This window comes from Equus quagga, chromosome 2 (assembly GCF_021613505.1).
Source record: "Equus quagga isolate Etosha38 chromosome 2, UCLA_HA_Equagga_1.0, whole genome shotgun sequence".
In the NCBI taxonomy this organism is placed as follows: Eukaryota; Metazoa; Chordata; class Mammalia; order Perissodactyla; family Equidae; genus Equus; species Equus quagga.
Window position 1 is genome coordinate 130,486,759 of NC_060268.1, and position 72,089 is coordinate 130,558,847.

General features: G+C 36.5%; 1 non-coding gene across 1 annotated transcript; it reads right to left on the bottom strand.

The window, feature by feature from the left end:
* Positions 1-44,411: 44,411 nt before the first annotated feature.
* On the bottom strand, positions 44,412-44,518 carry LOC124236563 (U6 spliceosomal RNA). Its single transcript, XR_006887794.1, has one exon. It is a non-coding gene; the product is annotated as a U6 spliceosomal RNA (small nuclear RNA).
* Positions 44,519-72,089: the final 27,571 nt, after the last annotated feature.

Sequence of the window (72,089 nt, forward strand, 5' to 3'; positions counted from 1 at the left end):
AGATTATGTGAAAGAGTATAAGTGGAAGTGCTTTGGGGATGGGAAAGCGCAGTCTTTGTTTATAGTAAATCTGGTAAGAGAGTCTTGAAAGTCTGCCTAAGAGAGCATCACAATCCAGACTTCCTTTTTTAGCCAAAGAACCCAGGTTTCAAATAATATCTTGTGTAACCTCAGTGTGAATGATAGAAGAAATGTCAAGCTGCTTGAGTTTGAGCCAGGAGGCCTTGCTCCTTCTATCCTCTCTGTTTCCTCAGAGGCAACAAGATGCATAGAAGAGAAGAAATCCCAGATGGAGGCTGGGGTCTGCAACCTTGCAGCTGTCTGTCTTCATTTATATTTTATTTGGCCTGGATTTTAAAGTAATTTGAATTGGAATGCCTTCAGGAAGGTCAAACAACCCCCAGCCCTAGCCACCAATTACCTTCTATTGTCTTGCTCAAGGATGATGCTAACATTTGTCAATATACTTGAATTTGAGCCCTTTTGTAGATCTTTTGTGACTCCTAAAGCTTTTAACTTGAATTACCTTTAGAGTGGCTACTTTCTATTTTTCCTTCCAGCAAAGATTCAAAGGATACAATGTGATCCAGCTGGACTGCAGAAAAACTCCTGTCACTTACTGATACCACAGCTTATCTCTAAATTTTGCTTATGCTCTTATTGTTTCCTTACCAATCATTGTCTCTTGAGGAATCCAGGACATTAAATGCTGGAACAACATGGAAATCTTTGTACTGACTTTCCTCATTGCTTTTAAGCCAAGGTTTCATGGGGTGAAGGAGGTTAGGTAATGTTTATTGATCATCAAACATATGGTAGACAGCATGACTTGGCCCTTACACCGATTATCTTATTGGATCTTTATACCAATGTTGTTATCTCCAGTTTACTGAGGTGCCTGGACTAACTTGACTAAGACCACACAGCTAGTAAATAGCAAAACAAGGATTTAATATCTCTTCTTTTTGGCTCCAAAGATCATGCTTTTCCTCCACTCAAGAGCATATATCTTCCTAGCCCCAAGCCAAAACACTCTCAAACCTAATTTCAGTTCTTCTCTTGCCATCTCTCAATGCCATGCATATTTCCGATTGATCATTTTTTTCTTTTTATATCAGTCACTTCTTTCTTTCTATTGGTTTGGGTGATACAAGCTCAACACAAGATTGACATGAGGGAAGCCATATTATAGACATGAAACCATATTGTAACTTTGAACGACTTCTGACTAACTAACCCAGCTAGATTTGCACCCTCCAGGAGATCCACCTGCTCTGTAGATTTTACGACGCCTGCTAGTACAAACACCTCCCAGCTGTGATAAGATGATATCTTTGCTCTTTTGAGTTCCTTAGGAATGTGATGATGCCCCCAAACTGAGAGTCTATGCTCATAGGCATCATCAATGACAACTGAAAGATCTGGTGTGGCAACTCCCAGTCTGTAACACCAGAGGGTCAACATTCCTAACCCCGACCCCTATAACCCACTGGCCTATATAACTGCTTCAAGACTCTGTGCCCCCTTAAGATAGCTCTTTCGGACATTAGTCCCCCATCTTCCCTCTTGCTAGCAAGCTGTAATAAAATGTCCTTTCTCTGCCACCATCTTACCTCTTGACAATTGGTTTTTGCCTCACAGTGAGAAGCTCATGCCCTTTGTGTGGCAACATGGGCCTTTTCACTCATTTTGATTAATTGGCATGTAAACTACCCTTGATATTTGATGTTTCCAAGCTGTAGAAGTCTGATTTTAGTGGGAAAAACTGTATTGCTCTAAACAGAGAGATGTCAGACCCTTCCTTATCTTGACAAGTTAGACACAGGCAGTGTCTTTGGCTCTGGCACTCAGACATGCATGCTGGTCTTTTTCTCAGGAGCTAAATACAGCAAAAACCAAGGGTCTAAGTTGTTGCTTTGTGGTGGAGGTAATGAAGGCAGAGGAATTTTCCACATCAAACTAGATTTGAGATGTGGTTTTGGCCTTTTTCCCTGCCTGCTTAGGCAAAGTTGGTTTTCCAGCCCTTCCATTGATTTGGGCAGCCCAATATATTTATAGTAAATGAATTTTAGGCTTGATTCACTCTAAGTCAGCTTCTGTGTTTTAAAACTTTTAACTTGGACAGATATAGTATTTTTATAGCCACCATAGTGACTCAGTGATAATCAACCACAAAACTCCAGATAAACAGATACAGAAGCAAAAACATGCACACAGCACACCAGAAGTCACCAAACTGCTGAACGAGCACCTGAACTTCATTACCCAGACCTACTCAACATTAGATGCCTACATAATAGTGCTATTTTAAAGTTACATCAGCTCAATATCCAAAAAATTACTGTGTTTCCTTTTTCTTTCTATGTGAAAGCTGCTACTAACCTTGAGTCCTTACCAGTCCCATTTCCTTTAGTAACTGTCTTGTTACTTCACAAAGGGCACAATCAGCTCACCACAAGACAGAAGTCAATCATGAAGAGGCAAGATGGTGGCAGAGAAAGGGCATTTTATTACAGCTTGCTGGCAAGTGGGAAGACAGCTGACTAATGTCCAAAAGAACCATCTTAAGGGGGGCACAGAATCTTGAAGCAGATATATAGGTCAGTGGGTTACAGGGGTGGGGGTCAGGAATGTTGACCCTCTGGTGTTACAGACTGGGAATTGCCACACCAGATCTTTCAGTTGTCGTTGATGATGCCTATCAGCATAGACTCTCTGTTTGGGGGGTTCCTCACATTCCTAAGGAACTCAAAAGAACGAAGTTATCATCTTCGTTGGGAGGTATATGCACTAACATGGGTCATAAAATCTACAGAACAGGTAGATCTCCTAAAGGGTGCAAATCTAGTTGGGTTAGTTAGTCAGAGGTCATTCAAAGTTACAACATGATCTCTTTTCTACAATATGGCTTCCCTTATGTCAACCTTGTGTTGAGCTGGCTTCAATTCCCCCTTTTTGATTTTTGTCCCTCAATCTTGAGGGACATCCTGTTGATGAGGGGCATAGGTTGTTCCATTTCATTGAACCAGTCTCTTACTAACATGGTGTGATGCAGGTGGGCTCCCAAAGTTTGGCCTATATTGTGTAAGCAAGTAACCAGGTATTTAATAAGAAGAATTTTTAGAGATACAAAAAGAAAAACAAGGCTAGTGGTGGGAGCAAATTATAAACCTGTTTCTGAGCCCAGCGGGGCAGCCAGTCAAGAAGACATGTAGATGTCACAGCATCTTTTTCAGTTTGAAATGTCCCTGACAATGTCATCGGGAGCTCAGGTGTCTTTGTAAGAGGCTCACACAGCAGCAGACATGATTCTCTCTTAGGTCTACATCAAGTCCTCCAGCTTCAGTTTGCAAGGCTTCAGGAGAAAGGGCAGGTTCAGTTCTCAAAGATTCTGAGTGAAAATAACGGAAAAAGAATTGAAATCATTAGCTTGGAGAGTTGTAGCCAGATATTTCAAGAGACTAGAAGAATTTAGGATCCAGTCCAGTAAACAGATACAAGCAAAAACCTCAAAGGCAATTAACAGCTCTAGAATGTAATATCCATGAATGTGTACCATAGTTTCTACTGAAGCATAATTTTTCTCTCTAAAATCACCCTCATTTTTATCAAAGATAGCCAATTAAGACTCATTGGTTTGCAAAATAAGGCTAGTTTCAATAAAACTTAATTCAATTATTTACATAAGTACAGCAAGAATAGCCATTGATCTTGTAGGTTTTGTGAAAATCTGCTTTGCTAGAACTTTTTATAGGGAATCTCAGGTTGAGCTTTATAGGCCTCTTTAGGCCAGAAAAGCCAAGCCAAGGATTTGTCATTAGGCTTCACAGGCAATACCTTAGATATGGTTGAATTCCTCTCTTTTCTTGAGGTTCCCCAAAGTATTTTGAAATTCTGGGCACCTGCCAGATAAATGACCTTCCTTACTTACCCAGGGTGCTGAAATCCTTGTAAACAGGCCAGCAGGCCAACGCTTCCAAGTGGCTTTATCCCAGGAAGTCAACGTTTATTCCTCAAAAGCTGTGTTGTCATATCTGAGTCTATATGTTTCTCTCAAATATGACATTCCAGTTAAAGCCTTAGTTATATAACCAATGTTTGCAAAAGTGTCCTGCTTTAAGGAGAACAGATTCTTATTGAACTTATGCAAATAACTATATTGCAAGGAAATAACCATACTCACTCACTCACTAAGTTTCCAAATTCTGGAGGGATAAGGTAGGGACAAAAAGGTAAATGTTTCAGTTCTGCTCACAAAGGTATAATTTCACCAAATTTCTATAAGTCATAGCGAGTATAAGAGAGAAAAAAGTTTCCTTAAATCTGAGAAAACAAAATAAAACATAAAAAAATCAACAATACTTCAAACTAAATTCATAAAAATTATAATCATCCTCATCAGTTCCACAGTCCTGTGTAATAGATTCTTTTTTTTTTTTGATTTTTGATTTTTTCCTTTTTCTCCCCAAAGCCCCCCAGTACATAGTTGTATATTTCTCGTTGTGGGTTCTTCTAGTTGTGGTATGTGGGACGCTGCCTCAGCGTGGTCTGACGAGCAGTGCCATGTCCGCGCCCAGGATTCGAACCAACGAAACACTGGGATGCCTGCAGCGGAGCACGTGAACTTAACCACTCGGCCACGGGGCCAGCCCCGTGTGTAATAGATTCTTGATCTTAATCTTCTTTCAGCAGTTTCATGAGGTCATCAGTTTCCCTCTTAAAGTTCTGTAATTTCTTACCCACTTCAGTTTTATGATCTGAAGTTTGTCAGAAACCTGTATTCTAGAATATCAGAGTCCTTTCCATGAATTTCTCTGAAGATGAAACATACTAGCAAAAGTGTCAGGTTAAAACAATACGTGTCTGTAAACAACAAGATCTCAAAATGGCAAGTGACAAAGAAATTTGATTAATTTTGTGACGTACAATACTTTAAAATAATAACCAGAATTATGACTGACAGCCAGAACTGATCAGAATTTTAGGAATGTTATATATTTTTTAAAACCTTTATATCAATAGCATTCACCCACATAATACCACCTAAGAAAGTTTATTATCACTTATTTGACAATGCTTCCCATGTAATTTAACATATCAAATAAGCCTATTAGTTTAATGTCTTCCTCCTTATAGGTAGAGAGAGCAAATCCCTTTGGGAAGTCGCAGGGGTCCTCTGAAAATCCTCAGAGAAATTCTCTTCCTTCTTCCAGGTTAAAAGAAAGCCTTTATTCAGGATTTGAATATTTTGGTTGTGGGGGAAACTTGTAAAAAATATCAAAAAGTTTTAAAACAATTGTTCATATAGGAAACAATGCTCAATTATCTATTCAAAGTGACAAATGAAGCAGTCAAGAGCAGTTAAAACAGTCAAAAAAATCTTAATAGACCTCTTTCTTTCTGAACATAGGAAATTATTTTAACAAAATATAGATTTTCTGTCCTTTAGGAAGACTTAAAGTTAAAGGAAAACCTTTCATAACCTGTTGATCAAGAGCAGACCAAAAGTTCAAGAAAATTATCCTTTTGAGAGAGAAAACCAAATTTTCATTTTTGCACCAGCTCATTTCTTTTATATTAAAACTCATTTACTTAATTGGATTTACTTTAATCTTAGCCAACTTGACCAGGCATAAAACTCCTTTCAGAATTTCTCTTTCACAAATGTTTTGTAACTTTCTTTTTACATTCAGAATCTGTCTCATGCTTCCTTTTTTGCTTCTAGCACTTTAGGATAAATTTATCTTTCTTGATTCAACAAATAAAATATTTCCATTACTTATAACTTCTTTACTAGAAACATACATTTTACTTTCCTTAGATACAAAGATGTTTGCCTTATTAATTTTTAGTAGCTTTAATTACATATATTAATTAGAATTTTTAACCCTTGCAGACCCTAGTAAAAACTAAAAGCTAAGAAACTATGAACTGTCTTTTACCATGCATGCTGTGCATATGTGCTGTGCATACAAATTAGCATACTGTGGCTTGGCAAATTTATAAATACTTTTTATAATTCTAGAAATATGTTGCTTCATAGTACAATCTTAATAAAATACAAGACATGTTTACTAATAGACCCAAATACCTTTTAATTTCCTTGTAATAAGAAAACAAAGGAAGACAAACCAGATTTAATAATTAATGTCTAATATTCTATCTTATTTGGAAATGATCTACATAATCAATGAATTTTTATTATTCAGTTTAACCTAGCAAAACTCCAATGTTTCAAGTCACCAAAGAGATTTTGGAAGCTATTTTAAGTACTCATATCATAAACTATAATTATTGCTAAAAGTTTATCTATAAACTCCTATCTTGGTTTTATGTAGACCATTTGTTTGTAACAATCATATTTAGATTGCTCACAAAAACTTCATGTGACGCTAAAGCAGTTAGCCATCATCTTAAGTTAAGTGCATATGCCATAACACATAATCATTGTTAAAAAGTTTCCTGCAAAACTTTTACCCTTTTTACATTTATTCAGTTTGCATGTTTCTAGTAATTAGAACTTAGATTGCCCACAAAACTTCATGAGACATTAGACAAAATTAGCCATCATTTTAAGTTATCATTTTTGCTAATCAGTTTTGTGGTAGAGATAACATCAGCTTTTTTGTCCAATAAACCCAGACATGTCTGCATCATATCAAAATACTGACAACTGTAAAGACATGCTTATTTCAATCAAACCTACAATCTTAAATACTCTTTCATTTACCAAAGATTAATTTTATATCATGTTAACTCAAAAGACATTTGGGTTAATTTCTTTTCCATTTATAAATAATTTAGGTAGGTACTTATTTTAAGCCAATTAAATGGAGCTCTTAATTTTTGGCCATACCATCCAGAGGTAGAAACATCATACACATTTAACATACATATAGACACACATACACAGAGACTGCACAGTTATTGTTTTAAAATTACCGCCATGAATCAGGTACAAGGCTCTCTAGTTATGAATCCAAACTTACTTTAAACCTTTTTACTAATATTTGTGGAGAAGACACTCAAGATGCTAGATTTTTGGCAAGGGAACTCTTTGGCCATTTTTCTTGCTTTCCCTCCCTTTTTTTCTGCAGTCTTAGGAATTAGAGATGGACTAGATTGTCCCCAGAGGATTTGCAAGCTCTTTGAGATAAAGGAAATGAGTGGAACCTGAACCACCTCTAGAGCTGCTTTTCCAGCCTTACAAGAATTTTACAAGAACAGTCACTCTTGATTTCTCAGAAACTGGGTTGTAACTCAAATGACATTATAGTTTGATCTACCTGTCCAACTACATCATAAAGACACAGAGAAACCCCTCAAATTTTCTCCAAGATCAAGTTTCTGGGGCATAACCCATCCAACTGAAAGTCTTTCCAATTAGTTAAAATGCACCCAAGAGATGACTCTCTGGGGATGCTTGGGGCGTTCCCCATGGATATAAAGATGGTGCCTGACTGACAACAGTCCCAGAGAAGGGTGCAGAGCCTGACTGTGGGCATCTATATAGTTATAAGATTTAGTCAAGTCCTGCTCAGCCCAGGCACTTAGTCCCTGAGCTAGCACAAGGTGAGCCAGGGAAGCAGGAGGTAAAGGTCTGGAGCTGGTTGGGGGCCAGGGCACCCAAAGCTGGGGTTGAGACTTAAGTCCCTGGCAAAAGGGTTTCAAGTTTTTAATTTTACAGAAGGTCCACATTCTGCTTAGGTCCAGCCTGGTCTTAACCATAACTTGGCGGCAACAGAGGAAGTGATGAAGGAAACAGAGAAAGAAAAGAAAAGAGATCAGGCCTCACCCTCACAGCCTCTTCCTGAGGGTTACTAAGATAAGGGTCATGCAACAGTTCTCATGCTGGAGCACACAACCCCAGCAGGACAGTTCACGGAATAAATCACAGGTCTCCTATCCTCATAACCAACTCAGTAGGCACTCCAGATACTCAACAAGTCAACTGCCAAGAGAGGGCACCCCACTTACGGTCTCTGGGGTGATCAGGCCCAGAAACCAGAGCAGGGGGGACTCCCAGGGGTGGAGTCTTTGACTCTGAAGATTTCTTTGTGTCTCAGTTGCAAAGATCAAAAGGAGACCCAAATAACCCCTGTGACTTTAAGAGAGACAAAAGAAAAGGGTCCAATATCTTGAAAATTACCCCTGAACCTAGGGCAGCATCCTACCTATTGTTCCTCCTGTGGGGTTCCTGTAGCAAGGGATGATGGGGGCATCCCCCTTCATTGCATCCTTTGTATATCTTCCCAATCATGCCTGGCAGTAATAGGTGCCTGGTGAATGGTCCCAGAGATAAAAGAATAGAGAAAAACAGTGAAGAATTTTCTGCTGGTCTGGGGGACATTCTACCCAATTGCATCCTGGAGCCATCCTCCCAAGAAGGGGTTCCCAGTCTCAACCAAAGTTTAGAGTTTGGTACTTTCCTTGAACTGGAGACCTGGTTGGGACTGTCCTGTGGTTCGGAGTGTGGTCAGGAGCCATAGGGAGGGATGCCAATCCAGCCTTAGCAAAAGAAACATGCCACGGGAGTCTTGGAGATTGGCGACTATCCTAATGACTTAAAGTGGTCGACCCGTGCCCATGTAAAATTTATATATTAGAGATAGGATTAGGAAAGAATGGATTAATTCATTCATCATCAACATCAGCCTTAAGGTACTGATTCTCTTTGAGCTGAATGCCATGATTTGCTCCATAGAGTAGCCATGGACAGCAAATGTGGATTCATACAGCTGTCCAAGACAATTCTCGATGAAGAAATGAATTTAGATCCATCCTTGAAAAAGAAGAAGGCACAAGGAAGAAAAGAGCGCTTACAAGAACTTAAGTTCACAAGCCAATGAAGCAAGATCCCCGTACAGGTCACTAGAAGAAATGATGCTGGCTCAGTGAGCTGAGGAGTCAAAAGAAAGATTTCCTGGACTCTCAAGGTCTGGTAGCACTGCTCCTTTATTCAGAGAATAGCATGGAGTAGCATGGGGACAGGACTCATGCGCAATAAAGGGCTGTAAGCATGGGGACAAGACCCATGGGCAGTGAAGAGCTGCAGCTAGAATCAGATCATGAAAATTTCAAGCATCCCTGAAATCAAGACCCATACAATGAAGGCCCAGCCAAGACTTTCTTCTAGTGGCCAATGTAATTCCCCTGAGGCTGATGGCAGTTGGGTAGGACTCTTAGCCACAAACAGGAGTGCAACCTGCATTTCTGTCTGACTATCTCTTACAGTAAAATGGGGTGCAATCATATTTTCGTCTGACTGTATTTTAGAACCTCCTCCCACAACCTGACAGTTATCAAGACAAGCCCTCAGGACACAAAACAAGCTTGGTAAGATTCTGCTGTTCTCTGTAAACATTTACAGCTTCTGGAAACTTTTGGTAGAAAGGTGGAGTGTTTGACTCTTTAAAGATTAAAGATTTTTCCTTGTTCCTGGTTTGGAGGCTCCAAAAGAGACCAAAATGCCCACTGTTATTTTAAATTATCCCAGATTATCTTGCCAGCTGTTTACAGTCACCTTCATTTTAAGGGGCTTTTCCCAAGTTGTCTGCAACAAACAAGATAATTTCTCAAGAAAGTTTGTTATGATCACTGAGAAACTCAGGCCCAAAACAGCCAATTTTAACAAATAGAACAGTCAGATATAGACAAACATGAACAGATACCAAAATCCAATACTTCTGGGACTCTAACCCAGGGTACTCTGAGACTCTAACCCAGAGCTCAGGACTCTAACCTGATCCTTTTGAGTGCCTCAGTGGTTGTAACCCCTTTACATTGTCTCCCACAATCCTGGCCTTGGGACTTTAACCCAGGAGCCAAATCTCACCAGTGGGGCCTCTAACCCACTATCCTGATGAGATATGAGACAATTTCAGGCACAGGTGCATTTCAGTGAGGTCACTCACACCAAAGACATCTGAAAACCAGACACCAGCGAACCAGTTCCCAGATTTCAGGTGAATTCTTATAACTCTTTCCACTCCAGCAGGGAACCAGATGGTTACCCTCTCAAAGAGGGGACCCCAGGTGGGAAGTAAAGAAAGTTCTTAGTGGTGTTCTCAACCTACCCTACACCAGAGGTGAGCCTAACAACTGACCAGAAGTAGCTGTTTCTCTCTCCACCATAGGGAACATTAGGAGGCAGCTGGCATCAGCACGGGAAAGCAGGAAGGCCAGATCTGTGAGACAAAGGGAGTCACAGCTGCTGTGAGGGACTTACCTGACAGGTCACCCATCTGAGGTCAACTGGCTATGAGCAGGACTTATTATTGTCCCTTCATGGTTGCCAGATTTTGTTACTGCACAAAGGGTACAATCTGCTCACTGCAAGACAAAAGCCAATCTTCAAGAAGCAAGATGATGGCAGAGAAGGGGTATTTTATTGCAGCTTGCTAGCAAGAGGGAAGATGGCAGAAGGGATATATATGCAGTTATATAATACATTGGTTTTAGGGGAAGGGGTTAGGAATGTTGACCCTGCGGTGTTACAGACTGGGAGTTGCCACACCAGATCTTTCAGTTTTCATTGATGATGGCTGTCAGCATAGACTCTCTGTTTGGGGGTCATCGCATTCCTAAGGAACTCAAAAGAATGAAGTTATTGTCTTATTGCAGCTGGGAAGTATATGCACTAGCAGGGGTCATAAAATCTACAGAACAGGTGGATCTCCTGAAGGGTACAAATCTAGCTGGGTTACTCAGTCAGAGGTCATTCAAAGTTACAACATGGTCTCTTTTCTACAATATGGCTTCCCTTATGTCAACCTTGTGTTGAGCCGGTTTCAGTCTCAACCTCTAATTTTCATAATCTAGAGAGTCACATGTCCTGAAACCTTCTCCACTCTTGGCCTCCTTCCCATACCTTCTTTTCCCCTGCCCTTACACGTGATCCTTTATATCATGACCTATTGATTCCCCTTAAAAATCCTACTCCAAGTTCACCTCCTCTAGGACTCCCTCTCTGATTTCACTCTTGGAGAAATCCCAACTTCTTTATTCTGTTTATTTATTCTAGCGCTCAAATATACACTGCTGTCTACATAAAAATTCTAACTTTGAAAAAACATATACATGACAAACTTGGGGCAAAGTGATGTGTAAGTTATAAAACAACCAAAATTTACTGTTTCTTCCTCTGCGAGTATTACACACCCCCATCTTATTGAATCTGGAAGCTGTCATTGACTTATTTTGGTAATATAATGTGAGCCCCAATGCTGTGTGTCATTTCTAGGAAGAAATTTTAAGAACCAACCTGTGCTTCACCATTTTCCTTCTAACACAAGCTCAGCCATGTGTCAGATAAGGACTACTCCATCTCCATCAGCTTGGATATTGGCGTGAAGACAACTTGTAGTAGAATATATATGTATGTATCCCAAACAAGAAATAATCTTTTGTTGTTGTAAGCCTCTGACATTTTAGTTTTGTTTATTACCTACCTAACTAGTCCAAACAGATACAAGTGATGAACAGCAACTGTTTCAGTCTTTGAGAAAGACAAAAATGTGGTCAAGTAAATAAAACCCCTTAAAAATGATTTCTATTGACAAACAAATAAAGATGTTAAAATTGTGAGGGAAAAGGCAAAAAATAAAGTATGGAGTGGGAGTGAGAGTGAATTTTACAGAGAAATGTGAAAAGAGAAAACATATGCCACTCGGAAAATACTCATTAATTAAAATGTGATCCATGCTAATGACAATTAAATATAAGGGGTGAAAACTTCAGTAGACTTTCACATTGTTTTAAAATGAAAAGTGAATTGTAAACAAATCTATTTGTTTGAAAGAAACAGACAGTAGTTGTTTTCTTTATCACTGCTCAAGAAAGCAGGGTTCTCAAAAATTATTTAGAGATGAATTATTTCTTTGGCATAAACACACTTTGCCTTGACATGTATTGAGATTTAAAAGAGAAAAATGTCTCTGAAAATGCTATTAGTGACATTATTAGTGTTTTTTTTTTTTTTTTTTTTTTTTGGGGAAGATTTTTTTTTTTTTTTTTTTTGGAGAGGGGAGCTATGGAACTGATGAGAAACAACCATTCCCATAGCAATGAAGTAAACACTGAGGGAGTAAAATTCTTTTTTTTTTTTTTTTTTTTTGAAGATTGACACCTAGGCTAACAACTGTTGCCGGCCTTTTTTCTTTTTTCTTTTTTTAAGGATTGACATCTGGGCTAACAACTGTTGCCAATGTTCTTTTTTTTTTTCTGCTTTATCTCCCCAAACTCCCCCTGTACACAGTCGCATATCCTAGTTGCAGGTCCTTCTAGCTGTGGGATGTGGGACACTGCCTCAACGTGGCCTGACGAGCAGTGCCATATCTGCACCCAGGATCCGAACCCCCGGCCGCCACAGCTGAGCACATGAACCCAACCACTCAGCCACGGAGCCGGCCCCGGGAGTGAAATTCTTAACTCTCAGATCCTTAAAGATGCATTGACTTCTAACTCTTTCACTGAAAGCAGAAGTTAGAAGAAAATGTTTAAGTGGGGGAAGGTAAGATTTCAACAGGAATTCTAAAGAAAGGAAAAATTAAAACAGTGTTTAAGTTTAAGAATAAGGCCAAGTCCAACTAGCCATCCCCTTCAACACTGTTTAAATAACGAGAACAGTAGTCCAGACATGAGCAAGTCATGATGGCTTTCAGCATTAAGCTTTTGTTTTTCCATTTTTTTTCTGATTAACAAAGCTCAGTTCCAAAATTTATAAGAAATGGAAAAAAGAAACAGAAAATGACTCCACCCAGAAATAACTTGTGATAACGTGTGGGTCTATGTCCCTCAAATGTTTCATTTATTTCCCTCCTCCTTTCTACTCCATTCCTCAAAGAAAAACGGCTATATATAATCTTTTATAATTACCATTTTTCCTTTAACAAAAATCATGAGCAATATTTCATGTATGACAATATATAATTATAGCTATCATCTATAGATTGACTTGCCCTAGGATTTTGAAAGGAATGAGCCAGACACATTCATCTTCCTTTTCAATGTAGTTGTTTGAGCGTAATCTGAGAACAGTCCAGTCGTGGTTCTCCTTTCTACCTGGTATTAAGAACGCAAGGAAAAGCTGAGCAACTATGTTGTTTCAATTATTTATTCTTTCAGTCAAGAAATGTTTGTTGAGTGCCTTCTGTTTGTTGTGTGCTGTTCTAGGTGTTAGGGATAATAAATACAATTATTTATTTGCAATAAATAAAATGACACTAACAAAAAGTCCTGTCTTCGGGTGGTTATCAGGGAGAGATAGGCAATAACAAATATTTGAAATGGTGATGTGTGGGAGGGGAGATAAGAAGGAAAGGGAGAGAGCTCTGCCTATCCAGAGAAGAGCATTCTGGGAAAGTGAAAGTCATTGCAAAGACCCTGAGGGAGGAGCTTGCTTGGAGTGGAAGCCAGTAAGGTTGATGGGGAGGGAACGAAAAGAGTGGAAGGAGATGAGGTCTAGGAGGTTAGACTATAGAGGGCCTGGTAGGACTCTCACTTTTTTCTTTTTTTTTTTGGTCTTAAACCACATTCTTAACTGCTCTTTTTTTATATATATAAAGATTGGCACCTGAGCTAACATCTGTTGCAAATCTATTTCTTCTTCTTCTCCTCCTTCTCTTTCTCCTGTCTTCTTCTCCCCATAGCCCCCTAGTACATAGTTGTATACTCTAGTTGCAGGTCTCTCTGGTTGTGCTATGTGGGATGCCGCATCATCACGGCTTGATGAGCAGTGCCATGTCCATGCCCAGGATCGGAAGTGGCAAAAACCTGGGCCACTGAAGTGGAGCACGCAAACTTAACCACTCAGCCACAGGGCTGGCCCTAACATTTTTCTTGATTAACCAAGAATTCATCAAAGGATTTTGAGCCACAGAGTGACCTAATCTGGCTTATATTTAGAAGATGCTCTCTGACTGTGGTGCTGAGAATAGACTGAATAGAGACAAAGGCAGAAGCAGAAAGACGAGCTGGTAGGTAATTTCAGTGATCCACCATAGGCATTATGGTGTTTGGGCAGGTAAGATCAGAAGTGAGTGGACAGGATTTGATGACTTGTACATGGTGGATGAAGGATATAAGGCAAGGGTCATCTCGAGGTTTCTGGCCTGAGCACCTGGAAGGTAGAACTGCCAGTTACTGCTTTCAAAAATACAATGGGAGAAGAGTGATTCAGGATGCAGCTTAGGAGTTCATATTAGGACTATCTGAGGTTTAAAGTATGGTTTGGGCTAGAAATATAAATTCAATATTCATCAGAATACAGATGGACTTTAATACCATGAGATAGAATGAGATTCTCAAATAAGTGAATGTATGTGGAGAATGTTGAATCCTCAGTCCTCCATTTTTAGAAGCTGTAGAGATGAGCCAAAACCAGACAACAATAAAAATGATGGCCAGTGAGAGAAACGGAAAACAAGAAATTGTGGTATCCTGAAATACAAATGAAGAAAGTGTTCCAAACAGGGAGAAATGGCCAAATGTGTTAATTTTGTTGATAGATGAAAAAATATGACTACTAAGAATAGACAGGACTATGTAATAATGTGAAGACATTAATTAAGCAAACATGAATTGAGCACCTGCTGAATATCAGGCTCTCTGTTATTACTATGGAAGACACAAGCATGGATAGTATTTGGTTTCTGCACTAAAACATCTCAAAATTGATAGCCAGAAATTGATATCTTAAAACAAAAAAAGATATATAAGGTAAATGTAACAGAGACTAGTTGAAAGTGAGAAACAAACAAAGCTATCTCTCAAGCTAGGAAAAGATGCATAATTTCAAATATATTGATTCGAGAAGGCCATAGTAAAATATTGAATCATGGCTTACAGCGTGAGTGGAACTCAGGCTGGTGGATGTAGGAAGAATATGAGTTAATTCATAAGGATCAGTGTAAGCAAAGGCAGAAAGGGTTAAAGCATACAACGTATTCACAGAACAGGTGCAAAGGAGCTCCACAAACCATTCCCCTTTCTTCATTCTTGATTCACTCTTGATTCATTCTTCATTCTTGTCACAAGCCATCTTTGAGTTAATGACAATGAAGCAGGCTGTGGATCAAGGAGAAACTGATAGAGTAACAGTCATTCTGGAAGTTAGCAATTGTTTTATCAGAGTCGATTGACATGATGTGACTGTAACAAAACCAGGGAACAGAACTCATCCACCACAAGAAATGGGGTATTTTACAATAGCGTCTTTAGGGTACATTACAATAATTTTTCAATTTCATCAAATATTTTTAACCTGTGGTATGAAATCCTCTGACTTCAAAACCCTTATTCTCTAAAGCAATATTCAAACCAAACCTTCCTGAAGGATAGAAACATCTACCTAAATGAGATTTCCCATGAGGCTTCATACCTTTGCTCTGCAAGGTAACTCAAATAAGACTGCTGTCTCCTTTTTCCATCGTTTCTTTCTGGTTTCCCCATGCCTCTCCATATAAGGAGATTGTACTTAATCTTCTTCCCAGGGAGAAGATACTGCACGTGGGTGGTACCAAGAGAGTACCACCTAGGGAAGGTCCTGCTACTGAGCAGGTAAAACCCTGCAAATCATTTATTTCGCCATTGGATGTCGTCAGTGTTCTATGGAGTACCTCCGAGTGAGTTCTGTGTCAGGGACATTATGAGTTAAAGGCAGCAATTTGTTTATTGCTTTGAGGCATATTGGCATCCCCCTCAGTTAAATGGTGTGGAAATAGTAACAAAATTCATTTTTATTAGGCAATATTTTAAGATATCTAGTAATAACATTTTCTAAAAAAAAGACAGCTACATACCCTGAGACAGAAAATGTGAATTTGACAGACTCGGTCTTCAGATTAAGCCAGTCACTACTGCAAATAGATCAAATATCAAATGATGTGGCCAGAGCTTTAATTATGTTATTTCTGGTGATCGAATCCATCTGAGATATGTGATGATATTTTTTCCGCTGCTTCTGGGAATGTGATCCCTAATGTCAGACATTTGGGGAAATGCCAAGTACATCCAGAACACTTTTTTTCCTTTAGTTTTCAACAAAAGGTATACTAGATAAGAAGGAAAAATGCAAGTATCTAGGATTGCTACTTGTTACATATACAGGTTCTTTACCTGCCACACAAGAGGGGCCAAAGAAAAACTGCAACACCAGCCTTATGGCAAGGAAAGGGTTTTTATTTTGGATGACATCAGCTGGGAGAGAAGAGTGAGTCCTCGAATTTGTCTTGTGTCTCCAAAATTTGGGAGGCAAGGGTTTTTTAAAGGTTGTAAGAAATACGGCTGTTTGTAGGGAGCAGGGAGCCTGTGGCCTTGTTGGTCGGCGCTTTCTCACCAGCCTGTGTTTGGCCTTGTGGGGCTGCTTGTAGAAAGGGAGAGGTAAGGGATTCGGAAGGTGGCTGTTCTTGGCCATCCGCCTCTGTGGTGGATGACGGATTCTGGTGCCAGGGAGCCAAGGAGTTGGGCCTGGGAAGCTTTAGTTTCTTGATATTCTCTGGACATCCGTTTCCCTTTAATAAACTTCAAGCATCCGTGATGAGCAAAAACTTTAGTGTGAGGCCACCTGGGCTTTAACAATTTGTAACTTCTAGTTGGTTGTAAAGCTCAGGGAGTCAAAGGTTAAAGAAACAGATATTTGCATATGAGTGTAACTAAAGAAGCAGGGAGAAGGGATGAGTGCTTTTGGTTATATGCTGGGTTCAATACAGGGGAACTGATATCAGGGCCAGTATCAGGTTGATGAATATCATTATTTAAGTAAGAATTTTAATCAACTCATGGAGATATTTTTGAGCTATTAGAGATTGGTAATGGTTTTCAAAAGTTATTGCTTTACATTTACATTATTTTAAAACAAATTTACAAAATGATGCAAATATACAATGATACAACAGAGAAAATGAAACAAATATACAAAAAATGATGTAACATCACCATAAAGGAATTCAAACAATATTGAAGTATTTAAACTAAAAATTGAAAGTTCCCCTTTAATGAGACACAGCCACCATCCCTCTTCTCTACTCACACACTGACATCCTCCTGTTTTTAAAGGAGGCCATTGTTAAATGTTTGTGTATGCTCTTTAGGATCTTTATGTATATATATATATATATGATTCTATGCAATTTTAAAGTTAATATTTAAGGCATTCAAAGGTAGGTTAAAATATTAGCTTGGAATAGAGTTACGGCAGGGTAAGCACAGCAGGTCTGTATTGGTAGGGAGTGAACAAGAAAACAATTTTAAGTCTAGTCTCACATCTTGTCTTGATTATATAGGGTTAGAAGTAAGATTTACTGCATTATTAGACTTTATTCTATATAATAACAACAAGTCATCCCTTAAAGTCTCTCAAGGTCTTTACACATACCAGGGACATATATAAATACAGGAGATTCAAGTTAGCATTGACCTTTGGTTGGCCAGGAAGAGTTTACTTTGTCTTCATTAGGGAGTGCTAGCACATTAACAGAGTAATAAATTTTGATTTCTTTTCCTCACTTCCATTGTTATCAGATTTCTTTTTAATTATTATTACACTTTTGTTGAGCTAACAGGCTTTAATGAAGACTAAGCGTCTCTGACCTGTATTTGTTCAGTAAATAAACCATTAGATTATACCCAGAAGGTCAACAGGGACAGAAGTTAAACAATCTTGCTTTGCCTTGAACAGTATCTATTGCAAGAGATAAACAATGTAACAAGTGTGGTTTTGGGTTAGGGAAAAATAATACTAACGTATAAACAAAGAAACAAAAAAATATACTAAATATTTTCTGAGTTTGAACCTTCTGAGAGGAAAGAGAAATACATTTTAAAATTATTTTCCCCACATAGCCTTGAGGCGCAGATTGTATATATTAATTGTACATTTATAACATTTAACTTTGTTCAGTAATAGATTGTTATTTCTGCATGTCTCATACAAAGAGAAAATGATGAACGCTTAGAAAAGAAAGCCCATGAGAAAAGATGAAAGAAATTGAGTTTATTCATTCTGGAGAGAAGCAACTTGGAGGGCAAAGTAATAATGTTCGTCACACAAATGGAGATTTCCCAGAGAGAAAGAAGCGGCTCTTGGGGGCATGGTTTCCTTCAGCACTATCCCTGCTGGCCAGGAGGGCACTTAAAGGCAGAGAAGTGCCTATTTTATAATTAACCAAGGGCAAAGGATCCACTTTGAAATCTTGCCTGGTAACCCGCAATGAAATTCTCCACAGTCAGCACTGACAACAGGAGAAAAGAAAACACACTTGCACCCCAAAATGAGGAATTCTGGTTAGAGAACATTGTTTTAAAATTTATCTATGTAAGAGAGAGAAAGTTGTTGCTGGAGGAGTTGTACAAGGGTATGAAAAATTGGATGATTCCATCAGTCTAGGATAGCTTGGAAGTAAGAATAGATTTTTTTCTCAAAGTCTTATCATGCCAATAACTCGATACTAATATTATCTTAAATAACTAAAAATTGGGAACTGATAGTTAATTATGGAAAAAGATGGGCTGAGTACTGAACAGCTGTTGAAAGCCTTGGCAGCGTCTGTTGCATTGTGATGCGTTTAAATGAGTTTCACCCTGATGTGGTTTGCCAGCTGACAAGAGTCCCACCATATGACTTTGACTGTGGACTTCCTGGCATCACATACCTGGACTGCAGGAAAGAGACACTTTTCTCAGAGTCTATCAGAAAAATTAGTAAGTCTGATTCACTGGGCTGTCTCCTGATAAACGAATGAAGCCACTGTGTGTAAATAGAATGGTAAGGTGCATACCGTTATTTTCATTTTACAGATCAGAAAACTAAAAATAGAAAACTGGCCCCAAATAAATCATGCTTGCTACTAGTCACAGAAAGATGGTGGAAGGAATTGCAGTACATTTTCCATTTTCTCATTTAGTGACCAGAGAGCTTATCCCACAACAGTTTGCCAGTTGTCACTCTTCCACCATAACAATAATATTTAGTATAATAATGGCCAGTTAGACCCTAACTTATGCAGCCAGTAATGCAAGATTGAAAAGTTAGAGATGTGCCTCACTCCACTATCCCTCCCCTTGCACAATCATGTTTTAAAGTTGAAGTAGCTTTAACATGAAAAACAAAATTGTGAATACTTCCTGAACAAGTATGCCAGCTTTATTCTTGAGGTTTCTTTTCAGACCAACTGTTCTGTTGGTTAATGTTTTAATAAGATTTTAACTGACATATTTTCCGAAAATAATACGTTATCTATGATAAACTGCTTCCATTGAAAAATACCAAAAATTTTTACGCTTTTGCCCTGCTGGAACAGATGGCAAGCCAACTGTCAACAACATTTCTTTTTTTAAAGCTCAGAAAAAGAGGCAGGAAGAAGAATAAAGGATGCTTGTTCTTTGTCAGATGTCTTAATCATATTTCCAAACTAATTCTTTTAATATTAGAAAAGATAGTTCTGTAAGATCCCTGGAACTTAAAATGAGAAAGAGGCACTATTTAGCACAATTGAAGATAAAGTTGCTAACCATTTGAAGAGTCTAATTTAACTAATTAGTGATTTTTGCAGCTGTCTGTGTTTTCCTCCATCCAGTCAAATTTAACTTTAAAACTTTTCCCCCTAGAGGGATAAATTAAGTCTTAAATTTTTAAAATACGATTTCTCATGTTTTTTCCTAATAGTTAAGATTTGGCCCAGAATTTCCCTCTCACAATGGTCTATGGATACCCTATGCCAGAATTTTCATTTTCAAGTGATTCTCAGTGATTTTATGCACCTGAAGTTTGATAAACACTGTCACTTCAGTCTTCTAGATTAATGATTTTCAACTTGAATTTCTCAAAGACCTAAAGTTTAATGGAAGATTCTTAGGCCAATATCAGGAGACAAGAGGGAGATCAAGAAGGAGGAGCTTTAAATTATTTGCCTTTGATGAAAGCAATCCATTTCTATATGTTTTGCAAATTTTGATGAAATTCAAATATGAAAATTACAAACTAAATGGCTATATGCTGTTTAACTTTTTGGTGTTGTCAGTTTCCCTTTGGTTTCCCATAATATACAATGTTGTATAATATACAATGTTTCTAGTTTGATGAGGGAAAAAGAAGGAGCATTTACCTTTTCGCCCGTTTGGAAAAAAGAGGATGGGACAATAATGTTCTCTCAGAGCTGGTGTGGTGTTGGAAGAAAGAATCAAGATGGAGACTCCCTGAGGGAGAGAGAGTCCAAATCTAAGGAGTAAATCACCTAAGACTGCCTTTCAGGAATCAGGTCCTAGAGTCTGTCGCCCAGAAAAGACCAGTATGAAAAAGGCTTAGAAATGTTTACACTATGTTCTGTTTAAAAAGGCCTGGAGTAAAGGGATATATTATGAATTGCAGTGTGCGGGTTCAAGAAATGCATTTTTTTAATAAAGCCTGTATTATAAAATGCAAATGTTCTTAATAGATTGCTCAAATGAAAAAAAAATTACAAAGGAGAGACCAAAGAGGCTTGAAATAGTGAGACAAAATTTTACAATTGGCTAGTAAAAGGGAATGGGTATGGGTGGACAGAGAAGAACATTAAAAGAAAATCCAGGTGAAGGCTGAAGCACTGTCTCTCCTTGTCATAGTAGAGAATTCTTTCATGCTGTGGATGACTGATAGGAAGGGTAGAATGGGTCTAGCAGTAATCAGCAGTGCTTTGTGTCCTTCCCAGAAAAGCAGGAGGCAATGACCCAGCCCCTAGAAACTGCCAAATTCCTACAACCATGATACTGCTTATTTCTTCTGCATCTACTAATTTCTAAACTGTGTTCTGAGATATTATATTTGTTGAGTCTCTTCAAAGAAAAAATGTACAAGCAGAGTTAAACAGGTGAGAGAAACTGTAGTCAAGCCTATTGCAATAAGGGAAAGAGATTGAACTCTATTCCTCAAACAAAAAGTGGAAGAGTTTTTAAATGCTGAGGTGAGCTAGTGGAAAAATACTGGAAGATGTTATGGGGGGAGGTTGGTCAATATGATTAGACCACTTGTGTTGGCTGATTGATGCTGCTCTAAGTTAGGCTCCTACTCCCCTGCAGAGACTGGGAGATAGGGATCCTAGCTTTCTTGAGGATTACGTTTCAAAGGCATGGCTCCCAGGTCCTTGACAAAGGCATAACTAAGTTGTAAAAGGGCTGTGAGAATATTTACACCTTGTAGGGACAGATAAAGGACTTACAATCACAAATCTTCTAAATGCACTAAGAAAAATGCAGTCAGGAAGAACGCTGTCTAAAGTTTAGGCAAGCTCAGGGGAACATGAAGACCCCTTGGTTACCCTCAAGACTAGAATAGCCAGCAAAAGTGCTCCTTTTCTGACCCATAGCATCTCAACTTTGATTTTCATAGGTTGAAAATATCTCTTTGAATGTCTATCTTTTCAGCTGGACTAGCACTTTTACTCCCAGTGATGACTCCAATATGAAATGGTGAACTTTTATTTCTCAAAAGTATATTGATCAATTATGAGCATCGTGACTACACTAAATAATGAAGAGATGGAGAGGAGGTGACTTCTTAGAAACCCCCAGAGCACCAGGAAATGAGGGGATGACAAAAGCCAAGAACACCATAATGATTCAGCTGTTCTCAACAAGACCCTGTTGAACAACTCAAGTTGTGGATAGGGAAGCTCAGTGAAGATGAGAATTAGCAGTCAGTGTTCCAACAGTTTAATTTTTATGATGACTTTTCTTCCCAAATGGAAATATGCAACTTGACTTCTGCAAACTTCCAGAAAGGTGAAATCACAAAGCTATCATCTCAGCACACAAAAAAATGTTAGGGACATCATCTGGAAACTTTCCTAGAAATATTTGCTTTGTGGAAAAATAAATATGCAAAGTTCTTTATCTTTACTTTTAAGAGAAAATTCCTCTTTTTGGAATAAACTGTAACCCTGATATTAATCAGTTCAGAAAAGAGTCTGATGGACAAACTTGACAAAGTGGAAGATGGAGTGGGTGTGGGCAGAGGTATGTGTGAGTAGTGTGGAGTAGGGCAGTGGACGTTTGAGTAAGTGCAGGATGCAGCCTTTCAAACATAGTTTGGGCAAAGAGGTCTTGAATTTGTATCTTGTGAGACATTTTGTTGCACAGATTTTTAAAACATATTGAATAATTAAAACATTTAATATCTGAACAAAATAAATTATTAAATCTGGTTAAATCCAATACTGACTCTGTTTAAAATAGATTTTCATAATGGAATTGAGGTCATGAAATTTGGTGATAAGAAATTCAAATTAGCAACAAAAATATACTCTACTTCCAAAAATATTTTTTCTTTGACATCTCTTTTGTTTTTCTTTTGTTTTTTGTAAAATACCATCTTAAACGGAATCATTGAATATCCTATCAATAATAGATATAGCTGGCTTTGGTACAAAAAGATGGAATTGTTTTGCCTGTTGGTTCCAGCATAATGGAAGTTTAAATCCACTGTCCTCACATTTGCTGGCCTGAAGCATCTGAAGTAATCTAGGGAAAATTGGCCCATAACAGTGACTATCAGTGCTTTAAGAGAACATTGAGAAAGAAAAATAAAGCTGGAGGCACCATACTCCCTGGTATCAAACCATATTACAAAGCTATACTAATCAAAAGAGTATGATATTATCATAAGACATATAGATCAATGGAACAGAATAAAGAATCCAGAAAGAAACCCATACATATATGGTAAATTAATTTATGACGAAGGAGCCAAGAATATACAATGGGAAAGGACAATCTCTTCAATAAATAGTGTTGGGGAAATTGGACAGATACACGCAAAAGAATGAAACTTAACCACTATCTTACACCATACACAAAAATTAACTTAGAATGGACTGAAGACTTGAATGTAAGAACTAAAACCACAAAACTTCAAGAAGAAAACATAGATGTTAAGCTCCTTGACATCGGTCTTGGAGATGATTTTGTGGATGTAAAAGCAAAGATGTAAAAGCTTATGTTGTAAGCTAAAATAAACAACTACAATGAAATATCACTTCACACCTGTTAGAATGGCTACTATCAAAAGGATAATAAATAAGTGTTGGCAAGGATGTGGAGAAGAGGGAACCTTTGTGCACTGTTGATAAGAATGCAAATTGGTGCAGCCAACATGAAGAACATATGCAGCTTCCTCAAAAATAAAGTAGAACTACTATAAAGATCCAGCAATTCCACTTTCAGTTGTTATCTGAAGAAAATGAAAGCACTAACTTGAAAAGATATATGCACCCCTGTGTTCGTTACAGCATTATTTACAATAATCAAGACATGAAAACAACCTAAGTGCCCACTGGTGGGTGAATGGATAAAGAAATACAATGGAATATTATTCAGACATAAAAAGAAAGAAATCTTACCATCTGCAACAACATAGATGGACCTTGAGAGGATTATGCCGAGTGAAATAAGTCAGACAGAGAAAGACAAATACTGTATGATCTCTCTGATATGTGGAATCTAAAAGAAAAAGCAAAGAAAGAGCTTATAGATATAGAGAACAGAATAGTGGTTGCCAGAGGCAAGTGCTGTGGGGTGGGCAAAATGGATGAGGGGGATCAAAAGGTACAAACTTCCAGTTATAAAATAAATAGGTCATAGGATCTAATGTGCCTCATACTGACTATAGTTAATAATACTGTATTGCATATTTAAAATATTACTTTAAAAGGTACTAAGAGAATAAATCTTAAAAGTTCTTATCATAAGAAAAAAAATTTTACTATGGTGACAGATGTTAACTAGACTTATATGGTGATCATTTCATGATATATACAAATATCAAATCATTGTATTGTACACCTGAAACTAATATAATATTATATGTCAATTATACTTCAATAAAAAATAAACAAAAATGAAATAAAATACATAAGGACCTCATACAACTCCGCAGCAAAAAACAAATAACCCAATTAAAAAATGGGAAAAGAGGGGTCTGGCCTGGTGGCGTAAGTGGTTAAGTTTGTGCACTTCACTTCACCAGCCCCAAGATTTGCAGGTTTGGATCCTGAGTATGAACCTAGCACTGCTCATCAAGCCACACTTTGGCAGCATCCCACATAAAATAGAGGAAGATTGGCACAGAGGTTAGCTCAGTGACAATTTTCCTCAAGCAAAAAGAGGAAGATTGGAGGACGTTTAGCGTCATGGTGGAGTGAGCTCTCCCATAAACTCTCACCTCAAAGACACAATGAAAAGGACATTCGTATTCCAACAGAGGACATCCATGCAACACAAAATATGTATGAGACCCACACAGCCATACATCAGAAGGTGGAGGTACTGGAGCCCCCTTCTGAGGAAGTGTAATGAGGTAAGAGAACACTTCTCTTCCTTGCCAAAGGAAAGTGGCCCAGGGAGTGTGCACAGCCTCTGGGAGGAAAGCAGATGGGGGAGGGAGTGGTGGCCCTCCACGGGAACTCCACAAATCTCTGAAGTCACTCACAGCTGGGGGAAAAGCCCCCCACAGAAGGGACTAGCTATCACAAAGGTGTCTTCATCAAGCCAACACCCTGGGAGAGCAGATAGTGAAGGCAGAGTGAGAAGCCCCCGAGATCATGCAGGAGAAGAAAGTATCCCTCCCCTGCACCTGGAGCTGCAGCCTTTCACCTTGGAGCTGTCCCGCTGGATCCCTGTGGTGTCAGACTACACAGCTCTTGATCCCCACCCAGTGGCAAAAGGTGAAAGTAGCACTGAAATACTACCACAATGTGAAAGTACAAATCCATGCCATCTGGCAGTATGAAAAAATATATTAAATCTCCAGACCAGAAGGAAAATGACAAGTACCAAGAAATAAATCCTGAAGACACTGAAATCTATAACCTAAATGATGCAGAACTCAAAATACCTACTATTTAAAAATTCAATGAGTTAAAAGAGAATGTAGATAGACAATACAATGAGTTCAGGAGCTACTTCACAAAAGAGATTAAAACTATAAGGAAGAACCAATCAGAAATATTGGAGATGAAACACACAATGGATGAGATAAAGCAGAATATAGATTCCCTGAACAGTAGAGCTGATAACATTGAGGAGTGAATCAGCATTACTGAAGAGAGAAACATAGAAATGCTTCAGAAGGAGGAGGAGAGAGAGTTAAGACTAAAAATAAATGAAGAAAGCTCTGAGAAATATCCAACTCAATTAGGAAATGCAACATAAGAATTATAGGTATTTCAGAGGGAAAAGAAAATGACAATGGAGCAGAAAGCATGTTTAAAGAGATAATAGCAGAGAACTTTCCAAACCTGGAGATGAAGATGGAAATCTATGTGAAAGAAACCATCAGATCTCCTAACTACGTCAGTGTAAAAAGACCTACTGCAAGACATATAATAGTGAAGCTGGGAAAAGTCAATGACAAAGGAAAAATACTAAAGGCATCAGGCAGAAGAAAGTAACTTACAAAGGAACTCCTACCAGTCTTTCAGTGGATTTCTCAGCAGAAGCCTTACAGGCTAGGAGAGAATGGAATGATATATTCAAATCTTTGAAAAATAAAAACTTTCAGCCAAGAATACTCTATCCAGTGAAAATATCTTTCAGATATGATGGAGAAATAAAAACTTTCACAGATAAACGAAAGCTAATGAGTTCATTGCCACAAGACACCACCCCACCACAAGAAATCCTAAAGAAGGCCCTCATAACTGAAAACAAAAGAGGAAAGTCATTACAAAGCCTTAAGGAGATAAATAGACAGACAAAAGCACAAAATCGGAGATATCCAGCACAACAGGTTAGCAATTACTCAGGTAAAGCATTAAAGAAAAAGGGAAGGAAAACACCAAAAACAGAGACAATCTTGTCATTTTAACCACAAACTCACAATACAAGATGGAATAAGATGTGACAAAAACAACTTAGGAGGGGAAGAGGCGGTGGACTGAACTGAATTAGTTTAAGGAAATTAGAGGTCATCAGAAAGTGGACTATCTCACCTGCAAAATTTTGCATACCAACTTCAGAGTAGCCATTAAACAAGAAAGTAGATCAGAGCCACAACTAATAAATAAGTAGAAAAGTAAGAAATCCAGCATAAAAAATTCCCTCACCGAATTGGTAGTCTGAAATACACGGGACAAGAAACAAAAGAAATGCAGGAGAATTGGAAAATGAGTGATAAAATGGCAACATTAAGCCCTCATATATCACTAATCACTCTAAATGTAAATGGGTTGAATTATCCAATCAAAAGACACAGAGTGGCAGGATGGATTAAAAAACAAGACCTGACAACATACGGCCTCCAAGAAGCACAACTCAGCTCCAATGGCAAACACAGGCTGAGAGTGAAGGAATGGAAGACAGTACTCCAAACTAATGGCAAACAAAAGAAACTAGGTATTGCAATACTTATATCAGACAAAGTAGACCTCAAGATGAGACAGGTAAAGAGAGACAAAGAGGGGCAGTGTATAATGATCAAAGGGATGCTCCACCAAGAAGATATAACACTTATAAAGGTCTATGCACCCCACAGAGGAGCACCAAAGTACGTAAGGCAACTACTAAGAAACCTAAAAGGAGATATTAACAATAACACAATAAGAGTATGGGACTTCAACACTCCACTCACGTCAATGGGTAGATCATCCAGACTGAAAGTCAATAAGGACCAGTGGAACTGAATGAAAAGCTAGACCAGATGGACTTAACAGATATGTATATAGAACACTCCATCCCAAAACAGCAGAATACACATTCTTCTCAAGTGCACAAGGATAGACCATATGTTTGGAAATAAGGCAAGCCTCAATAAATTTAAGAAAGTTGAAATAATAACAAGCATCTTTTCTAACCACAATGCTATGAAACTAGAAATCAACTACAGGGAAAAAGCTGAGAAAGGAACAAAGATGTGGAGACTAAACAACATGCTACTGAAGAACAAATGGATCATTGAAGAAATCAAGGAGAAATAAAAAAATATCTGAAGACAAATGGGAATGAAAACATGCAATACTAACTCATATGGGATGCAGCAAAAGTGGTGATAAGAGGGAAATCCATCACGATACAGGTTCTCCTTAACTAACAAGAAAAATCCCAAATAAGCAATCTCAAACTACACCTAATTGAATTAGAAAAAGAACAACAAACAAAGCCCAAACTCAGCAGAAGGAGGGAAATGAAAAAAATCAGAGCAGAAATAAGTGCAATTGAAATAAAAAAGACAGTAGAAAGGATCAAGGAAACAAAAAGCTGGTTCTTTGAGAAGATAAACAAAATTGACAAAACTTTTCCAGACTCTGAAAGAAAAAAAGACAGAAAGCTCAGATTATTTATCTGATTAGAAATAAAACAGGAGAAATTACAACAGACACTACAGAAATATAAAAGACTATAAGAGAATACTGTGAAAAGCTATATGCCAACAAATATCCTTAAGCAAAAAGAGAGGAAGTTTGGCAACAGATGTTAGCTCAGGGCCAATGTTCCACACCAAGATAACAAGGAGGGAGGGGCAAAGAATTTGAATAGACATTTCTCTGAAGAAGACACGCAAATGACATGCCAAGACATGCCAAGAGTATTTGAAAGATGCTCAACATCACTAATCATCAGGGAAATGCAGATCAAAACTGTATGATTTAGCACCTCACACCTATTAGAATGGCTATTATTTTTTTTTAAAAGGTTATAATTCTTGGCAAGGATGTGGAGAAAGTGGGCCCTCCTTGTATGCTGTTGGTAAGATTTCAAAATGGTGCAGCCACATTAGGAAATCTATATGGAGCTTTCTCAAATCATTATAAATAGAACTGCCGTATGATCCAGCATTCCCATTTCTAGATATGTATCCAAAAGAATTGAAATCAGCATCTTGAAGAGATACCTGTACTTCCATGTTCATTGCAGCATTATTCACAGCTGCCAAGATATGGAAACAACCAAAATGTCTATCCAGTTGAATGGATTAAGATAATGTGGTATATAGATAGAATGGAATATTATTCAGCCTAAAAAAAAACAAGGAAATCCCACCATTTTCAACAATATGGATGAACCTGGAGTATGTTGTACTAAGTAAAATAAGTCACTCACAGAAGAACTAATGTTGCATGATTCTTCTTATATGAGGTATCTAAAATAGTCAAGCTTGTAGAAGCAGAGAGTAGGATGGCGATTGGCAGGGATGGGGGAGGATGAAATGGAGAGTTGTTCAATGAGCATAAAGTTTAGTTATACTAGATAAGTTTTAAAGATCTGGTGTATAGCACCAGAGTTAACAATAGTGTGCTGTCTATTTACAATTTGTTAACTGGGTAGATCTCAAGTTAAGTCGTCTTACCACATGAAAAAAAGAAAGACATTGCGTTAGACTTGCAGAGATGGAAAATAAGCTAAATGTGTGGATGGCAGGAGAGAAGAGAAAGAAGGAAATGAAATAAATAAAGGAAAGGCTATCTCACTTCTGTGTAAGTCTGAAAACCTTTCAAAACACTATTAAACAGTTTAGAATGGAAAATGGCATAGTTTTCATCCATTCAAAATTGGAGATGCCAGTAAAAAATAATAATATTGCCATCAAAGCGAATTTTTCCAGCTACCTCTCAGGTCTTCTAAACAGTGTTTCCTTTGCTTTGTAATGCTAAATTCACATGACTGATAACTTTAAAAAAAAAAAATTTTGGTCTCCTTTTCCCAAGAAATCCTTGTCTTCTCTTTGCATCTCTTCCTACCGTTACTGTTGTCTTTGTGGAGAGAGCATATGTGACCTTTTGAGATAGAAGAGGGAAAGAAGGCAGTTAGGACACCCCGAAGGTCTTGCTTGGTTTCACATTATTTGTAGGGCATATAGGTTCCAGCTTTCACAAATTTGCTTCAGAGCTTTCTCAATGAACTGAAAGTGCTTTTAATAGTGCAGGATGGGCTACCTTACAAGGAATAACCCACAAAACTCCATTTCTGGTCATGTCCCTCTTCAGCCCAGTCTACTGACTATGGTGGTATTTTCTTTTCTTTTTCTTAAGTGGAAGAGGCACTTTTAAAAATATTCTGGGCATAAATAGAAAAACACTACTATTGCTAGCATGCGCACACACACACACACATACATACAGATACCATAGATATCTTTAGAACTACAGTCTACAATCACAATATTGCATTATGAAATTCTAACCTTGTTGCAAAGACCATATACTCTTAAGAACCTTTAAAAAACTAGAATTAGCATTTTAGTTTTTAAAATATCAATAGGAGCAACATAAACATTCAGAAAGGATTGACTATCTTTAGGTAGGACCTAGATCGACACCAGAAATAATATTCCTGCCTGTTGAAAAATTTTTTGTAGAAGCATAGAATTTTTACAGTAACTAATAATAATGACAGTAGCACTTTCATATGCTGTCACTGTGCTAAGCACTTTATCTGAATAAAGTCATTTAATAAAAGCAGTCACAACAGGAGAGTATACTGTTTTTAATCTGCAATGTATAGATGAGGAAACTGAAACATCCAGAGGAATGATCCTAACTAATAAGGAATAAAATAGAGCCCATAGAGGTGACAGGCCTCAGTAGCAATAGAACAGAGTAAATGTTTAGGATCTTAAGTTTTTTAAAGGGCCTTCCTCTAAGGTGAAGTCTAAATGTTTTAAGCTTGGCCCCGGCCTTACCCAAATTCAATCAGCCAATCTGTTTATGTTAAAGGACCCAGAACTGAGAATAATTCCTGAGAGTTTGGAGGCTGGCTAGATGCCAGGGTTTTCTTTTTTCTTTTTTTCCTTTTCTGTAATGAACATAAAGTGGTTATTGGGGTGCGGTGATAAGAAAAATGATTGCTGAATTTTCTACAATCTACCCTCATTACCACTAACACCTCTTCTGTCCCACCAATGGATTTTCTAGACTTTGGCAAAGTCATCTGTTACCTATGTAGCAGGCTATAGATCATCACATAATTACAGTTTCTCTAAAGTTATATAAATTACCTGTGACTTTCTAGAACAATGTCAATGATAAAGATATGACTTTAGCCAGCACAATGGATAATTAGGGTTAACACTTGGGTTGACTTACATTCCTCACAGATCTTTCTGTGACTTGAACTTCTCACAGATCTATCTTTATCTGGGCTGCTGCACTGCCATCTTGCTCTGTAAAGCTCTAAATTCTCTTTGAAGATGCTGAGACATCTGCTTGAGATGGATGCTGGATAATAAGATGTAAACATCCCTGACATAACTTTAGTGCCCCTTTGTGCCACTATCCATCAATTGGTTGGGTTATACTTCTGTCGAAGGCTATAAAAAGAAAGAGCAGACAGCTAAATTCTCCTCTCCTTGTTCATCCACTACTGCTTAAAGAGATAATAAAATGGACATTTATTCTCAACTGTAGCGCAATTGAAATGCTATGATGTTTTTGGTGACTTCTGAAGGGTAATAGAAAGTGAGTACCACCTGTTTATGATGTGTCATCAGGTGGCACTTCTATGATGGCAGTTAGATAAATTATACTTAGGATGTCACATCCTTCATGTGGTGATGGGTTGTTCTCTGGGAGAGCAGTTGATGCCTAATCACATAAAATAAACAGACCATGGCTCATACAATTCATTTGTTTCATCTGCCTTCACAGTTAATGCATGGTAGGCCAGTCTGTTTGGTGCAGGGGTTAGTGCATGTTATGAAGAAGGCCAAATGAAAGGATTGGTTGCATTGCCGGTAGGCCAATTGTGTTAGGAGGGAAGCCATTTCTGACTCTTCCCCTTTTTCTCTTTTCCAAGGGTCTTTTGATTAGGCTTTTTGTAGATTTCCTTTATTCTTTTAACTTATTTCACCTCCTTCTCTTTTTGAGGAATGAGAAGGGAGGTGTACCTAGCTGTAATTGGTACTTACTATGTGCCAAACACTGTGCTAGGCTAGTAAGTCCATACTAATTTATTTATTCTTCACAACACTTACTGACTTATGTTATTGGTCCCATATTACTGATATGGTAACTATTGGAGCTCCTGGATCCTTAACTTTTTCAAATTTTGAATGAATAGCAAGGAATAGAGAGACATACTCAACTTTTCCCAGCATATCATGTTCTTATAACAGTATAAGTTGTACAGCCACACAGGGATGATTTTCATCCTTGTCCCATCTTGGGAAGGTAGTGGTCCTAACTAACTGAACTCAAATAGGAAAAATAAATCTTATCCAGAATAATGAACATGACTGGTAAGTGATATAGCAGAGCCAGCAGAGGTGACCACACTTTTTCTTTTTAACTTTTTAAGTTGCTCCCTGTGGGTATTTAGCACTCAGTTCTCTGTTTAAGGGAAATTCTGACGCAGGAAAGTTCAGATGGTCTTACAAAACTCTAGGTACAGGAAGAGGTCACTTGAACTGGATGATCAATCATTGATAACAGCAATGTATGGGATGCTTTCTTCACACAGCAATGAGAGTGTCAGACAGTAAAGCTCTTCCACAGAGGAAATTGCTGGGGTTCTCAATGATGGCAGATTATTCTAGGACAATAACTTGGCTCTTATGCATGTCCCTGGTTGGGCCACAGATGGCCTTCACTCGGGCAGATTCTGTTTGGTTCATTGATGCTCTCTACTGCTTCACATTCCACTCCAACATGTCCACCAAACCCTCTCCATTTTCCTGCAACAGGGCAATCGTAATGCTTTCCTGGGAGTTGTTCCTCATCTCTCTTCGTCTGCTCAATCAACCCATTGCTGAATAATACAGTTTTTCCTTTGGGATGTTGCCTTTTGATACATAAAACAAAAGCAACCACAAAACAAAAACACAGGAAAAACTATAGCAAAATTTCCTCTAAGTCAGTCTTGGCTTTCACAATTTCAGTCTCTGAATTGGGCCTTGGAGTTTACTTTGAAAAGCTAATGCTGAATATTGATTCTTTCTCTTTTTGTGTCTTTTACAGCAACAATTATCTATGAACCTTTGATTCTCAAGGGAGATACAATAGGAAAGAGCAGCAGACAAGAAAGTTTTTTAAATGGCTTATTAACATATTTTAAAATAATATTTTTATATACCATTCATGAAGACTGAGGCAAAGTTTACCTCTTTCTAAGCTTCATCTCATATCTATCATCAATTTAAACCACATATCTCTGCATAATGATACTATATTCTCCAAAATTTTTGCATCGTTGGCTCAGTGTCTTAGTTTTTCTATATTCTTCTTTCTTTTCAACCCTAAATCTTATGTTCTAACTTGAGTGTTAATATCTGGAAGACTAGGGCCAGAGTCACCTAAAGTGCTCAATGGAACATAAACTCTACTTACTGATCTTTAAAAACTATTCATCAACTTCTTGCTAGAATTGAAAGACAATGAGATTCTAGATGATATCTACTGTGCCAAATAACTAAAAAAAAATTATTAGGTATGAACCATGTCCCAGAGTGAGCCACTTGGGTACAATGGTAACCAGGCCTGGAGCTCACACCTTGAACTTTATACTCTGGTATAAGGTATTTCTGAAATGACATGGGTGGTCCCTTTATAAATTTGAAAGTTGGTTTACAGTGATGCACTCATTTGTATATTACATTAGAGCAAAAATGCGAAAAGAAATTGTCAAATGCTATCATTTACTTCAAAGTGTAGAAAGGCTTTTTTACTATTCAGGGTAAAGTGCTAATTGTAAAGAACTTACATAACTGGGCCAAAGCAATGTCATGATGAATTAGAATCATAAACAAGTTTCCTTATTTCCCAATTCCATACGAAAGCTGTAATATCCAGGCACTTGGGGACTTGAACTTACTAATGTGATGTGGATTCAATTTCTCTACAAACATTGCCAAGATCTGAATTTAAACCTCAATATTTCAGCCAGCAAGCTACATCTAGACACCAGAGAACAATCCACAGCAATTCAGAATCAGGGAAGAGTAAGTAGTTTAAATAATGAATGGGTTTTTGCCAATATAAACCAAGGGTGATTATCTCCCTTGGCCTCCTAAATATGTAACCTACCCAATTATGTTTCACTTGGTGCTGTAACCACAGAATAAACTTAGTAGAAGCTAAATGATTATGTGCAGATTGTGACTCTAAAATAATAGTACTTGTTCACTGTAAGACTTTTGGGAATACTGACTTCAGTTTGTGTTTCTTTTAAAAAACAGGAATTAGAATTTATTGGACATGACAGAACAAATTATCAGGATTTTGATAATGAATTATTTTTCTCCCCCTTCTGAAAGGATGGAATTTCAGTCTTCTAAAATAATGACTTGTTTCTCCTACATTCTGGCAGAATGAACCCAGATCTGTTAGCTGCTTAATCTATGTCTTCATTTATTAAACAGAAAATCAAGGATATAGTACTTAGTTTATCTTACTGTCATAGATTCTAGGATGATTAAAGGTCATGTGAAACGTCATTATAAATTAGAAGTCTTAAAAAAATAGAAAATGGCAGTACAGATAGTCCCCAATTTACAATGGTTTGACTTACAATTTTTCGACTTCAGAATGGTGCAAAAGAGATACACACTCAATAGGAAGAGTAAGTACTTTGAATTTTGAATTTGATCTTTTCTCAGGCTAGGATATGTAATATGATACTCTCTCATGATGCTGGGCCGTGGCAGCAAGCCACAGCTGCTAGTCAGCCACGCGATCACAAGGATAAATAACCAATACCCTTACACCCATTCCGTACCCATATTACTATTTTGTTTTTCACTTACAGGAGAGTATTAAATAAATTACATGAGATATTCAATACTTTATTATAAAATAGACTTTGTGTTAAATGATTTTGTTCAACCATAGGCTCATTTAAGTGTTCTGAGCATGTTTAAGGTAGTCTAGGGTAAGCTATGATGTTTGGTAGGTTAGATGTATTAAAAGCATTTTGACTTATGATATTCTCAAGTTATGATGGGTTTATTGAGACACAACCCCATCATAAGTTGAGGAAGATCTGTATAATGCAGAGTAGAATTGTATCCCCTTTTGGTGTGGACATGAACTAAATAACATCAAGGTGGAGACATGCAAAAGTTAGTGTAATGAAGCTCCTGGTTTCAGGTCCAATATATAAAGAACTTGGAAGTCAATACTCTTGTCCTTAAAACCTGATTTCAAAATTTATCTTAAAGCCACTGTAATCAAGACAGCATTATATTGGCAAAAGAATAGAGACATTTATCAATGGAACAAAATAGACAGCCCAAAACAGACTCACAAATAGTCAACTACTTATTGATAATGGCACAGATGCAATTTAACAGAAAAAGGATGATCTTGTCAACAATTGGACTTCTATATGCAAAACAATAAAACTCTGCAGAGACCTCATACCTTACATAAAACTTGACTGAAAATGGATCAAAGACCTGAATGTAAAATGTGAAAGTATAAAACTTCTAGAAGAAAACATAGGATAAAATATGCATGAACTTAGATTTGAAGATGAGTTGTTAGTACAATTACCAAAAATATGATCCATGAAAGAAAAAATGGTAAGTTGAGCTTCAAATTTAAATTTTAAACAATTTTTTTTAATTTAAAGAAAAACTATTTGCTTTAAAAGAAACCACTAATAGAAGGAAAATACAAGCCACAAACTGGGAGAAAGTATTGGCAAAACACATATTTGATAAAGAATTTATATCCAGAATATACAGAGAGCTCTTAATATTTAACTATAAGAAAAAAAACTACCCAATTAACAAATGAGCAAAAGATCTGAATAGACACCTCAGCAAAGAAGATATACAGATGGGCATATGGTCATAAAAAAGATGCTCAATATCATTTGTTACTATGTATACGCAAATTAAAACAACAATGAATACAATTGCAAACATATTAGAATGTTAAAATCTAAAACTTTGACAATACCCAATTGTTGGCTAGGATGCAGAGCAACCAGAATTCTCATTCGTTACTAGTGGGAGTGAAAAATGGTACACTTTGGAAGATATTTGGCTATTTCTTACAAAGACAAACAGTCTTACCATATGATTAAGCGTTTTTGCTTCTAGACATTTATTCATCTGACTAGAAAACTTATGTTCACACAAAAACCTGCGTGCAAATACTTATAGCAGCTTTGCTCATTCTTGCCAAAATATAGAAGCAACAACAATAGTCTTTAATAGTTGAATGGGTGAACAAACTGTGGAACTGCCATGCAATGAAATATTATTCAGCGAAAAAAGGAATAAGTTTTCCATCCAGACAACAATATGGATAAATCCTAAATGTGTAATTCTAAGTGAGAGAAGCCAATCTTAAAAGGCTGGATACTGCACGATTTCATTTATATGACACACTGGAAATAGGAAAACTGTGGAGATGGGAAGCCGGTCTGTGGTTGTCAGGGATTGGGGGCTGGGGAAGGGTTGAACTGAGGAACCAGAAATGAATTTTATGGTTGTGAAATTATTTTGGGTGTTGTAGTGGTGGATATATGACACTATGAATTTGTCAAAACACACAGAATCCTACAGTATAAAGAGTGAGCCTTAAGGTATGCTAATTAAGAAAAAAAAGTTAAGAGATTGAGAGACCCCAAGAGGGAATGCAGACTGTGATAAAAAAAAAAAATCTGTGTTACAAATGTATGATATTACCTCACTGAAGGGAGTGAGGGTAAAAGGTGCTGATCTCAGCAACTTTCGAAATAAGTGGAAACTGTAAGATAAAAGACAAAAAGAACTGAACATAAGTGCTATACTCTGTTCATGAACTCTGCCATGGGGGCAGAGGTAAACAGCTCTGAAATCACCCTACACGGATTCTGGGATTTCGCGGATAAACAAATGGATGGTGGATAATAAGCATTAGGTTTCTCCCTGTTGGAGTGGGAGGTTGCAGAGGAGCAAGAAGTAAAGGCTAGAATAAACCATGTGGTAATGGATTAGAATGGGAGACATAAGTATGAATATACAGATAGCTTTATATACATATGTATATATATACACACACACACAGATGGTTACATATGGAAATATTTATAGACATATTTGTGTACACGAGTTGTTCTGCACTCATATATTTCCCTAGTTTTGTTCAGAGACTTTGAAAGCAATGACACACTAGTTGCAACAAATGCACCCTTCAGCCATATCTTGGTTTCTAATACGATCCCCCAATAAAAGAAATCAAAGCTCTTTGGAGAAATGGCTGATTCTAGGGCTGGGGCAAAGAATACACGAAATGAGCCTGGAGTATCTTGTAGTGCAAGAAGTGAGGACATGCTCAAAAACACAAAGTGATAGAGTTCCATCAAAGAAGCACAGGAACCAGCCAAGATGGACAAATCTGGAAGAATTTAAGCAATGACATAAATAACAGTATTAGATTATAACCGAAAATATAAAATATCTGAGTCCATCTTGATATAAATAAACAATTGCATAAATAAATAAATGGGAGAGAATAGACAAATCTCTCATACAGAAAAACTCCAAAAAATTTACACAGATCCTTCCCACTCAAGGAGGTGGCATATTACTCCCCACTCCTGAAGCATGGATTGCTCGTAGTGACTTACTTCTAATGAGTACAGTATGGTAGGAAGGAAAAAATAAGTAATTAACAGTAGAGAAACCTGACAAACACTACCTCAGCTAGGTGAACAAGGTTTACATCATATGAGTAATGATTCACGTTGATAGTATGTATTCTTGATATAATGTAATGCAAGCTACACTTTACCTGCGCTCTTCCTCCCGAAACCATGTAACCCCTGTTTAACCATGAGAAAAACATCAGACACACCAAGTTGAGGGACATTCATCAAAATATCTGAGTAATATTCCTCAAGACTGCCAAGGTCATAAAAAGCAATGAAGATCTGAGACATTGTCACAGTCTAGAGAAGCCAAAGGAGATATGACGACTACATGTAATGTCGTATCTTGGATGGGATCCTGGAACAGAAGAAGGATATTAGGTAAAAACTAAGGAAATCTCAATGAATTATGGACTACAGATAATAATAATGCACGAATACTGGTTTGTTGTGACAAATGCACCATAGCAACATTAACAATAGAGAAAACTGAGTTCAGATATTTGGGAACTCTGTAATATTCTTGCAATTTTTCTGTAAATGCCAAACTATTCTAAAATAAAAATTAATCAATGACTTAAAAAAAAGTTAATGTGATGAGACATAAATTAACAAGTCATGTCAACCAGTACCACTAGTTTCATATCCATGCTAATTCTTGAGTAGGTTAAGAACCCATCGTTACAAAACACAGACTCTAGGTGGAGCCCTGGCCTCGTGTGGGAGAAACACTGACCTGTGAAGCGCAGTCCTCCCTCAGTGCTTTATCCTTGCCTTTAGCAGCCTCAGAATTTCATCTCACTGACTGTAAATCTCTCCCTCTGTATCACCAATGTTTACAGATCATGAAAAACAGAAAGACATGGTTCCGTACCATAATTGCTTGACCTCTTTTCCAGCCCACTGCTGTTATTTTGTGAAGCCAGAGGGCTCGCTATCCTCCAAGAGGCTGGCAGCACTAAATGCCACAAGCCTCTCGCCTGTGTTTCCCTTTGTCATCACTCTAATATAAGCTCTACAAAATTACTGCCTAGAAAAGCCTAAACATATTTAATCATTTTCAATTTTTGTCAGTGTTCTCTTCGAAGGAAAGATTCTGCGGCAGAAATGTTGAGGCTGATACCAACTTTCGTAAATTTACATACTCTCATAAAATGACACTTGTTTAGAGTGTGAAAGAACTGTCACGTGTAAAAAGTATATTCAACTGCGAAATTCTACAAAGAATTTTGTTAAACATAGTCTAAAGGAAGAAATTTTTCTTATCTTGCCTGTCATAAAAATTTGCAGAGTTGCTACTAGTTAGAAACATAAAGTTTGCTATGAGAAACCACAGAAGAGATTTTGTGTTTACTCTTGTGTTAGAATTTCAGTAAATTGTGGTTTATGTGAAAAGTCCCTAAATGGGCTTTCTAAGAATTATTCATAGATAAACACTTTGCTTTCCTTTATGAGGATTTGGTGACATCAAACCAAAAAGAGCCCCAGAGGTGAATAAAAAGATGGCAAACACTCTTCAAGCAGGATCATGGCCTGGCCATGGGTCAGACAAGTCTGCAACCATCTGCCATTTTCTTGGTGTATTTCACAGAAAAATCTTTTACTTATATTACTGATGGGGACCCTAGGACATTTGGGAATAGTGATACACTAACTCTATGATATGGCTTGGTTCAAATTTGCCCCATCTTTTTATTTCTCAATGATCAAGATTCACAGCAACTAGGAAATATCAAAAAGCCACCCATGTAGTTCTTTCAAAAATGTCTTACATTTGAATAGTACACAATAGATTTCAAATCAGTTCTGTGTACATAGCTTGATTCATTATTACAAAATTACCCAGTGAAGTAATTCAAGTTAAATGAGGGGGTGGCAGTTTGGCCTTGTGGCCTAGTGGTTAAGTTCAGTGCACTCCTCTTCAGCAGCCTGGGTTGGGTTCTCAGGCGCAGACCTATACCATTTGTCAGTGGCCATGCTATGGTGGTGACCCACATACAAAATAGAGGAATATTGGCACAGATATTAGCTCAGGGTGAATCTTCCTCAAGCAAAAAAAAAGAGGAAGATTGGCAGCAGATGATAGCTCAGGGCTAATTTTCCTCAAATAAACAAAAAAGTTAAATGGGACCCTTACCCTTATCTTCTGTTGAGAAAAAAGTTTCCCCAGCACTCTATCAGGCACAATCATTCTTACCTAATCTCTACAGTGATAAAAATTGATGCTGTTAAGGAACGCTGAAGCAACTGGCAACACAACTGGGTTAGTCATCAACTTACCAGACAGCAAAGAGTGTTTCAGACAATGTCAATGTATTTTATTTTCCTTAACTTCTTTAAAAATGGATACTCAATGCATGATGAAAATCCAATATTTGAATAAGCACAAAATCCTAACTCCCCTGTCCCTACCTCCCTCCCCAAACAAAATAGCTAAGACAGTGCTTATTGCGTTATTGAAAACATCTTTTGTTAAAAGCTTTAAGAATTGCTATCAATGAACAATCCTTGGAAGAAGAATCCATGAAGACTGTCCTAGTGAAGTTATTCAGTATATTTCTCAGCTCGGTAAATTTGTTTTGGGGGTATAAAGTTTCATGACCAAAGAAATAGCTTTAATACCTTATTGGCAAAAGCCTAGTGACTAAATCACCAGTGTATATGCTTGGTTTACTTTTGTTTTCAGCATTGAAACTTCAAGAGATGTAGTCACTGACTTGCTTCCCTGGACCTCAGTGCTCGAACAGGACATAAATACAGAGTGGCATGAAAGCACCATCAATGAAGCAAGAGGAACTTGTTTTGAACATTCCCGTGTCATTTCACACTGCCTTAAAGAAGTGCAGCAGAAGCCTGTAGCCTGTTACAAATTGTGGACTCCATGTCTCTACAACTCTCCAACGGCCAAAGTTTCAAAATACAGCCAACATCATTCCCATACTTATTACCTAACAAGTGAATAATAATCCCACTTCACAATTTAGTTCTATTGTCATTTTTACATCCAAAATGTGTATCTGATTAACTAAAACTCTTGTTTTTAAGCCTAAAAATTTTAAGTAGCACTTAAAATTGCTTATATCCTGAAGATTTGTTTCTAATTCTTAATTTAACATAGATTAACTATGTGACATTGGCCAAGTTACTTACCGACTTAGAAGCTCACTTTACATATGAAAATATACTGTCATCATATAGTTTTGTTTCGTGAAAAGCAATGCTACACCAGCAGCAAGGTTAAGAGCAAGACCCCTGCATAGCACCCTTTCATTATTCTGATTCCCTATCACACTCACCATATCGGCTTTTATTTATTTTATTGAGGTCATAATAGTTCACAACATTGTGAAATTTCAGTTGTACATTATTATTTGTCATTCACCATATAAGTGCACCCCTTAATCCCTTGTGTTCGCCCCCAAACCTCATTCCCTGTGGTAACCACTGATCTCTCCTCTTCGTCTGTGTGTTTGTTTATCTTCCGTATATGAGTGAAATCATGTGGTGTTTGTCTTTCTCCATCTGGCTTATTTCACTTAACATAATACCCACAAGGTCCATCCATGTTGTTGTGAATGGGATAATTTTGTCTTGTTTTTATGGCTGAGTAGTATTGCATCCTCTATATATACCCCATTTTCTTTATCCAGTCATCAGTCAATGGACACTTGAGTTGCTTCCATATCTAGGCTATTGTGAATAGTGCTGCAATGAACATAGGGGTGCATACGTCTCTTTGAATTGTTGATTTCAGTTTCTTTGGATAAATACCCAGTAGTCAGATAGCTGGATCCTATGGTATTTCTATTTTTAATTTTTGAGAAATCTCTGTACTGTTTTCCACAGTGGCCGCACCAGTGTGCATTCCCACCAGCAGTGTATGAGGGATCACTTTTCTCCACAACCTGTCCAACCTTTGTTATTTTTTGTCTTGGTGATTTTAGCCATTTTAACAGGGGTAAGGTGATATCTAAGTGTACTTTTGATTTGCACTTCCCAGATGATTAGTGATGGTGAACATCTTATCATATGTCTGTTGGCCATCTGTATATCTTATTTGGAGAAATACCTGTCCAAATTCTGCCCATTTTTTTGATTGGGTTGTTTGTCTTTTGTTGTTGAGTTGTGTGTGTTCTTTATATATTATGGAGATTAACCCCTTGTCAGCTATATGATTTGCAAATATTTTCCCCCAATTGGTGGTTGTCATTTTGCTTTGATCCTGGTTTCCCTTGCCTTGTAGAAGATCTTTAGTCTGATGAAGTCCCATTTGTTTATTTTTTCTTTTGTTTCCCTTGTCTGAGGAGACACCGTATTTGAAAAGATCCTTTTAATACTGACGTCAAAGAGTGTATTACTTATATTTTCTTCTAGAAGTTTTATGGTTTCAGGTCTTACCTTTAAGTCTTTGATCCATTTTGAGTTAATTTTTGTGTATGGCAAAAGAGATTGGTCTATTTTCATTTTTTGCATGTGGCTGTCCAGTTTTCCCAACACCATTTATTTAAGAGACTTTCCTTTCTCCTTTGTATGTTCTTAGCACCTTTGTCGGAGATTAGCTGTGTTGTTTTATTTCTGGGCCTTCAATTCTGTTCCGTCGATTTGTGTGCCTGTTTTTGTATGAGTACCATGATGTTTTGGTTACCATAGCTTTGTAGCATATTTTGAAGTCAGGGACTGTGATGCCTCCAGCTTTCTTCCTTTTTCTCAGGATTGCTTTTAGCTATTTTGGGTCTTTGGTGGTCCCATATGAATTTTAGGATTCTTTGCTCTATGTCAATGAAGAAAGTCATTGGGATTCTGATTGGGATTGCATTGAATCTGTAGCTTGCTTTTGGTAGTATGGACATTTCAACTATGTTTAGTTTTCCAATCCATATGTGTGGAATATCTTTCCATATCTGTATGTCATCTTTCTTTCAGTAATGTCTTATAGTTTTCATTGTACAGGTCTTTCGCCTCCTTGGTTAAATTTATTCCTAGATATTTTATTCTTTTTGTTGTGATTGTAAATGTGATTGTATTCTTGAGTTCTCTTTCTTTTAGTTTATTATTAAAGTATAGAAATGCAACTGATTTTTGTAAGTGTTTTTGTACCCTGCAACTTTACTGTAGTTGTTGATTATTTCTAATAGTCTTCTGATTGATTCTTTAGGGTTCTCTCTATATAAAATCATGTCATCTGCAAACAGCAAGAGTTTCACTTCATTTCCTATTTGGATTCCTTTTATTTCTTTTTCTTGCCTAATTGCTCTGGCCAAAACCTCCAGTACTATGTTGAGTAAGAGTGGTGAGAGTGGGCACCCTTATCTTGTTCCTGTTCTCAGAGGGATGACTTTCGTTTTTTCCCCATTGAGTATGATATTGGCTGTGGATTTGTCATATATGGGCTTTATTATGTTGAAGTACTTTCTTTCTATCCCCATTTTATTAAGAGTTTTTATCATAAGTGGATCTTGGATCTTTTCGAATGCTTTCTCTGCATTTGAGATTATTATGTGGTTTTTATTCCTCATTTTGTTAATGTGCTGTATTACATTGATTGATTTGTGATGTTGAACCATCCCTGTGTCCCTACTATAAATCTCACTTGATCATGGTGTGATCTTTTTGATGTATTGCTGTATTAAGTTTGCCAGTATTTTGTTGAGGATTTTTGTGTCTATGTTCATCAGTGATATTGGCCTGTAATTTTCCTTTTTTGTGTTGTCCTTGTCTGGTTTTGGTATCAGGGTGATGTTGGCCTCATAGAATGTGTAAGGAAGTGTTCCATCTTCCCCAATTTTTGGAATAGTTTGAGAAGTATAGGTAATAAACCTTTGAATCTTTAGTAGAATGCTCCAGAGAAGCCGGCTGATCTTGGACTTTTATTTTCTGGGAGGTTTCTGATTACTGTTTCAGTCTCTTTACTTGTGATTGGTATATTCAGATTTTCTATTTCTTCTTGATTCAAATTTGGGAGATTGTAAGAGTCTAAGAATTTATCCATTTCTTCTAGATGGTCCAATTTGTTGGCATATAATTTTTCATAGTACTCTCTTACAAATCTTTGTATTTCTGTGGTGTCCATTGTAATTTCTCCTCTTTCATTTCGGATTTTATTTATTTGAGCTTTCTCTCTTTTTTTCTTAGTGAGTCTGGCTAAGGGTTTGTCAATTTTGCTTGTCTGCTCAAAGAACCAGCTCTTTGTTTCATTGATATTTTTGACCATCTTTTTTATTTCAATTTCATTTATTTCCACTCTGATTTTTATTATTTCTCTCCTTCTGCTGAGTTGGGTTTTTTTGTTCTTCTGTTTCTAATTCTGTTAGATGTAGTTTGAGATTGCTTATCTGAGATTTTTCTTGTTTGTTAAGGTGAGCCTGTATTGTGATGAATTTCCCTCTTAGGACTATTTTTCTGTATCCCATATGAGTTGGTATGGTATGTTTTCACTTTCATTTGTCTCCAGATATTTTTTGATTTCTCCTTTAATTTCTTCAATGACCTATTTGTTGTTCAGTAGCATGCTGTTTAGTCTCCACATTTTTCTCCCTTTCTCAACTTTTTTCTTATAGTTGGTTTCTAGTTTCGTAGCATTGTCATGAGAAAAGTTACTTGATATTATGTCAACTTTCTTAAATTTATTGAGGCTTGCCTTATTTCCCAGCATACGATCTATCCTTGAGAATGTTCCTTGCAAACTTGAGAAGGATGTGTCTTCTGCTGTTTTTGGATTGAGTGTTCTGTATATATCTAAGTCCATCTGATCTAGTTTTTCATTTAATTACACTGTTTCCTTGTTGGCTTTCTGTCTAGATGATCTATCCATTGATGTGTGTAGAGTGTTGAAGTCCCCTACTATGATTGTGTTGTTATTAACATCTCCTTTTAGGTTTGCTAATAGTTGCTTTATGTACTTGGATGCTCTTGTGTTGGGTGCATAGATGTTTATAAGTGTTATGTCTTCTTGGTGGAGTGACTCTTTTATCATTACATACTGCCCCTCTTTTTCTCTCTCTACCTATTTTATCTCTTTACCTGTTTTGTCTGATATAAGTATTGCGACACCTGCTTTCTTTTGTTTGTCATTATCTTGGAGTGTCATCTTCCATCCCTTCACTCTGAGCCTGCGTTTGTCATTGGAGCTGAGATGTGTTTCCTGGAGGCAGTGTATTGTGTGGTCTTGTTTTGTAATCCTTCTGTCACTCTGTCTTTTGATTGGAGACTTCAGTCTATTTATATTTAGAGTGATTATTGATATATGAAGCCTTAATGGTTCATTTTAGCCCTTCATTTTACCCCTCATTTTCAAGTTTTTCTGCATTTCCTTTGTTTCTCGTCCCAGGTATTTCAGACTACCAATTCAGTTTGGTAGTTTTCTATGCTGGTTTTCTTAGTTTTCTCCTTATTTATTATTTGTGTTTAATTATTTGTTTAGTTGTTACCCTGAGGTTTGTATGAAAGATTTTGTAGATGAGACAGTCCGCTTTCTGCTAACCTCTTATTTCCTTAGACTTAGGTAATTCCATCCATTTCCATTTCCTCTTTTAAGTTGTTTTTGTCACATCTTATTCCAACCTGTGTTGTGAGTTTGTGGTTAAAATGACAAGATTATATTTATTTTTGGTGTTTTCCTTCCTTTTATTTTAATGTTATAATCTTGTGTTTGCTAACCTGTTCTGTTGGATAACTACAATTTTCTGATTTTGTCTATCTATTTATCTTCCTACTCAGGACTTTGTAACACTTTTCTTCTTTTTTCAGGTATGAAGCTCTTGATAATTTCTTTTAGGGGGGTCTTGTGGTGAACTCCCCTAGCTTTTGTTTATCTGGAAAAGTTTTCATTTCTCTGTTATATCTGAAGGATTTTTTGCTGGATAGGATATTCTTGGAAAAATATGGAATGCTGCATGAATTTTCTTGTCATCCTTGTGCAAGGGCCATGTTAATCTTCTCTGTATCCTTCCAAGTTTAGTATATGTGCTGCTGAAGCGAGCACCCCATATCTACTGTTTGAGAACTTTTTCCATTCATGTTCAGGTTTCATGTCCATAATCTCATTCACCACATGCTAGTTTGGTACATGATGTATCTTGTCTTCCCTGCCTCCTATTTCAGAGAAGGGATTAATGTCACCCACAAATGTCCATGCATAATCTCATCTCTAATCAGTCCATTTTCCCTAGACCACTAAGTTCTAAAATGAGATCTATTGAATTCAAGTTCTGTGAGGTATAACTTGGGTGAAAACTGGTATATAATGTTTTTTGTTTTTTTAAAAAACTATGGGATTTCTCAAACTCTTTAATATTCTATACTACATTTTCAGTCAGAAAGAGAGTACATAGGAGAAGTTTCCCCCAAATTATTTGAATGTCTAAACTGTTTCAAGTGGCTATTTTTGGAACTAGTGTTCCATAGAACAAAGATTGAGAACTACATCTCTGAATCTATCTTCTCATCTTTCCCTTCTGTTTCAGAAGAAGGCCTTCCCTCATCCCCTCTAAAGCTTACTCTGTCTCCTGTACCCAGACGCCATCCCTTCTTGGCCTTTTTATTTCCACAATTGACTGCCTTAATTTTCAGGACCAAATGTTGGCGAACCAAATAGATTTTCGGTAAGGTAAATCTACAGGAACAAACTCCTTTTCTTCCTTTCTGCAGGTCCTAGGTAGTTTTAATGCTTTTTTTCTTTACTTGATCCTTCTGTTTTGTAAGTATATGCAATTCTGTCCCATCACATAAAAATCTTCACAACGTCCCTCATTCCCTTGCTCTACCAAATGTTTAAAAGAGGGAATGTGCTTTCTGCCTCCTTTTAGGCACTCTCTTGCCATCTGGTTTCTATTCTCAATTTTGTTTCTTATTATTTTTCTTGCCCAAATATAATCCTGTGACCATACCCCCATCCTCTTTCTTTCCATTTTCCTTTTTATTGGATTAATATATTTTGACCATATTTTTTCTTGATATCATTTTTGAAAATATTACTGAAATCATTTTTTTTTACTTCTCCAACCTATTCTCATTTTTTCTTGATAATTTTACTAATTGTGAATGTTCATTAAAAAGCAGGCTCTTAGTTCATCAACTTTTGCATCTAAACATTGGAATGCACTAGGATCCTTCTATGTCATCATCATGTTCCCATTGGAATGTGATTTTACTTTCTTCTCCACAAGGGTAGATTACAGAAATCAACGCTTTTAGTTTCTCTATCTAATTAACTCACTCTTCTTACAGGGAGATAAAAGATTTACTCTTATTATTGAGCATCTGACATTTATACTAGGAGTTGTGGATTGCTGCAGCAAGAAGACGGTGTTCCCATCTCCCACTCTCTTGTGCTCCCTCTCCTGTCAGCAATTATGTGATGAAGCAAGTCTATAATCTTCAATGTCATCAGCTATAATATCTCTATAGACCCAGTTCTTTCCACCAATGGTTATCAACTTCTAAATATGGGAGATAGTAAGAGGTCCCCCACTTTGATCTTTGACCCAAATTGCATTCTCCAATTTAACTTTATCAGTTGGTCTTATTCTTTCTGAGTAGTGAGCTCCTGGTTACTTACTGATTTGTGTCAGTAAAACTAACACATTGATTTCCATTTGTATCCATTCCAGGCCCAGTTCATTGGTTATAATCAAAAACAAGGAGAAAGGAATATTAGGCTGACTCTTATACCTCCCTCCACCACTGCAAAATATTGAGAGATTGGCAAGAAACCTTTATGAATAACATTGTATATGGAATCAGATTTGGGGAGCAGCTGCTGTAAGTGCCTTTAGCAGACTTAGGCCAAGCAAGAAATGAATTGCACATTTGGTAGTTTCTTATTCCATAACCATGGATGTTACTATAAGCCTGGATGTTCTAGATGCTAGATTGTCAGGAAATTTTTTGTTAATTTCCATGTAAGACTCATCTCAAAGCAAGCAAAACATCACAATATAGGCTCTTTAAGCACAGCTGGATAGAGAGATTTGTTTTGTTTTGTATTTTCTCCTTTTATTATGCCCTGCCCAGGACACAGACAACTATTCTCAATTGCACGTACATAATCTAAATTTTTTCTTTTTGGTGAGGAAGATCAGCCTTGAGCTAACATCAGTTGCCAATCTTCCTGTTTTTGCTTGAGGAAGATTACTGCTGAGCTAACATCTGTGCTGGTCTTCCTCTATTTTGTATGTGGGAAGCTACCACAGCATGGCTTGATGGGCAGTGTGTAGGTCCACGCCCAGTATCCAAACCTGCGAACCCCAGGCCACGGAAATGGAGCGCATGAACTTAATCACTACACCACAGGGCAGGCCCCCACAGTCTAAATTTCATTCTATTTATTTCTTAAGCTCTGATTATAATTGTTTAATTCAGACACCTAGGCTGGAGGTTAATTATGCTAAAAAAGTAAAACATCAATAAGCAGACGAAAAGGAATGAAGATCCTTATTATATGGAAATACATGTTTCTTAGATTGAAGAAGAGGAAAAATTCAATGTAATTCTACAAAAATAAAATCTAGAAAGAAAATTAAAAAGACTTACACCCAGATCTTCTAGGTGCCAAGTTTGTTCAGTGAAGAATGAATATTATAAGTTGCAGCCCAAAAATGCTCTTGCAGTCCAAACAGGAACATCCAAGTAAGACACACAGTTTGCCAATGGCAGGAAGTGATTTTGTCTTGAGAAAGACTGAGATCTTAAAAACCAGGCTATCCGTCTATCTGTCTATCTATCCATCTATAGATCTATTGATCTATATACCATCTATCTATAGAATGGCAAAAGGAGGTCTACTTTATAGATGGAACTAAGAATAGGATATAATCGAGCTGTTATTCATTAGGAAGATCATTGGAGCTAGACAAACAGACAAACAAACAAACACAAAAACCTAACAAAACGCAGAGAGAATCTCAGATGCCAAATTGATGAATGCCTCCAGAGGAACTGAGACCCTAAAATCTATAGAGAGGAGTCCTTTTTAAGCTATTAATCAGAAAGCAATTAGAAAAGCAATTGAGAAACAGCTTCTTAATGATGACATTAGCTACAAGATGATTTAACATTTAGACAAATTTGAATGAAGCAGACCTGAAAAATCAATGTGTAATACTTTTTAAATTATTAAATATGTCTTAAAGTAATAGAGTTATTATAGGGGATGGCCTGGGAAATTTAAATAAATTCTAAATAAAGGTAAAGAGAGACAGAAAATGAAATAAAAATCAAGTATTTATGGGACAGAAAGTGATCAGAATTGACTTTAATGGTGTATGTTTTGAAGGATTCAAAACTCATTATTTTTACATGTCTTCCTACAGGAGACTCTGCAAGACATAATCTGGAGAATAAAATAGAGGCAAAAGCTTGACCTGAAAGCAAGAGTCAGGAGGGTCTCCAGATCTACTGAAAAGTCCCAATGGAGTAGGGAAGGAAAGGGCCAAAATAAGAAGTGGATTTATTTACAATAACCAGGAGGAAAAAGGATGTGAAACACTAGAATTATAGCTAATTATTTGAAGAAAAGATGTATAAAGAAAGTCTGCTTTGGGTAAAAAGTTCAATAGCTGAGGGACAATAAATTTGAGGGATGAAGACATGTCACAGATGACTTCTCACCTAATGGTATACATTAAGGCAGCATCAACAGTTGTTTCCATTCAGCAAGTTTTCGTGGAGATCCTCCAATTGGGACAAAAATAAACCATGCATTTAACCAATTACAGAAAAGGAAGCAGAATCTGCAAGCACAAAGACAAATAACTAAAAATCTATTGAGACCATGTGGGACAAGAAGAAGAGCAGGATATTTTGTCTGCGCAAAATGTATGATAATAAACTTTGCTTAGAGTGCTTCCTGTCTTAAATGTTGGGTATTCTACTTGGAAGGAGGAATGGAGACAAAGCCTGCGTGCAGAGATATCCAAGAGACAGATATCCAAGACTCAAAGGCAAAATGTTAATTACTTGGTTTTAAGTACGTGGGATGTGATCTAAAGAGAAGTGGGAGTCTCAGAAGATGGGAAGCTGAAGGAAATGGGTGCCACCACTGTATATACCTAAGTTTTCCAAGAAGAGGCCAAGGATTTCAAATACTACCCTCTGAGAAGAGAGAAATTATGCTTTGTAGAATTTCCTCCTTCACCATTATGTGGGAAGCTTAGTATCTCAATTAGCTTCTTGATATGAAGTGGCTGAAAATGAGTATAAATCTCTCTGTTGAATTATTTTTTTCTCTCTAGCTTCTTTTCAAGCCTCTACTATAAACCCTGATTCAGAGACATTAGAGATTTATGTTGTACTATATATTCGGTTCAAGTAAATTTGTTTTGCTTGGAATGATTAGTGTATGGCCTGAGCAATTATGTGTGTTTTCAAAATTTTATAGTTGTAGTTCTAAGTATGTGATAATAATACAGATATACTAATGACCCTTGGAGTTTTAAGAAAATTTGAAATAAGCAGAAAGATTGCTGGGTGTCCCCAATGGAAGAATACACATTGTTGAAGCATAGCCTTCTGAGTTAACTGTTCTAACCTTTAAATGCCTCTGAGGTATTTCACAATTCTGTAAATCACAATTAATTGACAGCAAAGCAAATACGTTTTGTTTATAGGTATTCAAAAAAATTCACTCTGGTAGCAGCAGAGAGGTCTTTCCTCACCCTGGAAAAGCCAGGTTTGCACCCATTTGCAAGTTTATTTCAATATTCCTGATCTATACATGTGTTTGTTCTTTGGATTCTCCTTTGAATTAGCTGTAATAACTGCCTGGTTCTCTCATTAATACAAATGAAATAAAATCTTTAACACACGTTCATTTTATATCTCTATGAGAATCTTGATTTGATTTTGCCCTCTTTTAATATCAAATCCTTTAACAAACTCTGTGGAAAAGCAAGACAAGCCAAAATTGATTGAAATTGGATTAATTCAGATTAGGAGCATTCAGAGAAGTCATATTCATTCTACTGGAAAAAAATAAAGAAAAACAAAACAAAAAACTCAGCCTCCATCTGTTAAGATTGCTGACTGAGACTGAAGAAACAAACAAACATGAATGAATAGAAAAAATGTTCGGCTTTTAATGTCTTAGAACTTTAAGGGATTTTCTTTTATGACTTTAATTTTTGACAGCGTTCAAATTTGAAGTTTTGTTTTTTATAGACTTAAGTTCATTGTATAATCTCTGGTGAATTATGTTGAACAATATGGTTAGTATAATTTGAGATACATAATAGAAAAGACTGAATAACGGACCTATGGTGTAATATGACTTGAGAGAATTTGGATTTTTCTCGGGGAATAATCTAAATTCCCTGCCACTTATCACAGAGAAATCCCAAAGAACATTGTTAGAAACCACAGGAATGGCCTTATTGAGACCCAAGTTTCTAACTAGCACCATGCTTGGCTGTTAAGATAAAGAAAACAAAATGTGGAGAATGGTGGAGGGTGAAGAGGAGGTATTCTCACTTTACCCTCATGTTTGTGCAGAGCAGTGATTCTCACTGTCTGGTCTCCCAAGCAACAATATCAACATCACCCAGGAATTTGTTAGAAATGCAAATTCTGGGGCACCCACTCCAAACCAACAGATCCAGAATATCAGAGAGTTGGAGTCCAGCAATCTATATTTTAACAAGCACTCAGGGTGGTTCTAAAACACTCAATTTTGGGAAGCTCTGCCATAGATGAATCTTTAGCTCCTTTCACCAGATTTGGCTTTTCTCATATGTGATATCCATCATAATAGTTCCTACCCTATAGTATTATTGTGAGAAGGAAGAGGGATAGCTTGCATGTTAAATGCCTAGTACAATGAAGCACATAAGAAGTGCTCATAAGGTTACCTAGAAAAGGAGAGTATTGGAATTAATACACACTGTCTTGACACTCTTCTTCTGAGGAATAAGTGGCTAATTGATTTGTGAGAGCCTGATAACCAGCAGTCTTTGTTTCCCTGGTTGGTGGGGAAAATAAATTCAAAGGTCACAGACAGTTGATGTCTTGGCTTCACAGTCTCTTGAGTCAGGCCTCACCTAATTACAATGAACACTTGCACTTCCTCTCTCTCTGTGGTAAGCAGACTCAGCTATTAGCATCTCTACCATATTGTCTAGAGGTGAGAAAATAAGGTAGATGTTTAAGGCTATAGACCCAACCATTTTCCATTGCAAGGAGATGTAGGATGTTTACACATTGGATTCAGGTCCAAACTAGGTTCACTAATTCCATTTTAGTGGAGAGTCATGAATGTTGCTGGTTGTGGCTGCTTGTCTGATCCCCATATATTTATCAAATACTTCCCAATCTGTCCTAGAAAGTTTCAGTGGAATAGAACATGAAAATACCTGTCAGTGAAGCACTTACTTACGCGTCTGGTACTATTCTAAGCATTTTACCACTGCTAAATTATTTAATCAAGCTTTAGAAAAAGAGTTTTAAACATAAAAGAACAAGGGAAATTCTGTACCCCTGAGTCTTTCTTAAATAAACTGCTAGAGAATGAGCGATATCCATCCTTCAGCAAAAGGATTGATGGTAAACATTTTAACAGATGTGTGTTGACCTAAAACTAAAACAAAGACAGAAATGAGAGCAGATGGCTAATATACAAATGTTACATGTTGTAACATACAGAGAATACACCTTCTCCTTGTGTGTCCACAGAATACTTACAAAAATATTTCATGTATTAGGTCACAAAGAAAACATCATATAGGATATATCCATGATATAGGATATTACAGTCTTTGAACACATCCAATAAAATGAAAAATTATATGCAAAATCATGTCAGAAAGGTTCTTTTATATGAAAATTTAAAACAACAAAAACCAAAATGCCATATTTGGAAACACTGCAATGAAAGAGAAAATACAAATTGAAATAGGTAAGATAAACCTACACATCAGACTTTTCTATTTTTTTTTTAAGCAGAAGTTTAGATTGTATATTCTTCTTTCCTAATACAGACTTTTAATGCTGTAACTTTTCCTACAAGTATTGCTTTAGTTGTACTGCACATGTTTTGGTATGCAGTACATTCATTTACATTTGATTCAAAATATTTTCCAATTCCTATCTTGCTTTCTTCTTTAATTCCTAAATAATTGAGAATTTATTATACATCTTTCTGTTAATTGGTTTATAAATTATTTCAGTTATGATCTGAGACTATACATTATGTAACTATAATTGTTTCAAATTTATCGTAGTTTGTTTTATGTTCCAGAAAGTTATCTGTCTTGATGAATGTTCCATGAACTTTAAAGTGATGGCCATTCTTCTTGTTATACAAAGGGTTTTGTAAATGGCAATTAGACCATGTTGGCAGATAGGATTATTCGAGTCTTGCAAATTCTTACCATACCTTTTGAGAGAAAAGTATTGAAATTTATAACTATACATAAGGTTTTGTTTATTTCTCCTTATACTTCTCTCAGTCTTTGCTTCATGCATTTTGAAATTCTGCTTTTAGGTGCATACTCATTTAGGATATGTATATCTTCCAGGAAAATTGAATCCTTTATAATTATATAATGTTATTCTTTACCCTTGCAATATTTCTTGTCCTGAAATTTTTTTGTCTGATATTGATGTAGCTACACTAGCTTTTTTTATATTATATTTTGCATATTTTCCAATTTTTAAAGATCTACCTTTGCTTTTTTGTTAAAGTGCTTTTTTTGTTCATAGTACATAGTTGGATCTTGCTTCTTTAGCCAATTTATCTCTGTATTTTAGTTGAAGTATTTAGACTATTCACATTTAATATAATTATTGATATTATTGTATTAAAATCTTCAATTTTTCTGTTTTCTATTTATCCTGTTGTTTCTTTAGACTCTTTTTTCCTCTTTTCTTATGACATCTTTTATTTCTAGCATTGGTTCACTATTTATATGCTTTTTCAAAAAAAAATTAGTGGCTACTTTAGAGTTTACAACATATATCTTTAATAAATCTGTGTCTACCTTCACATATCTTGTAAGGAATTTACAATCTGTAATCCAAAATTCCCATCTGTTTGTGATATATGATCATACCTTTACATTTTGTGTATGCTATAAAAATATAGTACATAGCTACTACTTTTGCGTTGAATAGTTATCTTTTATAACTAGTAAAAGTAATACAATATAAATGTTTTATTTACCTTAATCTATGCCATTCCTATAACCTTCATTTCTTTGGATAGATTTAGGTTTGATTTAAATGTTACACTACTTTCACCTGATGAACACGTCCTTCAATATTTTTTGTAGTGGAGGTCTGCTGTTTTTGCTTGCATGAAAAATTATTCACTTCTTTATCTTTTTAAAGTTATTTTCATTTAGCATAGAATTCTGGATTGGCAATTTTGTTCTTTTCTTTCAGTACTTTAAAGATTAACTCTACTTCTGACTTGCATAGTTTCTGATTTGCAATCTATTGTAATTATTATATTTTTTGTATGCAATTTTTTTTCTAGCTGCTCCTAAGATTTTGTGTTTGTACTTGGTTTTCATCAGTTTGAATAAAGCATGTCCAGCTGTTTTTTTTTGTTTTGTTTTGTCTTTGCTTTTGTTTAGCATTTATCCTGCTTTGGTGATCTCTGAGTGTCTTTGATCCGTGATTTGGTATTTGTCATTAATTTTGATCACTTCTCAACCTATATCTTTTAAAATATTTCTTCTGCTCTGATTTCTCTCTCTTTCTACATGCTGTATACAAATAAACCTAACTGTGTTAGAAGTGAATGCTGTAATCACACTGAAGAAGGTTAGAAAAGAAAGAATTCACCTAAGTAACTTTGAAAATAGCGTTTGACGATATACTGGAAAGCTAAAAACAAAAAGAAGCATACAATAATACTGCACTCCATTTAGTGAATATGTTTTTAACAGGATTATATAGGTTAACAATTTTGAAAGTATTTCATATAAAGTACATTCTAGCATTGAGTGAATAAGGAAATACCTTGAGGAAATAAGACAGAAATTTCTCATTTTCAGTAAAGAAGTTATAAATAAGGAAGGAAAAGGCTGGAATGAACCACGTGGAGTCGGATCGGAATCAGTGGTATCAGTATGAACTCATGTCTTGTAATGTATATATAGTTAAATAAATATATAAATAGATTTAGGTATATGTGTATGTGTATCTGCTCAGGGGACTTGGAGGCAAAAGGTACACCAATGGTAATGAAAATATCTAGTGCCCATATCTTATTTTCAAAATATTATTGACCGATGTAAAGGTTTCTGGGACAGGGACAAAACAAGATTATCCTGGAACATCTTGTGGTAACAGAAAGTAAGAGACACCTCAAAAATGACAACGGTATATCAACAGGCACCAACTTGAAGGGGCTCCCAAAGGCCGTATCTGAGACAATACAAAAAATAAAAAGTCCTTGATTTTATTCTAATATAAACAGAATAAAATAAACACCCATTATATTATTATAACCCAAGTAATTGAATAGAATAAAATAAACACCCATTATATTATTATAACCCAAGTAATTGAATTGAGAGGAGAAAACTCATCTTTATAGAAGAATTTCAACTTAATAAATATAGAAAGAATATCAGAAATAGAAAAGTGTCTTTTGGCAAACAGTACAGTTGTAATTGTTTCAAGCAAGAATCGTCACTGTACTCTAAAATGAATGAGTAAAAATATGATGAGAACCAGGATATTTATATAGTCTAAAAATATCTTTCCGTAATATACTTAATAATAGAAGGAAAAATAGTAATTTTATGGTGGAAAAACCTAGCATGCCTCACCTTAACCAAATTATCAAAGTTAGTATCACCAGTAATGATGCATTTTGATGTCATGTGCCTCCTGTTCTGATACACTAAGAAGGTCACAATTCTGAACATGACTCTGTGGCGTTCTTGCTAAAAACACATTACCTGAATTTAGTCATGAGGGAAAATCAGTCAAACCCAAATCATGGAACATTCTACAAAATAGTTGTGTAGTATTCTTTAAAAGTAGCAGTGCCATGAAAATTTAAGAATGACTGAGGAACTGCCACAGATTGGGGGAGACTAAAGGGATGTGATAACAAAACACAATGTGGGATCCTGGATTAGATCCTGGGCCAGCAAATAATATTCATAGAATGGTAAATTTGAAAAAGCTCTATAGTTCAGTTAATAAAATTGTATCAATTTTATGTCCTTGTTTGGATAATTGCACTGTTGTTATATAAGATGTTAACTTTTTGGGGGCCGGCCTGGTGGCACAGTAGTTAAGTGCGCATGTTCTGCTTCCGCAGCCCTGGGTTTGCTGGTTCAGATCCTGGGCGTGGACATGACACCACTTGGCAAGCCATGCTGTGGTAGGCGTCTAACATACAAAGTAGAGGAAGATGGGCATGGATCTTAGCTCTGGGCCAGTCTTCCTCAGCAAAAAAAAGAAAAAAAAAAAAAGATGTTAACTATTAACAAAGCCAAGTGACCGAGATATGGGGATTCTTTGTACAAATTTTGCAATACTTTTGAAGTCTAAAATTATGTAAAATTGATGTTATAAAAATAAAAATTAAATAGATATCTCTTTGGATTATTTTTTGCATCCAGAGTCCATCTCAAGAAGTCAAAAAGAAAGGATAACAGAAATTTGATATCAGAGAGCAGAGGTTCATCAATATTGTACAGAAATTACTTGTATATTTATATTTATTTTCATATGAGAATATATTTACTATTTCTATCCTCTACTTAAGATTACTTCTTTTTCAGCACAACTATTCTAAAAATCACTTACCATTAGGGGTCCTGAACCTGTGAGGGTGTGCTAAGCCCAGTTGGAATGTTGTAAACTGTGTTTAATTAAAACTTGTTTTTAGAAAATAAAAGGAATAGCTTTTACACACTATTGCAACCTCTGTGACTAACTCTTATCAATTCTTTAGATGTGTGAGGGTGAGAGAATTTATGAATTCATGCTTCTGGCAGAATTAGCCATAAAATAATTGGTTATTACAGAAATAGCATCAACTTTTCTACCTCCAACACTAATATAAGCTGTCTATGAGAAGAAATTATAAATCTAAACATAGTAAATGCTTTCCTCAACTGGTTTACACTAAGGAGCCATATTTGAAGTAAGCTTTTAAAAGTTACTTTTTAAATTCATTTCAACTTTGCCTGGGTATTTCTGGGGCTTGTCTCATGCCCTCACGATAACTTGGTTATTATTTTCATGAGTTTTTAATTAATTTTCTTGTGATCTGATGGTTGGTAGCAAAAAAATCACTTATTTTTTATGGCTAAAGCTAAGAACTCTTTGTTCTGTGACGATTGCTTGCATCCATACACAGCTCCGTAAGGCTGAGCTTACTTCACATGCTAACTCTTCCGAAAATGTTTCATGGCCAGATTCAGTTAGATCTGCTTTTTTTATATATTGTTTATGGCATTATGGCAATTGTATTCTTGTATGCATTATAAAACAGAGGCATATTTATATTTATTCATCTCAGTATATCACCTGAGCTAATGTATTTTTTACTCGCATCTTCTGGTCTTTCATAGAACATGGCCAGGTTAATAGTGCATAACTTTAAAGATTGTCTTTTACTGCAAGTAATAGAAAATGCTACAACAATGACTTATTCAATTATGGAGTTTATTTGAATGATGCAAAAAGAAGTTCAGAAGTAGGCAATCTGTGGTTCATACTGTGGCTAATAAAGTAAAAGAACAAGACTCTATTTGTTCTGACATATTCCTGTGTGAATTTTATCACTGAGTTGCAAAATGGCTACTGTTCCTGTAAGCAATACAGATGTACTCTAGTCAGGAGAAATAAAACATGAGCTAGGCAAAATCAGAAGAGTTCTCTCTCTGCTCTTGAGAGTTGTCATTATATTCATGTCATATATTATGTCATATTGTCACGGAAGGAACATCCTCCCTAGAGACTTCCACCTCTGACTCAAAGACAGTCTGTAATACAGGAAGGCAAGAGCATAGGGAATGGCTTTGGGGTATCCTATGGATTTGTTAAATGGATAACCCAAAGCCATTCCCCATAGGCAAACCTATAAGATTTGTTAAAATCCTATTTCTATCACCATTGAGTTGACCCTAGAAATTCGAAAAGAATGTCAACCATTCATTTTCACCTTGAAAGTTTCCTGATATATAAAAATTGTAACATTGCTAAGGAAAAGAAGTTGAATCATTACATACTGTAAAGTTACTACGTGGGCCCTTGGTCCTTCCTTTATTCACCCACGTAGTTATTGAGAATCTGATTTGGGCCAACACTGTAATAGACACTAGGATAGACTAAAAAAAGATCAAAGTTTCTGCATAATTGTGAAATTGATTATTTAACTGTAATTGTGAAAAGTACTGTGAAAATGAGTCATAGGGTTCCATGATAGCTTCTAACTTCAGGAACTTTATTTGATTTGGGGGAGTTCTAAGAGGGTTATCTGAAGAAACAACATATTATCTAGATTCTGAATGATGACAGCAATTAATGAGGCCAAGTGAGGAGGAAAGGAGCTTTCCAGACAAAACAAAATAACAATTTAAGAATGCTTCATGGTAGGGAATGAACATGGAGTATTACAGAAATTGAGAGGTCAGTGGCTGCACGTTGTGGAAAGTGACGGAAAGAGGTTAGGGCTGATCATGCAAAATATTACAGGCCACGTAAAAGTTTAGCCCTATGTTAAAGGAGATTAGAAAGCTGTTGGAGGATTTTCAGCAGAGGAAACAGAATATTAGATTGACATATACCTTTGGAAGTGCTGATGGAATAAAGATTAGAAAAAAACAACAGCTTCTAGAAGTTATGACTCATTGGAGCTCATCTGGAGGCCACCCTGAATCTCAGGATTTTAGAGGAAGATGCTGGAGATAAGTCTCAGCTTCCTGACAGAATGAAGCTGGTAAATCTTAGCTTCAACTGTTAGAGACAATGTGAGGCTCTGGGCATGAAAGAGGGGCCACCACTGTCACAGGTGTTAATTGTCTGCATCCTTAAAGGAGATGGTGCTCAAGAGCTCAATTTCTGCCTATGAATGAGTCTGTCTGAATTGTCATCAGAAAACAGTGACTTCTCTTCTAACTTTCAAATCTCACTTGAGCGCTTCTTAACTGAAGTCTCTAAACCAGGAACAAGGTGTGGAAGCGGATTCTATACAATATAGTCCCAGGATTCTCCTCCTGAATGCAGACGAGAGTTCACAACAGATAATCAAGTAAAAATTTGTTAATGTTGCCATGTATGATCTATTTGCTTATTATGATATATTTTATCTAATTATTATTTATTTAATGCTGGTTATATTGATACCGTGACCCAGAGTTTGATAAACACTGGCTTAATGAGCAAAATTATTTGATTACGCAAAAACAGAAATTTCAATGTGGCTTTATTCTCCATGTACTTTATATTTAAGCTTATAAAACTTTTATGAAATTAGAAAGGTCTTGGTTTCTTTTTCAAAATGTGGCCCTAAAGAGACAGCTGCTTGTAGGGATGGTGGAAATTAAAAAGAAGAAGAATGAGGAGGAGAAAGGAGGAGAAGACTGATGCGATGAGTGATGTTTTACCCACCCTCGCCCAGAGATATTTGTCTACTTTTAAATGAACTAAAGAATCAGAAAGTCAGTTCCCTGTGGCTATGTCTGTGATGTCAGAGAAGACACCACTCAATCCTTAGGCAATTAAAGAAATGGAATTCACAAAGTGGTAGCAGTGAGAGCTCCAGAAAACGCCAACACTTCCCATCACCTTAAAGACAGGTAGTAAGTTTAAGTTGAAAACTGAGGTAACTTGTTTTATAGGCTCCGCAAAGTTTCCTATGTGACTCACAATAAAAATTTTAAATAAAAGAAAATGAAGGGCCTCTATAGAAATTTTTATGGCACATTAGGTAGTAAATTCACTACTGCAACTGCGGAATAATGATGTTTGGTCTATTGGTCAGCATGAGAATTTTATGAAGCGTTTTTCTATTTTGAATTTGAAGTTAACAGTTAAGATGGCTTCAGCTTAATAAGTTTCCTGCAATGCATTTCCTCAGAATCTGAAGAAGGTTTTGCCATGGACAAGTGTGAAAGCACATACTGGAGCAAAAAAAAAGGCCTTTGGGTTTAAGACAACAAAATGTAGACTGACTGTTACGTGTTTGTGAAAACTTTATTGTTATTTCAGTTTTGTTCTATAAACCTGTGAATAAAAACACTTTTAATGCAAGAATAAAAACACGTTGGCTGTATTTTAACAGTTCAATAAAAGGTAATGCTCAATTAATTTTATAGGTAGATTTTATCAGGGAAAGAGAAACATATTTCTCTTGACTGATTATCACTTACTCTTTCTCGTTCTATTCTTTGAAGCTCTAGATGTTACTGACCTCCAGCCGGATTCATGTTTTCATATTCCCATAGGTTTATTTCTCTCCAAGAAATATCTACACTCCTTTCCCTGGGGCGTCTCCCATAAGGAATAGTGGGAATTAGATTCTTTAGTGTTTTATTCCTTTTTAAAACTATCACCTACCTGAGAAAACTGTGCAATAAAATAAAATGTCAAGCTTCCACACTTGGTTTAAAAAAACATGTTAAGGGGCCAACCTGTTGGCCCAGTGGTTAAGTTTGTGCAGTCTGCTTTTACAGCCCTCGGTTTGCAGGTTCGGATCCTGGGTGTGGACCTACATGCTGTTCCTCAAGCCATGCTGTGGTAGTGTCCCACAGACAAAATAGAGAAAGATTGCCACAGACATTAGCTCAGTGACAGTCTTCCTTAAGAAAAAAGAGGAAGATTAGCAACAGATGCTAGCTCAGGGCCAATCTTTCTTACAAAAAAAAAAAAAAAAAGCAGAAAAGAAAAGAAAAATTCAGATTAAAGTAAAAGAAATTAAGAAATAGTTTAATAGTCATTTATATTTAACATAATTTTCTGTGGAGGAAACAATATTTTCATCATAAAAACTATTTTGTGTCCATATATTTCTAAGAACAGTGGAGCTGCTCTTAATGCTTTTGATTAATAATAATCGACATTTACTGAGCATTCGCTATGTTCTGGGAATTGTCATAGGTGGATAATTAAATTATTTCATGTAATCATCACATAAACTGTGCTAGGATTCCTGTTCACAAATAATGTAAACAGACATGGAAAAGTACATAACTTGTTAAGGTTTAATGACTGTCTCTCCCACAAAAACCACCAGATAAACTACTGATCAATCAAATCTAGCTCTATCAGACTCGTTATCATAAGGAAGAACACTACTTTGATGAAGTCTTAGCAGTGTCTTAGAAGGTTCAACAAATAAGATAAAGGGTTTTGCATCTGGGCATAAATGGTTAAGGGGGGGGGTATCTTTAAAGGGGAGAAATTAACCATAACTGGGCAACATTTGTAATATAATGTTTGGGATTGGTGGACACAACACACTGAAGACCTGAAACAAGTCTGCACAAGTAAACTTTGTGAAGAGTAAGTTTTTTCCCCCGATGAACAAACAGTTCAGATAAATTGTTTTGCAGTCAAGTTGTTTATTGGTTTAAGTACCTTCTTCTTGATCAAGACATCCCTGGGAAAAAAATGTTGCTCTCTACCCTCAGTCCTGGTAATTAAGCTATGTGGACAGAGTTTAATACCATCTACTAGGCTTCTCAGAAATAGAAATAATGATAAAAATGGTAATAATAAGACATACCTTCATTATTTCAGCTTACGATATTTGAGAAGTTTTTATAATTTTTATAACTTATATAAATAAGCATATATTTTCAGCCATTTATCTTGGGGGTATTTTTCTTGGAGGAATTTAATTATGGAGTCCATTGAGATTGATATTGTTAAATGTTTCTTTCAAACACAGACAACAAATCCAGAAAGTGTAAATTGTACGTTGTAAAATATAAAACTGGCACAACCAGACTTTGCCGTAGATGGGTTATTGCAGTCTGCAGTCAGGTAAATAAGTGTCAATTGCCATGGACCAATCAGACCTCAAGCGTGTTCAACTAGTCAAAATTTTTTGCAATTTTGGTCTCTTGCCAATAATAGAACTCTATATTTAAACTGACTTAGTAATATCAGATACTCTTCTTTATAATGTAATCTACCTATGAGCTAGAATATACCAGTCTTTATCGGCTGTGGGTAAAGTCAACTTAACTTTAGCCTTTTACTTGCACCCCAGCTACCTAGTGGCAGCCTGACACCTATCCCTAAATTTTCCCATCAAAGCTTACTTCTCTCTTTCAGAGCAGCTCCTTCCATGTGGATTCCCCCCCTTTGTGTCATGTCTAATAAGACATAAAATATTCAATCTTTTCATCTTCATTATCCTCTGAAAATAAATCAATCACATAATGGCTGCATGGATTTACAACATATATTGCACAGGAAAAAAATAAAACAGATTATTGGAAGTTTCACTTCTCTGAAATCCTCTTTATCTATATGCGCCTAGTGATGTTGGCACTGAAACTCTTAACGACAGTTACTCTGCCAGATGCACAGTAAGCCAATCTCTGAGACAGTGTTTGGAGATGGAGAAAGGTTTACCTGAATTGGCCAAAACAAGAAGCAGGGAGGACAGTTCCTTTCAAATCTACCTTCACAAGAGAAGAAAGCAGGGGCTTTTATAGAGCTAAGGGGCCTGGCAGGAGGCGTTTCAGAGAAACAGAGGGGTAATCTGTGTTTCTTTCACTCCAGATAAATCCCTGGGCAATCTGACTTCTGGACTCTACTGGCATCTGGGGGCTGGTTATCTGGCGATCTTTGAAGGGCATTCTTTTTCCTTCTTTCATAAAACAATTTTATAAATCCTTGTTACCATTGTGTCACTCCTCAGGTTAAACAAGAAAACAGCAAATTGACAAGATTAACTTCTCTTCATAACAAGGTCGAAAAGTAATCTTATTAACTGTTTACCGTAACCCTCAGGTACCTGGTTTCAATTTCTCTCTTCATCTTTCCACAGCAGCCTAGTCCACATCTTTTCATAGTCCTGTTGTCATCTTTCTCTCTTTTTCTATCATCTTTTCTAATCTCCTCAACATTACCTACTACAAGAACAGGTCAATGAGTCAATGTGCATTTCTTTATTCTTTATCAACCATTTTCTCTGATGTTTTACTGGCAGCCATCTCTCAGGCACTCAGGGTATCATTTTCTATATTAATCATTCATTGAAGAATTCATCTAAACAAAGAGAATTTCCTCTCTAGGAGGAATTCTAGAATCCAGTTACTAATATTGTTTACATCGTAGGGCTCAAAACACAAATTAATAGAAAGATGAATTACCAATTATTTGACCAATATCATAAAAGTTGTAACCTGCTCAGAGTGAAAGTTTTAGATGCAACTTAGAATGTTGTAACACAAAAGGTCAAAAAATACTTTCTTTAGAAAAAGATTTCTTGCCCCAGGGAGGCCACGCTAGCTCTGGAACTCTGCCATTAGCTATAACTAGGTAGTTTGCTTTTCAGTCATGCCTTTAGAGGCCCAGGTGTTTTGTGCTCATCTCAGCCTGTCAATAACCAAAGTTGTGGCTGAACTGGCCTTTGTGGTTCTTATTATGATTGCAAGATGCTCTCAGCAATAACCATCAGGAAACTTTGAGAGACAAGGTTTATTATTTATAGTTCCTGGAAATTACATGGCACACCTGGGGCCACACAGCAAGGTTGAGGAGAGAGAGAGTACACAAGCCTGGGGTTCTGCTTTTATTGGAGTGAAGGGGGGAGGGGGCGGCTAGGATTTTCCGGGCTCACTCTTTATTGGTGAATTTAAAACATGAGTGTAAATTTAAAGTTTGGGAAAACAAGTGGCCTAAATGGTCACTTGTGGAAATGAGCTATGATCTCTAAAACAAAAGAGCTGGGGAGGGCGGGGGTAGGCAGCGGGGCAATGTGGGCATGCAGCCTTTCTTTTTCTTTATCTGCGCAGTCATGTGGTACTGCCATGTCTTTTTCAGATGGCAGTCTGAAGTGGATGTCTCTTTGAAGTGGATGCCTTGATAATCAGGGCTTAAGTCAAGCACTTCCATTACAAACAAAAGGAAAACCAACTGTGAGAGCTTACACTACACCCTGGCCATGCCCTTAATGTGGCCAATAAATTATACTATAAACACAGATTTTTTTTTAAGGTGTACAATGTGATGATTTGCTATTACACACATTGTGAAATGATTACCACAATCAAGTTAATTAACTCATCTATCACCTCATATAGTAACTTTTTTTTTTAGGGGGAACACTTAAGATACACTTTCTTAGCAAATTTCAAGTATACAATACAGTATTATTAACTATAGTCACCATGCTGCACATTACAATTAACGTTATGCATTTGAACTCAGGGACTTCCCTAGGCTCACCCTTCCTACATACCTGTTTTGTCCCTTTCCTGCTCCACCGATAATCCCATGTACTATGTAATTTTGGCTTTTTCTCTCATTTTGCTTTTGGGGTTTAAATTCCAAAGCTAAATCAATCTAGTTTTTTGATAAGCGATTCATTTGTACCTGGATTGGTCTCTCAACTAATTAAAATGGAGATTGGTTTCTCAACTAATTCTACGGAATTGATGGTCTGCTTTTGGACAATTTCCCAGTAATGCTCAGGGACCCTGATTGATACTACTCTGGATATGTATTTCTTGGTCTTTACATTACAGAGCTTTGGGTAAGAGACCACTGACTATTCTTCTCCTTCCCAGGGCCCTCTACTGTATACCCATTCTTGGTGTACTCCTCTTCATCCTCTACACATTCATTGGGCAATTTTAGTCCCTGTTATGATTTTGAGTTCTATTTTTGTGCTAATAACTCCCAGATCTATAGTTCCAACAATTAACTTCAGCCTGTATCACCAATTGTCTGTTGCAAATATCCAACTACATTGTTCTAGAAATTCACCCTTCATCAAGACTCAGATCAGGCCTCAGTTCTTAGACGAGCCTTAATTCAACCTTGAAGCTTTGCTAACTGCCTTCCTCTGTACTCCTCTTGTGTCTTACAAGCACCTCTATCAGACATTTAGTGTACTGAGGCATGATTATCTGCTTTACATATTAATCTTTCACTGGATTGTAAATTCTCTTGGGGCAGGAACTTTACCTAAATCAACCTTACATTTCCAGCATCAAGTAGAGTTTTTGCAACGTTTTAGATGATAGATAATGTAAGCAGTTTTTTAAAAAGTTTAGACCCTTCAACAGTGGACCAGTTTTCCTTGGAAGATAAAGTATGTTTCTGTGAGTTCTAGGCAACTACTTCCTGGGGAATGTAGATCTGGTTTGTGCATCAGATTGCCAGCTGGACAATATAACTTCTAAGATCTATTCCATGCCGGAAATTTCATAAATCTATGCTCCTGTAATGTTTTGAAAGGAAATTACATAAGAAGGAAAAACTTTTTTGGCGCATTGTCCAAAGTTTCTAATTAATCATTTGGCAGTACTAAATGCACTGCTTAATTGCTCAGAAATCAGATTACATTAACACTATCAAAAGCTATCGAAAGTTGGCACAAATACCATTAACAGATGAAGTATCATTTACATTAAATGCTTCATTTATTTGATTATTTTTAAGGCATCACGTGAGTTTAGAGTAAATGAGCACACAACTTATGACAACTTAATTTTGGCAAGTACTTGCATCTTCCAGGACAGGATCCGTGTGCACTCACTCTGAAACAGTGAAACAAACCTCCAGTTTGGCTTGATTCTCGATATGTTTATCCATGTTGACAAAGTAGGATATCTGAGCTTATTGCAAAATGAGAAAAGTGAAATGGACATATTTTCATGCTGAGGCAAAATGCAAGCTCAAATTCAATGGCTAGAATTTTAAAAATCATGACTTGATTCCCTTGCAATGGGGTAAATCGGTCATCTTCAGGAAAAATACATTACAAGGAAAATCTGGAGGAGTTTTGGATCAAATTTGTACAAATTTATAGTTTCTATCTACTTTAGAGAAGAACAAATATATTCAGATTAAGTGACTTGCTTAAGGTCATAATAAAGAAATGACAGGAGTTCATGTTATTCTTTCTTACATCTTTATTATTGATTTATTATTTATTTTATTTATTATGTATTTATGAATACATCTCTTCTGCTGAATGTCTATTTCTAAAAGGATTTTGTATAGCCCATAGAGAAACAATAGAGACCATGTCCTTGTGGATTTCTGCACGTGCGTTTTTTTGTTTGTTTTGCTGAGGAAGATTCTCCCTGAGCTAACATCCATGCCAATTTTCCTGTATGTTTTAGCATGTGGGCCCCCCAGCACAGCATGGCTGCTAAAAGAGTGGTATAGATCCATACCTGGGAACTGAACCCCTTGGCCACTGAAGCAGAGTGTGCTGAACTTAACCACTAGACCACCAGGGCTGACCCTGCACAAGTGTATTTTTTATGTGTTGGGTCTCTGTGTACTTCAAGAGCCATCAGGTAATTGTGACTTAAGATGTAATCTTCTGAAGCTTCAGAGGTTTGAACTTTGTCCAGTGGTGGTTCTGGAACTAACAGACAAGCCTGAGCGCAGCAAAATGCCCCTTAATGAGGCTAAGAGTATTCAAGCCTTCTTGTAAAGGTTCCCTCCTTTTCTCAGCATTCATCCTCCTTTGGTTTCCATCTTCTCCTTCTCAGATGTAGAGGACTGGACTAACATAGAAGCAGAAGTATCTGAGCCACAGGGAGAATAGCATTCATCAGGGATTCCCGTGGATGATTCATAGAGACTGTCATTTTATGGTTACAGTTCTTTTCAAAGTCTCATTCCTTTGTATATATGTATATTATATTTTTGGATAGTATTTTCACAATTAATATTTTCTCCATGTGCAGTTGACTCCATAAAAATATCCTTGAGAAAGTATTTTAACTGTGACTGGAATATTCAATAGTTTATTCCTTTCCATCCGCAGACACACGTATACCAGCCATTTAGGCATTTTAAAGAATGTGTTTTCTCTATTTAACTACAAGAAAGGCATATTTTCCCTATTTAATTAATCAAGATGAGCTCCATTTCAAGGGGCTAAATTGTATTATCATGAGGCTTTAATAAATTATAAATCTTTCCATGGTTAAAGGCAACATTTCCCAGGCGTAAGATAATGGAATTGGGCTAATTCATTCAGAGCTCCATTCTCTGGGACTGAGATATGCTTGCCTCCAGGCAAGTGGCATGAATTACTCAAGACATTTTTCACAGAGAAAGTACACAGTAGAGTTAGAAATCTCTTTCCAAGATCCTACCATAATGTTTTTGCTCAGTCTGGGCCTTTAATAATCACTGAAACAAATTATTGGAGCTGACTTCTCAGCTGATAGGAAATAGACACTGAAGCAATAGCTTTGGATATTGAGAGAAGAGTCAATGTCACAGATGAAGTTGGTTACATTCTGAGAAACTGAAAAATTGGATAATATGTTTTCTTTAAAATTCCATTTATTCTTCTTCGAAGGAAGGTAAGTCAGCACTTGTAGTTCGGAACATCTCAAAAATTATCGAGTGATGTCATAATAATTCACATAATTTGGGAGTTTCAATCTTCCTCACAATCTCTGAAACAGTTGGGAGTTTTGGGTCCTAATCAATGCCAATATGACCTAATTGGAATGTTTATCTCTTCAAAATGTTAACTGCTACAAAGGCTATTTGGACTGGATAATTTAATATTTGTATTTCTGACTAGTCACTTGAAAATGCATAGCCTGAAGTAACATCATTTTATTTAGGTGCAGATATTAATTATGTGTAGAGAGAAAACAATGAGAGCTTAGTCACTGCCTAGCCCCCTTTATTAATATGGCTTTATATCCTCCAATATTGTTCATCAAGAACTGTAGGAGTGTCTTGAATTTTTTATTGACTAAATTTAAATTTTTCTTATTGTATTTAATGGGAAAAATTATATTGATAATTTGAGAATTGTTGGAAGATATTCATCTCAAATATAAGGGCGTATAATATAAATGGTTTTTATACCATAAATATCAAAATATTATGGACAAAACATTAACTAGTTAACCAGTTAATTAACATTAACTATAAGAGGACCATGATTCAACTCAGCTCATCTCCAGCACTTTTTTTTTTTTGAGGAAGATTAGCCCTGAGCTAACTACTACCAATCCTCCTCCTCTTTTTGCTGAAGAAGACTGGCTCTGAGCCAACATGCATGCCCATCTTCCTCTACTTTATACGTGGGATGCCTACCACAGCATGGCTTTTGCCAAGCGGTGCCATGTCCACACCAAGGATCTGAACCGATGAGCCCCAGGCCACAGAGAAGTTGAACGTGTGAACTTAACCTCTGTGCCACCAGGCCAGCCCTCCAGCACTCTTAAAATGTGTTCCATGGTACAAATGCTACTTCTTCAAAAGGGTAGGAACCTGAATGCCATTTCTTAACATGGCTTTCTCCCTGATCTCCAACATCTTTGTTAATACCTGAAAATTTTAATTCTTTCCTTCCAGCTTTATTGAAATATAACTGACGTGTAACATTGCATAAGGTGTATGATGTATTGATTTCATACACTTATATATTGCAAAATGATTACAACCATGGCTAGCATCTCCATCATGTCACATAATTATCATCATTTTTTTTGTGGTGGGAATATTTAAGGTCTACTCTCTTACCAACATTCAAGTATATAATACAGAATTATTAACTATAATCACCATGCTGCACATTAGATCCCCAAAACTTATTAATCTAGTATTGGAAGTTTGTACTCTTAGCCCAACATGTCCCCACCCCCTCACTCCACCCCGTCCCTAGTCCCCAGTAAACACCATTTTAGTCTCTATGAGTTCAGCTTTACTAGATTCCACATATGAATGATACCATGCATGCAGTATTTGTCTTTCTCTGGCTTATTTCAGTGAGTGTAATGCCCTCAAGTTTCATCTATGTTGTCACAAATGGCAAGATTTCCTTCTTTCTCAGGGCTGAATAACATCCCGTTATATATATATATATATATATATATATATTACACTATATATATACATGTGCACGTATTCTTTAATCATTCATCTATTGACAGACATTTAGGTTGTTTCCCTGTCCTGGATATTGTGAAAAATGCTACAATGAACATGGGAGTGCAGACATCTCTTTGAGATATTGTTTTCATTTTCTTTGGATATATACCAAGAAGTGAGATTGCTGACTCATTTCGTAGTTCTACTTTTAATTTTTTGAGGAACCTCCACACTATTTTCCATTGTGGCTGCACCAATGTACATTCCACCAGCAGTGCACAAAGGTTCCCTTTTCTCCACATCCTTGCCAATGCTTCATAACTCTTGTGTTTTTGATGGTAGCCATTCTAATAAGTGTAAGTTGATATCTCATAGTGGTTTTGATTTGAATTTCCTGGGTGACAGTGATGTCAAGCATCTTTTCGTGCACCTATTGGCTATTTGGGTGTCCTCTTTGCAACATATTTATTCAGTTCCTCTGTCTGTTTTTAAATAAGATTATTTATTTCTCTGCTATTGAGTTGTATGAGTTTTTATATATTTTGGACATTAACCTCTTATCAGATACATGATTTGCAAATACTTACTCCCATTGCATAAATTGCCTTTTCATTTTTTCTTGGTTTCCTTTGCTGTGTGGAAGCTTCTTAGTTTGATGTAGTCTTACTTGTTTATTTTTTCTTTTGTTGTCTTTGCTTTTGATGTCAAATCCAAAGAACATTGTCAAAACCTATGTTTCTCTTTATGTTTTCTTCTAGGAGTTTTATAGTTAACAGATCTTACGTTCAAGTCTTTAATCCACTTTGAGTTAATTTTTGTGTTTGATGTAAGATAGGGGTCCAGTTTCATTCTTCCACATGTGGTTATCCAGTTGTTCCCAAAAGACTATCCTTTCCCCACTGAGAATTCTTGTCTCCATTGTCAAATATTATTAGACCATATATGTGAGAGTTTATTTCTGGACTCTCAAGTTCCATTGGTTTATGTGTCTATTTTTATGCCAGTACCACAGTATTTTGATTACTATAGCTTTGTAATATAGTTTAAAATCAGGAAGTGGGATGCCTCCAGCTTTGTATTTCCTTCTCAAGATAGCATTGGCTATTTGAGATGTTTTGTGGCTTCATAGATATTTTAGGGGGCCAGCCCCATGGCCGAGTGGTTAAGTTCATAAGCTCTGCTTCTGTGGCCCAGGGTTTCACTGGTTTGGATCCTGGGTGTGGACATGGTACCACTTATCAGGCCACGTTGAGGTGGCGCCCCACATAGCACAACTAGAGGGACCCACAACTGAAGTATACAACTATGTACTGGGGGAATTTGGGGAGAAAAAGCAATAAAAAAAGAAGAAGAGGAAGAAGATTGGCAACAGTTGTTAGCTCAGGTGCCAATCTTTAAGAAAAAAAAAGAAATTTTAGGATTCTTTTTCTATTTCTGTGAAAAATGCTGTTGGAATTTTGAAAGTCAGTGCATGGAATTTGCAGATCTCTTTGGGTAGTATGGACATTTTAGCAATATTAATTCTTCCAACTCATAAGCATGGAATATCATTCCATTTATTTGTGTCTTCTATTTCTTTCATCAATGTCTTAGATTTTTCAGTGTAAGATCTTTCACATCTATGGTTAATTTATTCCTAGGTATTTTATTCTTTTTGATGCTATTATAAATGGAATTGTTTTCTTAATCTCTCTTTCCAATAGATCATTGTTAATTATAGAAACACAACTGATATTTGAATACTGATTTTGTATTATGAATTTTGCTAAATTCATTTATTAGTTCTAGCAGTTTTTTGATGGAGTCTCTAGAGTTTGCCATATATAATATAATGGTATCTGCAAATAGTGACAGTTGTACTTCTTCCTTTCCAATCTGGATGCCTTTTATTTCTTTTTCTTGCCTAATTGCTCTGGCTAGGCCTTCCAGTACTATGTTGAATAAGTGGCCAGAGCAAGAATCCTTGTCTTGTTCCTGATCTTAGAGGTAAAGCTTTCTGCTTTCACTGTTGAGTGAGATAGTAGCTGTAAGCTTGTCATGTATAGCCTTTATTAAGTTGAGGTAAGTTCCCCTATACTCAGTTTGTTTAGAGTTTTTACCATAAAAGGAATCTGAATTTTGTCAAATTTTTTTTGGCATCTATTAGGATGATCGTATGATATTTTATCTTTCATTTTACTAACGTGATGTGTCACCTTGATTGACTTGCAAATGTTGAATCATCCGTGTATCCCTGGAATAATTCCACTTGATAATGGCGTATGAACCTTTTAATGTATTGTTGATTTCATTTTGCTTATGTTTTGCTGAGGACTTTTGTATCTATGTTCATCAGGAATATCAGCCTGTGATTTTCTTTTCTTCTAGTGTCCTTGTCTTGTTTTGGTATCAGGGCAAGGCTGACCTCATTAAATAAGTTTGGAAGTGTCCTCTCTTTTTTTGTTTTTTTTTTTTTTAAGAGTTTGAGATGAATTTGTATGAATTCTTTAAATGTTTGGCAGCCACCAGTGAAGCTATCTGGTCCTGGACTTTTTTGCGGGGGAAGTTTTTGATTACTGATCCAATCTTCTTACTAGTAATTTGTCTGTTTGGCTTTTCTATGTCTTCTTGGTAGGTTGAGTATTCCTAGGAATTTATTTTTTTCCTCTAGGTTGTCCAATTTGTTGATATCTAATTATTTAGAGTAGCCTTTTATGACTCTTTGTGTTCATGTGGTATCAGTTGTTATCTGTCTTCTTTCATTTATAATTTATTTATATGACTCCTCTCTCTTTTTTACTTTTTTGTCAATTGTGTTTGTCTTTCAAAAAACCAGCTTTTAGTTCCATTGATCTTTTGTATTGTCTTTTTAGTCTCTTTCATTCTTTTCTTTATTATCTCCTTCCTTCTACTAACTTTGGGCTGAGTTTGTTCTTTTTCAGGTTCCTTGAGATATAAAGGTTAAGTTATTTATTTGAGATCTTTCTTTTTTCTTAATGGAGGTGTTTGTCACTGTGAACTTCTTTCTTAGAAGTGCTTTTCTTGTATCCTATAAGTTTTAGTATGTTGTTTTTCCATTTTCATTTGTCTCAAGATATTTTTTGATTTCTTCTTTGATTCATTGGTTTTTCAGTAGCATGTTGTTTAATCTCTGCACGTTTGTGAATTTTCTAGTTTTCTTCCTGTAATTGATTTCTAGTTTTATACCATTGTGGTTGGGGAAGATATTTGATATGATTTCAGTCTCTCAAATTTGGTGAAACGTGTTTTGTGGCCTAACATAGGATCTACCTTGGAGAATGTTCCATGGGTGCTGGAGAAGATTGTGTATTCTGTAAATGTCTGTTAAGTCCATGTAGTGTAGCATGTGGTTTAAGTCCAGTGTTTTCTTATTGATTTCCTGTCTGACTGGTCTATCCTTTGTTGAAAGTGGGATATATTGAAGTTCTCTACTATTATTGTGTTGCCACCTATTTCTCCCTTCAGCTCTATTAATATTTGCTTCATATATTTAGATGATTTTATTATGTGTGCATAAATATTTAGAAATATTATATCCTTTTTTTGGACCCTTTATCATTATATAATGAACCTCTGTCTCTTATTACCATCGCTGGCTTAAAATTTGTTTTGTCTAAATTGTTCCATTTGCAACAACATGGATGGACCTTGAGGGTATTATGTGAAGCAAAATAAGACAGACAGAGAAAGACAAATGCAGCATGATTTCACTCATTTGTGGAAGATAGATAAACACATGGACAAAGAGAACAGATTAGTGGTTACCAGAGGGGAAGGGGGTTGGAGGGTGGGCATAAGGGATAAAGGGGCTTATAAGTATGGTGACTGACAAATAATAATGCACAACTGAAATTTCACAATTTTATAAACCATTATGACCTCAATAAAATCATTTTAAAAATCTGTTTTGTCTGATATAATTATAAATACTTATCCTTTCTCCACTTGAATTCCCAGATATCCCTCATCTAGTTCCCTCTATTGCTAGCATCTTACAGTAGTATGATACATTTGTCATAACTGTGAATCAATATACTAGCACGGTTTATTAACCAGATTTATTCAGATTGTGTCAGTATTTCCCCAATATCACTTTTCTGTTTCAAGATTCCATCCAAGATACACCGTGACATTTAGTTGTCACATCTCCAAAGCCACCTCTTAGTTGTAGCAGTTTCTCAGATTCCCTTGTTTTTGATGACCTTGGCAATTTTGAAGAACACTGGTCAAACATTTTGTAAAATGTCCTTCTTTTGGGATTTGTCTATTTTTCTCTGATTAGACTGGGATGCTGCATTTTTGGGTAGGAAACTATAGAGAAAAAATGTAATTTTCATCACATCATATCAAGTGTATATGCAATCAATATGACTTATCACTTTTGAGGTTAACTTTTGTCACTTGGCTGGTATAGCATTGGTCAGGTTTCTCCACTTTAAAGTTACTTGCTCCCCCTCCTTCTTCCATACTTTACTCTTTGGAGGAAAGTTAGTACGAGAAGCTCACACTGGGGGTGTGGGGATTTATAGTTCTTCTACTTCAGAGCAGAGTAG